This window comes from Centroberyx affinis, unplaced genomic scaffold, assembly GCF_046629955.1.
Source record: "Centroberyx affinis isolate AG114_WGS23_722 - 3 ecotype Tasmania unplaced genomic scaffold, CSIRO-AGI_Caff_v1 ptg000141l_1, whole genome shotgun sequence".
Classification (NCBI taxonomy): domain Eukaryota; kingdom Metazoa; phylum Chordata; class Actinopteri; order Beryciformes; family Berycidae; genus Centroberyx; species Centroberyx affinis.
In genome coordinates, this window is record NW_027278839.1 from 215,978 (window position 1) to 287,183 (window position 71,206).

Genomic DNA, 71,206 nt, shown 5'->3' on the forward strand with positions numbered 1-71,206 from the left:
GTTTCTTTTCCTTTCTGTCTATGTAGACCTACTTTAGATAGCATTTCCCCAGTTTATTTATTTGTGACTCCTCTACCCTCTACCCTCCATTGAGCCTATTATTATACCCATAATGTATAGCCTAGCTAGCTATATAAAATGAATAACTTCTTCTGCTTATATGCCTATGAAGCCTATTGTCTGTCTGATCACGATAATATAAGCTAGTTTGGACGACACTTCGATTATGGCTTTAATTAAGGGTATGCCTATATCTGTAAGGACCTTTTTCTGTGTTTAGCACCAGTGATGACAGCCTATGCCCTCATCTCTGTCTGTAGACCAAAACTTACATTGCATATGAAAAGATGTTTTCCCAAGCAGTCAGCAGAAACTCTGTGTTCTCCTGGAGAACACAACAACCTGTCTCCTGTCACTCAGCACTTGGCTGCTGAGACAGACAAGAACCTGGCGGTGACGTGGAGGAACCACGGGGTGGAGGATAGCCTATATAAACACAACTATCGCACATCAACCACCTCGCCAAAGAGAAGCTGTGAAGTAGACTAGAAAACGTCAGACCAGACACACTGCCCACTTTGCTGCTCAGGACCACTGGCCAAAACCATCCTCTCTCAAGACGATGGAAATGGGCAGCATCTCCACCAGCTCACAGACCGCCTCCATCCCTGTCCCGCACCAGCTCGGCTGCTCGACCCTCGATGGTCCCCAACTTCACGGCAGCAGGGACGGACAGTGCGCCGGTTCATCCAAGGTCTTATTTGCGTACAAAAACGCCTCGCAGCACCTGAGCTCCTCTGGAATTAAAGCGGGCGTGGGGATACTAAAAGTGGCCACATCTCAGTGGAAACAGGAAAAGAAGACGCGCTCGGGCACGGCCATCAGACAAGTGTCCACGTCCTCCAGCACTCATCCCTGCAAGAAGTCCCCGCTAGATCAGCTGGCAGCTCTGGTTCTCCATGGTCAAACCCGGCTCCGCCAGCTTGGCCAAGAGCACCGCCACGAAACCCTGTGCTCCACCAAGCCGCAGAATTGTAAGCGCATAGTGGTTCTTGGTGCGCCACGGGTCGGTAAGACCTCTATCCTTCGAAGGTACCTTCGGGACGGATTTTTGGAGGAGTACAAGCCCACCTCCGAGGATTTCCTTAGGAAAATGTTCCGTATCCGCGGAGAGACCTATCAAATTGACATCCTGGACGCGTCCGGGGAAAGAGGCTTCCCAGCCAAGCGGCGGCTATCTATCCTTACCGGTGCGTATTGGTTCAGTTATAGTTTCTGGCATACAAACTGAATTCACAATAGCTGATCAAGTTGTTTTATAGGGCCTATTGTTTTTTGTTTGTTTGTTTGTTTGTTTTTAATATAGCCTATCTATATAGGCTATCTAGACGGCTGTAGGAACTAGGCTATTAGTGCGTAACTGAAAAGGGCTTTAGCCTATTAATTCATGGGGATAACAACTAATTGAAACTGGGATATTGGAGGAAATTCATCTTTAACTGAAAATATTTCCATTTTGATTTTTCCACAGGCGACATTTTTTTGTTAGTATTCAGTCTGGACGACCGGCGCTCCTTCGAGGAGGTGTGCGCCCTGCGAACGGAGATCCTGGCGGCTAAGACCAAGCTCATCAAATCCTCTGTACCAGACCGGTGCGCACAGCCGCGGGTTCCCTTGGTGGTCTGCGCCAACAAGGTGGATCTCCCCCCGTCGGAGAGAGACATGTCGCGGGCAGAGGTGCTCCAAGCTCTCGGTGAGGACTGTGCCTACTTTGAAACCTCCGCGAAGGACAGCACTAACCTGGAGAAAGTTTTCGAGACATTGGCTAAGCGAGGAGGGCTGCCAACTGAAACTGGCCCGTCTCAGCACCGCAAAGTCTCTCTCCGTTCATACCAGGCAATGCGGACAGGCCGTGTGCCGGGCAGGGGGAGCCAGACGCCGGGCTGTGATGATCCCTGCGGCGCCCTGCACCCACTGGCCCGCCGGCCGAGTTTTAGCACGGATCTCCGTCAAGTGATGGGGCCTCATACGGCACGAAAGCCTGGCAAACCACTGGAGAAATGTCAGATTCAGTGAGAGACAAATATAAGACAAACCGAACTGTTGAGCTGATAAAACAACACATAACGCATGACTAACTATTTAACACAAATGCATTATCATTGTTTGAATACATGCACATGAAATGATGGTTTTGAAATAAAACGCTTTTTCATAATATAATGGTTTGTGTGTTAGAGAAACCGGGATTTATTTCTTTGAAAGAGGTCATTAGGCATATCGTTGTGTACTTATTTGTTTCTTTCATTTCTTGCTTCTGTCGTTTGTTTTCTCTTTCTTTCTGCCTACCTGCTGTTTATGTATTTATTTGTATGAGTGTGTGTGTGTGTGTGTGTGTGTGTGTGTGTGTGTTACCACATAAAACTGTGGAGGAGAAAGTGGGAGGATGTTGAGTCAGGAATTTGATTATTCTATCCTTCTTGCATAACCTCTATTCAGAAACCATTAGATAGCAAATCTCTCTCTCTCTCTCTCTCTCTCTCTCTCTCTCTCTCTATCTCTCTCTCTCTCCCACCTTCCTTCTCTCCCTGTATGTGTGTTTGTGTTTGGTGGTTGTCGGTCTGAAAGCTAATAGATCTGAAACTCAACTGGAGTCGTGATTGCTAGAGGTCCATAGCCTCAGCCCAAACAGCCAAAATAAAACCTAGGTTGTCCAGTTGCAAAATGCTACCTTTCCACCTGGGTTAAATCTTACATACTATATCAATCACTGGAATAGGTCCCTCCATCCACCTCGACACTGAATTCCCTGAAAGTTATTCTGATTTATCCGTGATGATTCTCGGACAGTTCAATCAATATTTTGCGAAAATGAACAAGTCTTTCTAAAAGCTAAAAAAGAAACAAGGCCCTGATCAGTGATGCCACTCCTAGGGAAAAATGAATGAGGGAAACAGGACACCATGTTTAATTTCCTGCTAGCTCCAAGACATTTGACCTAGAATATAAGTTTGTTGACTAGACGAGATGGCAACTTGTTTTTGGCATCATCTGACAGCTGAAGCAGGCATCACACTTAATACAAATCAAAATATAGTATGCATTAACACTATTAAAACATTAACATTAACATTAAAACAGCATACATAAGTAGACCATCTTAACCTACTGAAGAGGTACAAGTCTGCCATCACATGTAGTATCATCTAGTGTTTTGGAGGCTGAACTTGAAACAAATGGCTTCTGAATGATATTCTATAGCTGTGTCTATAGCTGGCATCTTGTGTTGCCTTCTGGGAGGCAAAAGCATTATTAATACTAATGTAAAGTGTAGTGGGCTACACTTGGAGTGGAATTAATGTTAATAGATGAAAATAACAGAGAAATAGCATAAAGAAAAGGCAGTTTTGTTCTCATGATTATAATTTTCCAACTTGATGTTAAGGGACTAGGCGCCAGTATCACCTATGGAAGAGAACAGACGCCTTCTCCATTTATCTCTCGTCAGTTGTGAATAAGCAGGATGTTTTTCACTGTGGGTGTTGCAGTCAGTGAAGGTCGTTCCTCACTTTGGAGGCAGGTGCGTTTCCATGGACACCACTATTCAGTTCATACTGAAAATCATTTGGCAGTGGATAACAGACCACTCAGGCTTCACATATGACAGACCTCAAGGTAATTACATGAGCCCCTATCCCCTCAGATAGTTTGGTAACACTTTTCGTTCTGTGTGCCCATGTGTGGCAAGCAAAACAAAATGATGCTGTTTCTCATGTACAGTGATAAATGGATACAAAAAAGAAATACCCCTCCTACACTGCCACCCTTCACCTAAAAATAGTGCTGAAAATGTGAAGTCACAGATCTTTCCTTTCCGTAGTATCAAACCTGATAATCACATCCCTTGTCACTCCCGCCAACCCCAGTGTGTATTTTTTCTCACAAATCGAAAACGTATGAGAGTGAGTACGTTTTCTTTCCCACTGAGCTGTAATTAGGTGCCATTGTAAAGATGTGAATGCTGTGAATACTTCATCCTCAGGTAGACTCGATGATTAAACTTGTGTCTATTAGCAGCAGTGAGTCATGATGCCTGACAGCCTCAGAGCCACAGTCAGAGCCTGGGTCAGACAATATCTGACAAGATTTGATACCACCAAAATAATACCAAATGCAAGACGCAGTGAGACAGAGAAAGAGGGAAAGTTGTACATTATTTTTATTCTTTTGCAAGTGAAATGTATTTTGTGAAAGTGAAATGAACTGAATTGTTCTATTGGTACCATTTTATTTGACTTGTAAATGTTTATTAGCGGTGTGTTCACTGTCTCTGTCTCTCTCTCACTCACACACTCTCTGGGGCTACTGAGGCAGTATGAACTGTGCCTGCACCCTCTCTCCATTTGGTCGCGTGCTGGGAAGTTCACATTGCAGGAAACCACTTCCATTTTCACTCAAGTGTATTGCCCCAGCTACATTATCACACGTGCAGGGACACTGGGCTTTGTTATACCATTCACCTAACACACACACACACACACACACACACACACACACACACACACACACACACACACACACACACACACACACAAACACTTATTCAGAGATGCTATCGCCTCTGTGCGTTTGCACGTGAGGAGGATTCACAGATGCTCAACCTTGTGCCTATTGTTCTGTCACACACACACACACACACACACAGACACACACACACACTCTCAGTTCTACAAACCTAATTGGCACATTATTTTGTACGCTCATACATTACTGTTCACACACATTATGCATGCTTGTTTGCACACAGAATTAAACTCATTGTAGAGGCAATTATGTTATTAGCCTGTAGACATGTGTGTTAATTTGTATAATAACAGAGTTTGAAGGGTCTAACAGATTTAGCGGCTCAGGAGGAAGATAAACTGATTGTTCTTTATCTCCCTGACCTCCTCATGTTGTCATGATAGCTCTCATTCTGCCTGGCTGAATAGTTTGTAAAGGTCATCTCTGATCTGGGACAAGGCCTGAGTCTTAGTGTGTAAACACCTGCCACTTTTAGCCAGCCCTCATTTCTGTCCTTACCCATCACCTTTCCATTCAAATTCAATCCGCTTCTATACTCAGTCTGATTTCAGATTCAGCATCAGAACATTGAATTGAATTGAAATTTTTTATTGACAATATAAAAATATATGACATCTATACATAAATAATATATGCACAGCCTCACCAGGAGGCATCATATCTTTGTGCATTATTTGTCAAAAGGATAAAACACAATAAAGCCCAAGAGCTTATTTCCATTGTGGTCCTTCTACTGGCATTGCGTGTGATCGAGACTTATCACATTACTTCCTGAGCACCACTATAAGCGGTAAGGAGATGAGCGATATAAGGTGCAAATGTTCACATGTCGACACCAAGTGTACAGAGAGAGGAATGGTTGTGTTAGTCAACAGTCCAATCAGTCCCAGTTCACAGCAGCTGGGGAGAGATCCTGGGAGAGAGATAAGGATAGAGGGGGGCAGGCAGAGTGGCACGCAATTAGATGATAGACACAGGAATGAAATGGTAGAGAGGAAGCAAGTGCGTGCAAACACACACACACACACACAGAGGCGTTGCAAGGAATTATGGGTCCTATGCACAAGAGGTGACTCTATGCCCCACTCCACTTTCCTCTCCTCCACCAACATTTTTCCAACATGTGTCTATGTATGACACACTTCCATACATTAATTTACTTATCAATTATTGGACACATACCTAATTGAAATTATGGGTTTAAGGCACTACTCTGCTAGCGCTTATCAACACAGCAGTTGTGTCATACGATACCATAACAAGATACAGCTGTATGATACTTTTAAGAAAGTTTTATTTGTTTGTAGTCTTGTAGAAACTCGAGGATGAGAGGAAAAAGAGGGAGGAGGAGGAAAGGAGAAAGAAGAAGGAAGAGGAGGAAAGGATCAGAGAGGAGGAGAGAAAGAGAGCTTGGTGTAAAATGGCAGATAATGTACATAACCTTTGTTTTCAAACATGATTAAAACCTAATAAAACGACTGAACAACTTGAAATGGTTGAACACATCATACAAATGCAAACTTTTGTTCTCTACAAAGAATAATCCAAATGTATTCTATTTAGTTTCCTGCCATGCACTACCGTCTCTTGGAGAGAATTCAAATGCTCTTATAGAGTAAACACTTGTGGCTTTTTCATTTTCCATGGGTATTTCACCTGTCCTGTGAGTGCTCATATCATTGCAGGTTTGGTGGTTATATGGTGGTTATTTGGTGGTTTTGGTGATAATATGGCAGAAATAGCACACAAATGGAATAGTTCGTGCATTTAAAGTGTTACACCTACACTTCACTAAAACCATATCAGTACCATTGATGTTTCAAAGCAACAAGTGTTTAAGTTAGTGTTTTACATCACAACCAAAGGAACAAAAATTCCTCATATTTTTTCATTTCACAGACGATTTGCAAAGAAATTAGATTTGGCTTCACACTCAGGGGCGTAGCCAGGAATTATGGGCCCTATGCACAGGAGGTGACTCTATGCCCCACTCCACTTTCCTCTCCTCCACCAACATTATTCCAACATCTATGTCTACCCATCCACAACTCAAACACACCTCCACACATTAATTTACTTATCAATTATTTGACACATTCCTAATTGAAATTATGGGTTTATTAATGCACTACTCTGCTAGTGCTTATCAGCTGTCATAGCCATACTTTCACCAGAAATACCTTGTTTGGTTAGGACAGTTTTGAGTCTGCACAGAAAACTGAGCCAAATTTTATTCCTACTTGTTCCAGTTTGTCTCTGATAACACAACAGTTGGGACATATGATAATATAACATGGTACAGCTGTATCATATTTTAAAGAAAGTTGTATTCGTTTGTAGTATTGTAGATTTCTGCTAAACCATATTTCAAAACCAGAGCTGTGTGAAATAAAAGTATGTATTTCCTTTTTTTTCCTCTGAATTTATAAATATAGTCCAGACATTTGGATAGTCAGTGCTGTCCCTCCTGGCACCAGTAGATGGCTCTCTGCTCTTGTTAATCCGGCAGAAGGTGTTCTGGGCTGGCCAGCTGTCTGATGCTGCACCAATCACAGTCCTTTCCTTGTCTAGTTTCAAGGAAAATGAAACTGACTCTGACACAAAAAACAAACGGTACGTTTCATTAGTCGTTTCGCCCTCGTTGACTTCCCCTCGGGGGAATCCCCTCCTCCATCTTAAGTGCCGTTCCATTACTCTGATAACTCAAGTGAACTTTCTGAGATCGCCGATGTTGACTTCACAAGCGCATATTTTCCAGGATGCATTGTGATCGTCCGTCAATTCCGGTGCACGAACAGGTGATAAATATAAATGCAAGTAAACAAACAATATTTAGAGGATTTAGACATATTTATGAAATGAACTCATCTGCAATATTTCATGACTCATTGTTCTTTGTAATTTTTTATTATTTATTCTTATCATTAATTATTAGGCCTGCTTAAGGGCAAGTGCATTCCATTTCAAATATTCTGCTCCCCCTCGGACCCCGCACCCCTGCTCTGCAAGTGATCACTCGCATTACGTATGGTGCTACGTATTACCGTGCCGAGGGGAAGTGAAGGAGGGCTGGTTAAATGACTAATGAAACGGAGCTAAAGTGAAAGCTGAAACACTTGTTTAAAGTCAACCACTGTTATTGGACAGTAGGATTTGGAGGCGGTCAGACTATTGGGATTTTTCTCTTCTGCCTACAAGCAATACACAGGTCTGTAAAAAAAGACTTTATATTTATATATATATAAACTTTTGTGTGTTTTTGTTGTAAGGATAAATTCATAGGTGGAGTTTGAGTTGTAGACTATTCTGGAGGGGCACCAAAAGAAAAAAACTATTATATCCCTGTCAATTCCAAACTATGCTGCACATTATAACCACATTGCACAATACCTCCAGAGGGTTACAGGCAGGGCCGAGGTAGCCCAGAAAGGCTATACAGTCCAACTGAAAACACACACAGAAATTCAAATAAACAGCCGTCTTACCTAATGCAGTAAACGTCTCTTTTGAATCACTTTTTAATCTCTTCTCTTTTTAGCGTCTAATGATTTAATGATCATATTGTGACATGGAGATTTAACACATTGATTTAGTTTACTTTGTGCAGAAGTGCAAATAAGCTTTATTCAAGGGTTGTTGTAGTGATATATTTCAGCCACTACTGGCCACCTCACAATCTCCGCCTACGGATAAATTATATATAACATTGTCACCTGTTTCGATCTATTATTATCCATATTATGAATTTGGTTTTGGGATTTTCAGACTTGACCTCATTGTTTTTTGTTTGGTTTTTGTGTGTGTGTGTTTTTTAATAGAGATTACAGAGATGTCCAAAGGAAAAGGTTGGATCCCAGGTTGCAGCCTGCTGGTTCTGGTCACATTGTGTGGTCAAATCCTAACTGCTCAATGCCACAGTCACCACAAAGGTATAGAGATGAACATACACATACACATTATATAGCTACAAATGAAGAGTTTGTTTGCAAAATGTTATATGTCCATAAAAAACTAAATCGGTATCTTAACTTATATATTTCTAAAATTTAGATGATGTAGTCAGCTTTGATTTTGTTGTCCAAAGACTGACATTACCTACTATGTTCAAAGAGTATAATTTCTTTGAATTTGTGTTAGTAATAACAATAATTTTGTCGAGGTCAGTGTTCAAATTGTGGAGATCTTATTTTGGAATGAAACTTATATATGAAACATACTGTATATACATGTGCACGTTCACACACACACACACACACACACACACACACACACACACACACACACACAAGCCTCTTAACACCAGCATTTGTTTAATGGTCCACAGAGTCAAAGCATGTGAAAGATCTGAGGCTCATTCTGGTTGGGAAAACTGGATCAGGAAAGAGTGCAACTGGAAACACCATCCTGGGGCGTAAAAACACCTTTAAAGAGGAGATGTCACCCGAGTCTGTGACAGCAGGTTGTCAGAAAGGGGAGGTAGCACATGATGGCCGTAACATCGTTGTTATTGACACCCCAGGGCTCTTTGACACAAACAAGACAAAGGAGGAAGTGAAAGTAAAAATAGAGGAGTGCATTGAACAGTCAGTTCCAGGACCCCATGCCTTTCTGCTGGTGATCAGTCTGAAGTCAAGATTCACAGAAGAGGAGAGGAAGGCTGTGGAGTGGATCCAGGATAACTTCGGCTCAGATGCTTCCATGTACACCATGGTCCTGTTTACACATGCAGACCTGTTAGAACATAAATCCGTGGAGGAGTTTATGAAAGAAAGCCTGGAGCTGCGGAGACTGATCACCAAGTGTGGAGGAAAATACCATTCACTCATCAATGACAAGAGAACCAGTCGTAGCCAGGTCCAAGAACTTCTGGAGAAGATAGAGATGATGGTGGAGGACAACGGAGGAAAACACTACACCAATGAGATGTACCAGAAAGCCCAGAAGAAACTCAAGGATGAGATGAAAAGGAGGGAGGAGGAGGAAAGGAGAGAGAAGAAGGAAGAGGAGGATAGGATCAGAGAGGAGGAGAAAAAGAGAGCTTGGTGTAAAATGGCAGCTCTTGCTAGCGCAGGAGCACTTGGCGCAGGAGCGTTTTTTTCCTCAAACCTTCTCATAGCTCTGGGTTCATATCTTGGAATCACTGAAGGTTATGAATGTGCTGCAGAAATGTTTAACATGTAGTAGACGTGACAAAATGGGAAAATTGAATAGATAGAATGGGATATATGTGATATATAGTAGGGGAGAGCAGGGCATGTTGTCATACTTTTTACTCATGGGTATATTTCTCAGTAGTGCCTTACTACTGAGATACAATATACATTTTTCTAGCTAGATTAAGGTCTTGTCTAAAAAATGGCATTTTTACATTTTGAATAATTTACTGGAAGAAAAAGTTATTACTGATTAAATACCACTTGACAACTTATGACATGTTGTCACATAGACAAGTGTAGTGTGTTTGTGCACACAATTAAATTTCCTCTGAAGTATATATACTATAATAATATCATGATAAACATACTCTTGTATTGAAAACAACATACTTCATCTCAGAAATCGACACCCACCTAACACCAGGTAAAATAATCCATTCCTCACCTGTCCTGGGATGCCCAGACAAACATACATTCTGATACAATTAGTAACAGTATGATATATTAATATACATGGAATATATATACACATTTTAAATTGATGTTTTATTATGTAAAATGTAAAAAATATAATGTAAAAAAAAGGTAATAGTAATAGTAATATCTCACCCTGAAATGACAAGCCCTAAAATAGCTCACAATAAACTCTAGAGAGCTGTAAGCCACTACATTAATTTGCAAAAAACTGTCCACCATAAGGCTTGTGTGCACACTATTTTGGTTATGGGAATTTAAAATGTGCTTTATAATATATTGCATGTTCAATTTATTCTTTATGCGTCAGTTTGTGTATAAACTGGATGGTTTGGGGGTGAAATACATTCTTGAATAAAGTGTGAAGTTCAGTTCAGTTTGTTTGTCTTGGTATTCTTTGTCAGTTTGTAACAAACAGCTTGGGTTTTAAAAGCAAAAATGTGTTGATTTTACATAACCTTTGTTTTCAAACATGATTAAAACCTAATAAAACGACTGAACAACTTGAAATGGTTGAACACATCATACAAATGCAAACTTTTGTTCTCTACAAAGAATAATCCAAATGTATTCCGTTTAGTTTCCTGCCATGCACTACCGTCTCTTGGAGAGAATTCAAATGCTCTTATAGAGTAAACACTTGTGGCTTTTTCATTTTCCGTGGGTACTTCACCTGTCCTGTGAGTGCTCATATCATTGCAGCTTTGGTGGTTATATGGTGGTTATTTGGCGGTTTTGGTGATAATATGGCAGAAATAGCACACAAATGGAATAGTTAGTGCATTTAAAGTGTTACACCTACACTTCACTAAAACCATATCAGTACCATTGATGTTTCAAAGCAACAAGTGTTTAAGTTAGTGTTTTACATCACAACCAAAGGAACAAAAGTTCATATTTTTTCATTTCACAGACGATTTGCAAAGAAATTAGATTCGGCTTCACAGTCAGGGGCGTAGCCAGGAATTATGGACCCTATGCACAGGAGGTGACTCTATGCCCCACTCCACTTTCCTCTCCTCCACCAACATTATTCCAACATCTATGTCTACCCATCCACAACTCAAACACACCTCCAGATATTCATTTACTTATCAATTATTTGACACATTCCTAATTGAAATTATGGGTTTATTAATGCACTACTTTGCTAGTGCTTATCAGCTGTCATAGCCATACATTCACCAGAAATACCTTGTTTGGTTAGGACAGTTTTGAGTCTGCACAGAAAACTGAGCCAAATTTTATTCCTACTTGTTCCAGTTTGTCTCTGATAACACAACAGTTGGGACATACGATAATAGAAGATGATACAGCTGTATCATATTTTAAAGAAAGTTTTATTCGTTTGTAGTCTTGTAGATTTCTGAATAAACCATATTTCAAAACCAGGGCTGTGTGAAATAAAAGTATGTATTTCCTTTTTTTTTCTCTGAATTTATAAATATCAATCTCGGAAACCCATCGTATATACGTCTGACGACAGATTAGACTCTGGGTGTTCACCATTCATTCACACTTAAGAATAACCTGTACCTTCATGCTTTGGCAACATTGTTTGTAAACTTTCATGCCAATAAAGAAAATTGAATTGAATTGAATATATCATTTCAAAAGCAAAAATGTGTATATTTTACATAACTTTCGTTTAAAACTAAACACAAACACAACAAAACGATTGAACAGTTTGAAATGGCCCAAAATATCATACAAATGCAAACTTTTATTCTCTAAGAATAATCCAAATATATTCCATTTCATTCCCTGCCATGCACTACCATCTCTTGGTGAGAATTCAATTGCACTCATAGAGTAAACACTATTTCACTTGTACTGTGTATGTTCATATTATTGCAGGTTTGGTTATATGGCAAAAATATAGCACACAAATGGAATGGTTAGTGTGTTTAAAGTGTTACACCTACAGTTCACCTCAAAACCATAACAATACCATTGATTTTCCAAAGCAAGAAGTGTTTAAGTTAGTGTTTTTTAAATTTTTACATCACAACCAAAGTAACACAAGTTCCTCATATTTTTTTATCTCACAGACGATTTGCAAAGAAATGAGATTCGGCTTCAAGATTTTTAATTCCACGTCAATCAAGCAACACACACACACTCACACACACACACACACAAACACACACACAGGGGCGTAGCCAGGAATTATGGGCCCTATGCACAGGAGGTGACTCCATGCCCCACTCCACTTTCCTCTCCTCCACCAACATTATTCCAACATCTATGTCTACCCATCCACAACTCAAACACACCTCCACACATTCATTTACTTATCAATTATTTGACACATACCTAATTGAAATTATGGGTTTAATGCTCTACTCTGCTAGCACTTATCAGCTGTCATAGCCATACTTTCATGGCTTTCGAGTCTGCACAGACAATTGAGCCAAATTGTATTCCTGCTTGTTCCAGTTTGTCTCTGATTACATCACAGATAACAACACAACAGTTGTGTCATACGATAAAATAAAAGTGAAAAAAAGTATATTTCCTTTTTTAATATGAATTTATAAATGTAGTCCAGACATTTGGGGCCCTAGTCAATATACCCAGTATGATGCCCCAGAACACACACACACACACACACGCCTGAGCGTGTGCACACAATTTTCCTTCAACTTGAACATTATGCTGTCCCTCCTGGCACCAGTAGATGGCTCTCTGTTCTTGTTAATCCGGCTGAAGGTGTTCTGGGCTGGCCACCTGTCTGATGCTGCACCAATCACAATCCTTTCCTTGTCTAGGAAAATTAAACTGAGCTCTGACACAAAAGACAAAGTGTAAGCTGAAACACTTGTTTAAAGCCCACCACTGTTATTGGACAGTAGGATTTGAAAGCGGTCAGACTATTGGGATTCTTCTCTTCTGCCTACAAGCAATACACAGGTCTGTAAAAAATACTTTATATTGTTAGATGAATTTAGAATGCACTTTTCCTAGATTACCTACATTATATAACAAAACAGCAATTTAAAGCAAAAAACGTTTGTGTGTTTTCATTATAAGGATAAATTCATAGGCGGAGTTTGAGTTGTAGACTATTCTGGAGGGGCACCAAAAGAACAAGACTAGGTCAAAACCTAGTATATGTGTAACAGGCCCAGCTGTACTGGGCATGCAGACAGATGATAAACCTGTAAAACAGGAGAATTTGTGAAGAAATAACGACGCAGAGGAAACTTGCTGCCGTTCGTCTGGTCGTCTGGTCGGTCTTGCCAGAATTTATTAAATAAACACATTATCAAATGCTTTATGTTTTTTCCTACTCATCCACTTAATCCCAAGTCTCTCTTTGGTTTCCATTCAAACACATTCACAAAAAATTAACACATTCCATAAACAAATAGGGGAATAAACCCACATGCTATATCATCAATGTGATGACCCATTAGGAAGGAATATAAACTTTTCTTCATATATATTAGTTCTGTACTCACTTACAGTCCTGTCAACTGTACTCACTTTAAACCCACTGCTTTGTATGTCCCTAGGCAAGATAACGGCATATTAGTATTCACAGGGTATTTATATGAATGACCTCAGACCAACATGGCACATATTTTATAAACAAAATAAGCATAAAACACTTGAAATGTAAAACTAACCAAGTGCAAGGGAGCTGTAAACATCAAAACTAGAACTCTACATTGATCAGGGAGCAGGAGTCTATGCTAAAGAAAATAGCTAACGTTAGTGTCCGCCATTAACACCGAGGCCGTCTCCAATATAGCGGAGCCGGAGGGAACACGACAAACTACACAATGCATTATAAACAGCTTAAAAACATCAGCGATAACGCTTCTCTATGCTTATTTATACCTTTTGTGCCTTTATACACATCACTAACCTGTAAAACAGGAGAATTTGTGAAGAAATAACGACGCAGAGGAAACTTGCTGCCGTTCGTCTGGTCGGTCTTGCCAGAATGGCAAGCTAACGACAGCTACGTAGTCAAGACAGTCCCTTTACGGCAAGCGCTCTGCTGTCCTCTGCTGTCTGTAGTTGTGTACATATGTTTTTAACACAAAAGCCTTGGAGGACTTAGTAATTACTCATACAAAAATAAAATATTACATTAAATTAAACCGAAAATGTGACCACATATTCTGCGTGGGTAACATATGGCTGGACCGTGTATGAGTGTGCCACGTGCCACGGCCGACCAATGGCGTAACTAACTCCGGTGTAGAATAGTCCATACATCCATACTGATCTCCGTTCCAGCGCGTCCCGTCTCCTCTCTCCGCCGCTGTCGTCTCCACCGCGCCCACGGTGCGTCCAGGCGCTCTAGTACCCATCGGTGCCGAAAACGCTGTTCGCCGGACACCCGGTGACGAAAACTTAAATTTCTGGCTCTCTGATCCTATGATGTGCCACGGGCCACGGCCGACCAATGGTGTAACTTGATCACTCAGTCAGTCAGTCACTCAGTCAGTGACAGACATTCGCGTTTGTAGGGCTGGCCCCGCTGTTGCGGTCCAGCCAAAAAACTATTATATCCCTGTCAATTCCAAACTGTGCTGCACGTTATAACCACATTGTGCAATATCTCCAGAGGGTTACCGAGGTAGCCCACACAGGCTACAGTCCAACTGAAAACACACACACAAATTCAAAAAAACAGCCGTCTTACCTAATGCAGTAAACTACGGAAGCCGAGAACGGCCGTGCTTACAATTATTTTTTTAATGCCGTTATCTCGAGATCACGAGTTAATTATCTCGTTATCTCGAGAAAACGAGTTTTGTTATCTCGAGATAACGAGATAATCAACCCGTTATCACGAGAAAACAAAATGTTGTTTCCTCCTATTACTTATAATGTTTATCAGAGATCAGGAGTGCCATGCCAGCATGCATATGGCATCTTAACAACTGTAGCAACTGACTTTTAAGCTGGAAATGTACCTGCAGCAAACAAACCTACACATTTATGCTTCCTGTTCAGTTATGAATCCTCCCCGACAGTCATGACAGTGATCTTGAAGGCTCAAATCAGGTGTGATCAAATGAACCAGACACTCTTTCGAGTTCTCCATATTATCCCGTGATCTCGAGAAAACAAAAGTCGTTTTCTCATGATAAATTATCTCGTTATCTCGAGAAAACGACTTTTGTTTTCTCGAGATAACGAGATAATTAACTCGTTATCTCGAGAAAACGAGCTTTGTTATCTCGAGATAAAGAGATAATTAACTCGTGATCTCGACATAACGGCATTAAAAAAAATAATTGCAAGCACGGCCGTTCTCGGCTTCCGTAGTAAACGTCTCTTTTTACGTAATCACTTTTTAATCTCTTCTCTTTTTAGCGTCTAATGATTTAATGATCATATTGTAACATGGAGATTTAACACATTGATTTAGTTTACTTTGTGCAGAAGTGCAAATAAGCTTTATTCAAGGGTTGTTGTAGTGATATATTTCAGCCACTACTGGCCACCTCACAATCTCTGCCTATGGATAAATTATATATAGCCTAATATTGTCAGCTGTTTTGATCTATTATTATCCATATTATGAATTTGGTTTTGGGATTTTCAGACTTGACCTCATTGTTTTTTTGGGGTTTTTTTTTTGTGTGTGTTTTTAATAGAGATTACAGAGATGTCCAAAGGAAAAGGTTGGATCCCAGGTTGCAGCCTGCTGGTTCTGGTCACATTGTGTGGTCAAATCCTAACTGCTCAATGCCACAGTCACCACAAAGGTACAGAGATGAACATACACATACACATTATATAGCTACAAATGAAGAGTTTGTTTGCAAAATGTTATATGTCCAAAAAAAACAAAATCAGTATCTTAACTTATATATATATATATATATACACAGAGATCATATATATATATATATATATTATATATATATATATATATATATTTCTAAAATCTCAAAAAGTCAGCTTTGATTTTGTTGTCCAAAGACTGACATTACCTACTATGTTCAAAGAGTATAATTTCTTTGAATTTGTGTTAATAATAATAATAATTTTGTCGAGGTCAGTGTTCAAAGTGTGGAGATCTTATTTTGGAATGAAACTTACATATGAAACATACTGTATATACATGTGCACATTCACACACACACACACACACACACACACACACACACACACACACACACACACACACACACACACACAAGCCTCTTAACACCAGCATTTGTTTAATGGTCCACAGAGTCATGATGGCCGTAACATCGTTGTTATTGACACCCCAGGGCTCTTTGACACAAACACGACAAAGGAGGAAGTGAAAGTAAAAATAGAGGAGTGCATTGAACAGTCAGTTCCAGGACCCCATGCCTTTCTGCTGGTGATCAGTCTGAAGTCAAGATTCACAGAAGAGGAGAGGAAGGCTGTGGAGTGGATCCAGGATAACTTCGGCTCAGATGCTTCCATGTACACCATGGTCCTGTTTACGCATGCAGACCTGTTAGAACATAAATCCGTGGAGGACTTTGTGAGAGAAAGCCTGGAGCTGCGGAGACTGATCACCAAGTGTGGAGGAAAATACCATTCACTCATCAATGACAAGAGAACCAGTCGTAGCCAGGTCCAAGAACTTCTGGAGAAGATAGAGATGATGGTGGAGGACAACGGAGGAAAACACTACACCAATGAGATGTACCAGAAAGCCCAGAAGAAACTCAAGGATGAGATGAAAAGGAGGGAGGAGGAGGAAAGGAGAGAGAAGAAGGAAGAGGAGGATAGGATCAGAGAGGAGGAGAAAAAGAGAGCTTGGTGTAAAATGGCAGCTCTTGCTAGCGCAGGAGCACTTGGCGCAGGAGCGTTTTTTTCCTCAAACCTTCTCATAGCTCTGGGTTCATATCTTGGAATCACTGAAGGTTATGAATGTGCTGCAGAAATGTTTAACATGTAGTAGACATGTGACAAAATGGGAAAATGGAATAGATAGAATGGGATATATGTGATATATAGTAGGGGAGAGCAGGGCATGTTGTCATACTTTTTACTCATGGGTATATTTCTCAGTAGTGCCTTACTACTGAGATACAATATACATTTTTCTAGCTAGATTAAGGTCTTGTCTAAAAAATGGCATTTTTACATTTTGAATAATTTACTGGAAGAAAAAGTTATTACTGATTAAATACCACTTGACAACTTATGACATGTTGTCACATAGACAAGTGTAGTGTGTTTGTGCACACAATTAAATTTCCTCTGAAGTATGTATACTGTAATAATATCATGAAAAACATACTCTTGTATTGAAAACAACATACTTCATCTCAGAAATCGACACCCACCTAACACCAGGTAAAATAATCCATTCCTCACCTGTCCTGGGATGCCCAGACAAACATAGATTCTGATACAATTGCTAACAGCATGATATATTAATGTACATGGAATATATATACGCATTTTAATTGATGTTTTATTATGTAAAATGGCTTCTTAGTCACTTAAAGAAAACAGTAATAATAGTAATCTGCCTCTGTGACTGTATGTGAGTCTGGTCCAGCAGAGAGGCCACTTGCTACACAAGCCAAAGGTTTGTGGGTGCAAGTACCAAAATCTTATTTATTCAGAAAAGAATGAATGCAAAGCTATTTAAAAAAAAAAAAAAATTTGGATAGTTATGACAACATGCCCTGAAATCAATGTGACAACATGCCCCACCGAGGCTTTCCTGACAAAGGTCCCCTCCCTGAGCACACAGCTTCACTAAACCATTCAAATTTATTATCAGGTTATAGCTGACCCTTGCTTTTATGTGTCACGATGTACAATTATTTTGATTCCTTTATAAGAAAAAAATGAGAAGAAAATCACTAAGATTTTCATTATTTACTTTTGGGTATACAAATTGCTTTTACGTTAAGAGTGTTTTGACTAGACTGCTGTAATTAACATAGGTATCCTCCTATTGAGAAAGTAAACATTTTTGTAATTGGACTTTTGGCTCCAAAATATTTAGTTTCCGAATTAAAGCCACTGAGACAACCTACCCACGTGACAACTTACCCCACTCTCCCTTATATATACAGTACTGTGCAAAAGTCTTAGGCACCCTAGATTTTTTATATAAATTTCTTAGAAGTCTTAGATGTTTATTTGTTTTCTGCATTAGTGTGCCAGTAGACTGCTGTTTATTATAAATTTTTGATATTCAGAAACTTTTCATTTAATTAGTTTTGAAAGCATCTTCGCTTTATCGATATCTTTGACATATGCCTAAGACTTTTGCACAGTAATATATATATAGTAATATAATAGTAATAATAATATCTCACCCTGAAATGACAAACCCTAAAATAGCTCACAATAAACTCTGGAGAGCTGTAAGCCGCTATATTAATTTGCAAAAAAACTTTGTGTGCACACTATTTTGGTTATGGGAATTTAAAATGTGCTTTATAATATATTGTATCTTCAGTTTATTCTTCATGCATCAGTTTGTGTATAAACAGGATGGTTTGGAGGTGAAATACATTCTTGAATAAAGTGTTAAGTTCAGTTTGTTTGTCTTGGTATTCTTTGTTGGTTTGTAACAAAGCAGCTTGGTTTTTAAAAGGAAAAATGTTGCTTTTACATAACCTTTGTTTTCAAACATGATTAAAACCTAATAAAACGAATGAACAACTTGAAATGGCTGAACACATCATACAAATGCAAACTTTTGTTCTCTACTAATAATAATCCAAATGTATTCAATTTCGTTTCCTGCCATGCACTACCGTCTCTTGGAGAGAATTAAATTGCACTTATAGAGTAAACACACACCTGCTGCATAATGGATGGCCTTTTCATTTTCATGGGTATTTCACCTGTCCTGTGAGTGTTCATATCATTGCAGGTTTGGTTATATGGCAGAAATACAACACACAAATGGAATGATTAGTGCGTTTAAAGTGTTACACTTCACTTCAAAACCATATCAATATCACTGATTTTCCAAAGCAACAAGTGTTTAAGTTAGTGTTTTAACTTTTACATCACAACCAAAGTAACAAAAGTTCCTCATATTTTTTCATTTCACAGACGATTTGCAAAGAAATTAGATTCGGCTTCAAGATCTTTAGTTCCATGTCAGCCAAGCAATCAGTGAACATAAAAAGGTGAAATAACTTAATTTCACTTTCCTCAAAGTGCTGGTGACTGTGCAGCTGACAGTTCACCATGGACAGTGGACAGTGAGGTTTTAAAGGACTCTATAGTTCTGTCATAATGAATGGTATGTGGTGGCTGTGACATAGTGGCAGGATAGTGAGCGGTTTCTCTGTTTAGAATGCTGCCTCATTCAAATGTGATCTCCTAGCAGGCGTTTGCCATTGTCTCTCGTTTCCTTGAAGGAAGTGAGCTTGTAATGCTAATAATAATACTGAGAGGGAAACAGCACATCATAGTCAAACTTAAAGTACAAGAAACAATGGAAACACATATTAATCTGTATGGATATTTTACTTAATCATTTTATTGTATAATTTATCGAAGGCTGAACTGTGCAGAAATGTTTTATTTACAAAATGTATAAGATTTATAGCACAAAAGATCAATGAGGTCTAACATCGTTTATTGGAAATCATCAGTATTTCTCATAAATCACAAAATAGCTGTTCAAGTATAACTCAAAATGTGTGTTCCTTGTTAAAAGCAGTGTATAACAACGCTTTGATAAATCAAAACAATAAATGAATAAACAAAAAAAACTTTTACATTTCACATTTTCTGTCTGTCTACAGTCTGTAGCTCTGCTTTTTAGTGTATATACTGAATTTAAATACTTCTATTACTGTGATGTTGTGTTGTGGTAATATTGTCAAAAATTCAGATTTTTTAGGAAGGAGAATACAGAAACAAAACAACATCATTCTTTCATCAATTTGAACATGACAATAATGTGTGTCTTACTAATTCTGTATTTGGAAAACTTCTGTAATCAACGTCACATGTAATCATCAACGTGCATCAACATGTCCCTGTTGCAAGTCTGCGCTCAGCTATACTGGAACATCTGCTCTAGATTTGCATCTTAGTCCTTTCCATAAGAAAATGGCAGCTAAGCCACAAAACACTCCTAGTATGAGGGCTGGAGCTCCTAGAGCCAGCGCTACTGTCGTGTCTGCTCCCACTGCTATGACCACCCCAGCTAACACCAACACAACAGCAGCAGCTGACGCCACACGCATGTTCTTTTTTCTAACCTTTTTCTCCTTTTCTCTCTCTTTCTCTTGCTTCTCTCTCTCTGCATCCCACATTTTCCTCTCCTCCTCTTTCTTCTTTTCCTCCTCTTGAGTCCTCCGCTCCTCCTCCTCTCTCAGCTTTCTCTGAGCTTTCTCATACATCTCGTTTGTGTAGTGCTTTCCCCCGTTATCCTGTACCATTTCCTTGATCATGGTGATCAGCTCTTTGACCTGAACGCGGTCGTCTGTGTCGTTGTTGTTGAAGGCGTGGTATCTGCGTCCAAATGTGATCGAGAGTCTCCGTAGCTCCTTGCACTCCTTTAGAGCATTGTCGGCTTTCGCCTGATCTTTACACGTGAACAGCATGATGGTGTACATGGAGGCGTCGTCTCCGAAGTTATCCTGGATCCACTTGACAGCATTCCTCTCCTCCTCGGTGAACCTCACTCCAAGCCTGATCACCAACAGGAAGGCGTGGGGGCCGGGGACCGACATCTTGACACACTCCTCTATCTTTGTCTTTACTTCTTCCTCTGTAACGGCTGTATCGAACAGCCCTGGAGTGTCGATGACCTGGACCACGGTCCCGTCCACCTCTCCGCTCTGCGTCTCACAATGTTTGGTCACAGATACTGGGCTTGGGTCCTCTTTGAAGGCCGCTCTCCCCAGGATGGTGTTTCCCGTAGCACTCTTCCCTGATCCAGTCTTGCCCACCAGGACTATCCTCAGCCCGCCAGACAACTCCAGAGCTGTAAATGCATGAGCAAAGTTAATGTAGTGCATAGTGTTAAGAGTGAATTCATTTCCTGCCATATTAGTCTGCAAGGAGCTGAAAAATGCGTTGATTTCTGCATGACTGATTGTAAAGGCTGGAGCAATCGAATGAATGAACATACCGTCATGGCTAGGCAGACCACACCCATCAGACCGAGGAAGAGTTCTCTGTTTTTTCTCTCTGAGGGGTATCGCTGCGATATGAAATTATACCAATGAGACACAGATGAAAATTGATTTTAGTCACTGACATCATTTGCAAGATATAGGCTACTTTCCTCTTTCCCACTCGCGCTCTTTTCGGTGTCACAGTAGCAGAGTGTTGCATCTTCACTACACAAAGCACTAAGAGGATCAATGCTGCGTCATTTTTAACATCAGGTCAGATAATCTTACCTTCAGCCATGATTTTGGATCCCTCTTTTCCAGTGTGAAGATGGCGACAAATGTGCTGTTCCAGCTCTGAACTGTGAAGTGAACTTACACAAGCTTCACTTCTCTGGGAAACTTCTGGAAGCCTGGCCTATACAGAAGGGGCTTCCTATTTCCTTGTATTGTTTAAAATGTACCTCTGGAAATGTGCATCCCCACGGCGGCTGTCAACAACACTGTGAACATGTTGAATAAGTTTCTAGATTTTTAAGTCGTTGTGTGTTCTACGCAGTCTAACAACAAGTTCTTTAACTGACAGACTTTCGATTCTGTAACTATAACCATATAATGAGATTTGGTTGTTTAAAAGGGAGGAAACAACCAAACTTCTGGACTGCATCACATCCTCCCATTGTTGAATACCCCTCCCACAAAACCAGTTCATACTGACTTCTATTCCAAGATTAGCCGGGTCAAATTGGTCAGTTTTGTTTCGGCTACATCCATTTAATATCTTAAATATATTAGTTGTTATTGTTGGACATTTGGTGTCCTCTGTGATTTTTGGATGGCAAAGATCCTCTTCTTTAGAAAAAGTGACTGTTTATGTTTAAGTAATTTAATTTTCTTGTGTTGTCATTTATATATTTCAAGTTAAGTCAAACATTATTTGTATACAAGTAAACTCAATGTGCTTTGTATACAACCATAAAAGGAAAACACACACAAAATTAGGGCAAACCTGTGATAGAAACACCTAGGCGGTCACATAGAGAGGATATATGTATACATATATCACATAGACAACCCTCCCAGCCAGCATGCGCAAGCACACACACACACGTACGCTTATGCATACCCAATCACCGATGTACACACACACACAGACACACACAACATACACACAACATACACACATTCACAGGGATAAAACCTAGCCAAAGACTTTAGAGAAAAGAAAAGTTGCTGCTTTTTAAAGCAGTAAGAGTTGGGGCACTGCTCAGGTCATCAGGCGGACTGTTCCGGCAACTGGGAGTGAATTAGCTCAAAATGGGCTGAGCGGCTTTTGATTTCATCGCTGGATCAAGTCAGAGGCTTGTGCCACAAGACTTGGGGGAGTTTGTTGGTTCGTATCTAATAAACAGGACAGAAATGTATTGTGGAGCCGGGCCATATAGAGCTTTGTAGACGAGCAGTAATCTAAGAATCCAGTGCAGCTGCTGTACTGTGTTCAGACTGTTGCTGCAGCTTTCTGAATATGCTGCACTTGTAATAACGGCTGAATCTGACGGTGACAGAAACATTTGTAAACTAATAGAAAGCTTTTTTAGTGATGTTGTTAATATTAACTATGAAGTTCAGATCCATCACATCAAGATTTCTGACCTGCTCACTGCTCTTCAGAGACAGTCAAAGAAAGCACAAATGTCCTGTTCTTGTAAACTTTAAACTAAACTTTAACAAGTACCTCAGTCTAATCTTTGTAAAGCTGAAGAAAGGTTTGGGACACAGGTTTATCATCTATCTAGCAAGTTAACAGGACTCAAATATGCGATAACAAATTGTGTATATATCCCACCACAGATGTAAATATATATATAGAAATATATAGGCTATATATACAGTATATACTGTATAGTATCACATTTGTCAATGTATTTTAATTTGTGATGCCTTGAGATTTCAGTTTCATGACGCAATCACACAATAATACCTGTAGTAATTAGCTGTAGTTATAAAATATTTGGGTTCACATAGAGAATCAAACAAAACAATTGCATGCATTAAGATAAGCACACAAGATTCACTAGGGTTTGAATGTAGTCCTGGTTGACAGTGTTAAAACAGCACAATATCCCATAACAGAACAAATGAGAAGGCACTCAATAGAGCGCAAACCTCCACCAATGCTGAACAATTCTCCAACTTACAAAACAGGACCTTCCGAAACGGTGTCATGTGAATGCTTGTAATTTAAATCTGTCCACAATTTATAAATACATTTGATGTTGTAATCTCTTGTGCCATAATCCAGGGTGAGCATACAGAAACTCAATTCAGATGTCTAAAGAATGATGTACTAACCCGCAATTGGTGAGAGGACATCAGCCTCTGCTGTCATAAATCTACAGGACCATCACACAGGCAGCTCCATTCACCAGCCATCTAATCCAAATGTTACAGGGTTGAGTGTGTGAGTGCAGTTTGTCACTGCGGTCATCAAGTGGGCACTTCCCACCCAGATATGTCACTGAATTAGGCCCATGACACCTCCACAAGGCTCAACAGGAAGGCATCCGAGAACCTTGTTATATAACTAGCATTGCTAAATGAAACAAAGCAAAACAAAACTGAACTAATGGAAGGATGCTAGGATGTTGTTTTTTTTAATCTGTTCTGTGAACCCAGATGCCCTCATGAGCCAGTGTCTTATTTTTCCTTTGATAGTGATGACTGGGATTTCATCTAGATCAATAGAAAGTTTGATTAGGCAGACAGGTTATTTACTTGAATGTTAAGAGTTGTTTAAAGTCAAATAGGGCAGATGATGGCTAAAGAAAAAAAAATTGCTGAAACGTTTGTTGGAATTTATTTTAATAGATTCTTTGAAGTAGATTTTCTTGTTTTGTTTTTTTGTCAACATCTGAAAAAAGATCTGTCAAGAAACCTTACCGCAGCAAGTAATTGTCATTTCTCAAATCAGCTCTTCATTATATTTGCCCATTATGCTCCTTTACATCAAGGAACTGGATAGGTTTCCAACATGCTGCTTTTGCCCCTCTCTTGTCATGTGTATTACTGTAATGATGGCTGATACAAGGAGTGGAGGCCTTGGCCAGCTGAGTAGAAAATCATGTTGCACTGCATTCTCTGTACAGCTTGAGAGATAAATATTCCTGCCTGTACACAGTGAGTCATCGTATGGGTGTGGACATTTATGATGATACCACTGACTACAAAAGTTTTTTAGAGGCACTCATTGAGGATTATAGAGGATTAGAAGCACGCATTGAATGAACTCTGTACTGAGTGACAGTGGGCTTTGTTTCTAATTTCATTGGTCAGAGCTCTCAATCAGTGATATCAGCTGATCCATTTCAGAAAATAAAAACAAGGAAATAGATATGCTTGATTTTATCCTGCAATATACTGCAATAATACAGTTTTTGCCAATTGCTTACACACTGAAAGTGAATGCTTAGACAAAAGCATCAAAACCTTAACTTTTGTAACCGTGTGTAGTGTAGGCTCATGAATAAAACACCAGACTCTTAACAAGTGCCGTTTACTTCAACAGGCTAACAGCAAAGCAAAACATATTCTCAGTAGCGGCATAGCATCGTGCATTCAGTAGTAGCCATCTTGAATCTGTCTATATACAGCGTCTCAACTAGTAACTACTTTACGACAGTGCCGCCTAGTGGTAGAAAGTAGCACTAATATAAATGATGGAACACAACACCATGCCTTAAACAAAGGCACCAAAAGTACAAACACATTTTCTGCTTTGCACTTTGTTTGCAATTCTGCAACACACTTCTTGCAAAACACTACACACTGTTTCTTACATTAGACATTTCATTCAAAAATGAAATCTCTTGCAATCATTGGAAAAACACTTCTATTCAAAATGCAAAACATACCTGAAATTGGCAACACCCACACACACACAGATGAAAACACTTATACACTAATTGAACACCAATCAGTCTGAGTCTTAGCACTACAAATAGGCCTCAGGTAAGCTCACCTCTTTTGTGAGAACTTTGCAAACATGGAGGCAGTGAGAGCGGGAGGAGGAGGAGGAGGAGGAGGAGGAGGAGGAGGAGGAGGAGGAGGAGGAGGAGGAGGAGGAGGAGGAGGAGGAGGAGGAGGAGGAGGAGGAGGAGGAGGAGATGGAGATATTTCCGATGACATTAGGGCCACTTTGGTGGACCATGTCATAAATCATGGCCTGACGATGAGGGAGGCTGGGCAGAGAGTCCAGCCTCCCTGAGTCGCTACACGGTAGCATCCATACAGTAATACGGACATTTAGACTGGAAAACAGGTATGTGTTCAACTTTCTACACTAGACTGTACCTATGTAATTGTTGCACATCATTCTGCATCACAGTACAATACAATGTAGTCCAACAGTATTCGGTCTATGCCCCTCAGTGAACAAAAAAAAATAGGTATAGTGCTGTGAGCAATACAGTTTTGATGTTACTGTGTACAGTATGACAGTAGAGTATGTAAAAAAGAACCTAACCAATGACATCATGTTCTTGCATTTTCTACAGAACTGCCAGACGACCTCCTGAAGGTGGAAGGCAACGTCTGTTCACCCATGAACATGAACTGGCCATTGTCAACACCATCTGCCTACATCAACTACGAGCACAGATCATCGCAGACCACGCAACATATATATCATTTCTTTTTTTTTCTTTTTTTTTTTGTTTTCTGAAGCCTTTCTATTTTTGTGTTCATTGAAATTTGAGTAGATGTACTGTACTGGAACAATCTTTCACAGAAGCCTGTATGACAAAATTAAAAAGGTATACAAAGTACTAAAGGCAGCAGTGTTTTATATAAAGTACATCAGTGTGTTGCTTTGAAAGAGTAATTCAATTGGTGCATGTGTGTATCATTTTGTTGCAAAAATGCCATTTTGAAAAAGGATTGTTAGGTTTTGATTGCAGTTTCATTTTGACATAGAAGTGAGATGTTTATCTCCAAGTGTTGTGTCTTATTTGGCTTGTGTGTAGAGTTTTGACACAATGAGCCAAATTCCGCAACAGGTGTGTAAGCGATCACAAAAAACTGTAATATCCTGACTGTTTCCTCACTAGCAGCAAAAGACACAACAGCTAAGAAGGAGCTTTGGTATGTAGCCTATTAAATTACAAATAGATTTTTTTAATATGTACGTAGATATATTTCTGTACAAGCTGCCGCACTGTCCTGTTTAAATATAGGTAGAATACTTTTTCTAGGGATTTCAAACAGTATTTGGACTCATTTAAAGCTAAACCAAAACAAGTATCTTTATTATATGACAGATCAGTAAGCAAGTGTACAGAGTTAATTTTGTTTTATTATGTCATTTCAATATCATAGGGACGTTTCACTTGACCCCGACTGCTGATAAACTCTGCTGTCATGGTAACCCAAGGTAGTATTTCACCTTACATTTTAGATTTTTTTTCCTTAGACACCAATTCCAATGCTCATGTCAGTGGTTGCTTGCTACTATGAATTAATCCTGACAGACTTTATGTTTCTCAGAAGAGGAAGCGTGTGGCGCTCTGGTAGCTCTTGTTGCAGTCCTTGCTTTCATCGTTGGAGTTTTCGTTGGAGTAAAACTGAAGACGGCCACAGACGAGTTTCAACGAAAGCATAGATGGAAGATTGTGTGCATATTTCTTATTCTTGTTGTTGCCCTGATTGTTGTATTCGTAGAAACAATAAAGGGAAAATATAATAGTGGTCTTCAAACAAATTGATTACATACAGCATCAACATCTTACAATTTTGTCATAATAGGCTTACATATCATTCAAAGCAGACACATTGTGACTAATTTGTATGCATGTGATGTAATAATGAAATGGGATAAATAAAATCTTGAGAGGAAAAAAGAAAATATGATTCGTATCCAAGTCATGCAATAAAGGAATTCACTTAAAGGTCCCATATTATACTACTACACTACACTTTCCAGTGTTTTATTTTAGGTCTTGAGCTCCATTCAAAGCTGTTTGTGTGGTGTCATATACCAAAAACATGTTTTTCCAGCATCTCTCTGAGCCTTACCAAGAACAGGCCGTTTCTGTTGCTGTGTATTTAAGGCTCAATAATATTAACAACCCCTCTGTTCTGATTGGCTAACCGTTTCATGAGTGAAACGTGAAACACCACAGACCCGGCAGCGAAAGGTAGGGAAAACTCTCAGGTATGACAACCGCTCAACCGCTTTGAAAACAATGCGTTATTAGTGTATTATTTCTTACAAAATGATAATGGTTCGTTTACAGGCTCGGTTTCCTAATATGGATTGTGTGGATTTAGTTGGCTACCTTGCGTTTTAATAGTTTCACAATGTTTAGATAGCACATCCAACTCCTTTATAATCACAGAGGCAAAGGTTTTCGCACATTTTTCTTAGCAGAGATTGGGCATAGGCTAGGCTACTTATTTGCATCACATTTTTGCAGTCAGGAAACACATAGCCTATACTGTATGTTGTCAACAACATAAGTAACTTCCATATTAAACACCCATGGAACAGAAATAGGAAAGAGCTTGAGGACTGGGGTGGAAATGTATGTCACACCCAATGGCAGTTAAATGGCAATTAAAATTGTATTAGACATTAAGTATGTTGTAGATTAACCATGGTGTAATGATGGCACCTACTGGATGCCATGAAGTATAACGATAGAGCAGCTTAGAATTGCTTTGAACCATGTAGCTACTATGATCACTGAAACAACCAGTGGTTAAACAGCTTGCTATATCAAGGGTAGGCTAGATCAGACATCCATTAAATCTTAGTTAATTTCATTAGTTTAGTGCTCATCGTACGAGTGCCATTGATGCAAACAAAGACTCACGGAACAAGTGTAGCCTACGTATATCCGCTTAAAAGACGTCTAATGGTTCTTCTAAGATAAAATTAGGCTACATAGGGTTTAAAACATAAAAGTAGTAGACGTAGACAGCATCTTCTGCGGTATATGACAAAAATAAAGCATTTTGTACATAGCCTATGGACTTCTCTGTTGCATATTTAGGCCTACAGCTGCATCGCTCAAACATGTAATAACGCATTTACTGCTTGGCTATATATAACCAAAAAGATCAAAACCAAAGTAATAAAATGTAGAAGCTTGAAATGATCGACTAGCGGGGATCACTTCTTTCGATGCCGGTGTTCCTGTCTTGGATGTTAAACGAAGATTGCGCCTGATTTTTCGCATTTCACATTTGATTAAAAAACAAATGGTAAAGTTGTCCACACGGATAAATGATATTTGAAGAGGTGAATAGCTTAGAATCAATAAGACAGTAATGCTGCCGCTATACAATTTCTAGATGCAATGCAGTCAGACTTTACTTCCTCATATTCAGAGCCATCTCAAATCAGTCTGGTGGGTTGACCAAGTTAGTCCATTAACTGAAGAGAAAAATGACGGATTGAAAGAAATTCCTCATTCAGAATGCACTAAAGCAAAAACCCCTCTCCGTCCCTTCCCGGTGATTCCAGGAAACCGAAACTCACAGACTCCCTTCTTGACAAGAGGGGCAGAGTCAGTTTTCCCAAGTAAAAAAAACAACAAAAAAAAAGAAATGATTACCCCTCCCCAAAAGCAAAAGAGTGAATTTAATTAAAACCTGTGCCTCAAAAGAAAGGCCGGGTCAGTTCTGGTCAGTACAAGAACAAAGTTGACAGTTTATTCAACATTAATGTTAAAAGCTCAAAAAGCAGTTCAGGTTTTACAAGAAAATGTGTTGCACAGTTCCACACGTGATAGTCAATACCAAAACACACACACACACACACACACACACACACACACACACACACACACACACAACATAGGCCTACACACATTCACAGGGATAAAACCTAGCCAAAGAATTTAGAGAAAAGAAAAGTTGCTGCTTTTTAAAGCGGTAAGAGTTGGGGCACTGCTCAGGTCATCAGGCGGACTGTTCCGGCAACTGAGAGTGAATTAGCTCAAAATGGGCTGAGCGGCTTTTGATTTCATCGCTGGATCAAGTCAGAGGCTTGTGCCACAAGACTTGGGGGAGTTTGTTGGCTCATATCTAATAAACAGGACAGAAATGTATTGTGGAGCCGGGCCATATAGAGCTTTGTAGACGAGCAGTAATCTAAGAATCCAGTGGAGCTGCTGTACTGTGTTCAGACTGTTGCTGCAGCTTTCTGAATATGCTGCACTTTTAAAATAATAAAAATCTCTTTTAGTGATGTTGTTAATATGAACTATGAAGTTCAGATCAGCATCCATCACACCAAAATGTCTGACCTGCTCACTGCTCTTCAGAGACATGTCTAAGATAGCGTAGATTTCCTTGTAACCTTGCACCTTAAACGAGTACCTCAGTCTAATTTTTGTAAAGCTGAAGAAAAGTTTGGGACAGAAAAGGTTTATCATCTATCAGCAAGTTAACAAGACTCAAATATGAGATAACAAATATTGTATGTGTTTATTATTATATTATTATATTATTGTATAATTTGGCAATATTTTTAATTCATGATGCCTTAAGATTTAGATCAGTTTCATTGCCCAATCGTAAAATCATGACTGTACATCAGCTGTAGCTGTAACATTAATTTCTTTCACAGCATAGATAATCAAATGAATTAGTTAATGCATTAAGATAAGCACATGTGATTTACTAAAGTTTGACTGTCGCCCTGTTCATCAATGTTAAACAGCACAATATCCCACAATAGAACAAACTAGAATGCAATGCTTGTCATTCATCTGTCTATCTTGGAAGCTATCTGTCGACAATTTACAAATACACAGCATTTGATGATGTAATACCTTGTTCCATAATCCAGGGTGAGCATTCACTGTCAATTCAGATGCCAAAAGAATTATGTACAAACCCACAAATGGTGACTATAGAGGCTGTACAGAGTGTGTGAGTGCAGTTTGTCACTGTGGTTATCAGATGCCCTCATGGGCTTTTCCTGTCCTTATTAATTACAGGCCCATTTGAAAATTATCAGTTTTGTCCAAGGTTCTAGAAAAAGTTATATCCTCACAGCTGACTACTTTCATTAACAATAATGGTATCTTTGAAAATTTTCAATCAGGTTTTAGAGCCCTCCACAGTACAGAGACCGCCCTTATAAAGGTCACAAATGATTTACTCCTTGCAACTGATGCCGGTGACTGTGCAATACTGGTTCTTTTAGATTTAAGCGTTGCATTTGACACTGTTGACCATTCCATCCTGTTGAATCGCTTGGAGAAATGGGTTGGCTTACATGGAACTGCCCTGGAACTGTTGTGTTCCTACCTTGTAAATAGAACCTTCTCTGTTGTTGGTGGAGATGCCTCCTCCTCTTCGGCTCCTCTCACGTGTGGTGTTCCTCAAGGGTCTATTCTGGGACCCTTACTGTTTTCAATTTATATGCTCCCTCTGGGCCATGTCATCCGTAATCATAATGTCCATTTTCACTGTTATGCAGATGATTCACAACTGTATGTCCCGATCAAACCCCCAATTTCTGGCAGTCTGGATTGCTTGAAGTCCTGCCTTGCTGATATACATTCCTGGATGTCACAAAATGTTCTCCAGTTAAATACTGACAAAACGGAGATTGTCCTCTTTGGCCCACCGAAGTCCACTAGCTTACTCAAAGATGATCAGTTTGTCCGCAAATGTGAAACTAGTTGCCAAAAATGTAGGTGTTTTCTTTGACTCAGATCTTAGTTTTAATGAACAAGTTATAAGAGTTGTTCAGTCTTGTTTCTGCCAACTGAGAAACATTTCAAAAATTAGGTCATTTCTATCCGTTGCTGATCTCGAGAAGGTCATCCATGCATTTATCTCATCTCGTCTGGACTACTGCAATGCTCTCTACACACGTTTAAACCAGAAGTCCATTTCCCGCTTGCAACTAGTCCAAAATGCTGCTGCTAGGCTTCTGACCAACTCCAAGAGACATGCCCATATTACCCCTGTCCTGGCCTCTCTTCACTGGTCGCCTATTGTTTTTAGAATTGATTTTAAGATTCTATTATTAACTTTTAAGGCTCAAAAGGGTCTTGCACCTCAATATATTACTGAGCTTCTGTCTCCTTATGAGCCTGTGCGCAGCCTGAGGTCCTCAGGTGGGGCCCTGCTGGATGTCCCAAGGTCACGACTAGTGAGTAAAGGCGATCAGGCTTTCGCCGTCTGAGCTCCAAGACTCTGGAATGCCCCACCTGAGGCTATCCGACCAGCTGATTCTGTATCATCTTTTAAATCGCTTTTAACACTTGTTTAAAAAAGCCTTTCCTTAATCCTGTAGCTGTTTCTTTAATCACCTTATCTGTGTTGCGTTATCTTTTAAATCTCTCTTGATTACATACTTGTTTATAACATTGCTTTATAACATTGCTTTAGATTTTTAGCCTTTCTTTTGTAAATTCTCTGTGTGCTGTGCTCTTTTAAATTGTGTTGATTCTTTTATTTTTATTTTAATGGTTTTACTTTGTTAACTCTCTGGTACTGTGCTCTTCTAAATTGTGTGGTTTCTCTTTTACTCTCATTTCATTTTTATTGCAATTCGTTTTAATCTTGTAAAGCACTTTGTAACTTGTGTTAAAAAAAAGTGCTCTATAAATAAAGTTTATTATTATTATTATTATTATTATTGTTATTATTATCAAGTAGGCACTTCCCACCACAGATAATTCATTGAATTAGGCCCATGACACTTCCAGAAGGCTCAACGGGAAGTTCCGGCATCCTAGAACCCCCTGACCCTGCCCCCCTATCACTTTATATCTTTATTGAATTTTTGTGGGGGCACATTTTCACAACTTGACATGACATTCAACTACATAAAACAGCAACTCAAAAGTGAATTGCTATTTTACCAGTATCTGATCTGATCAATACTGTGCTAAAAAAGGTATAGCAGTGCCTCTTACATGTGACATCATCAATAACCCAACAGCTTGTACAGAGAGGTATTAGGCTACTTATTATTAATTATTATCTGTTATTATCTTAGTTTGACTTTGAATATCGTTTTTGACTGTGAGATTCAGTGTTTCCCATACAGAGGCATAAACTCAAAAGTTCCTCAGTCTATAGAAATGGATCTAAATCGATCTCTAATGCGCACATCAGGCGCATCAAGTCATGTCTGTAATTTGGAGATGCACAGGCAGCAGACTAGCAGCGTTGAACTCAATTCACAGTCTCCCGGTGTGGAAACAAAACTGAAACTTAACGTTTCACAGTCAAGAGCGGTTATTTGCAGACAGTAACTCGTCTTCGCTACCCTACAAACTTTAACGGTAGGTGACGTCATCTTGTGGTATTTAAGTAACTTTAGTGGAATTAAGTAATTTAGCAGTGCTTCAGTGCATAGAATTGAACACACGCGCCGTGGGTCTGAACAGGATCTGTGCTTGTTTATCTGTTCCGTGAACCCAGATGCCCTCATGGGCTTTTCCTTTGATAACGATGACCGGGATTTCATCTAGATCAATAGAAATTGTTCTGATACATTTCTAGATGTTGCTTGAAAACGTGATGCTAATGTTTGTATTGGTGTATATTGTATTTTCTTCTTGGCTGCAAAGCAAATTGCTCTTTGGGTACGAGCAAAATGAATTCATGCAAATATAAGAGAGAGCTCTAGGACAAGTATACAGATAAACATAGTCTGCATTAAGGGGAGTTTGTTTTGAAAGGCAGGTTATTTATTTGAATGTTAAGAGTTGTTTAAAGTCAAATAGGGCAGAGGATGGTTAAAGAGTGCGGGACAGTCCCGTATTTTGACCTATTACTGACATTAGTTACCGCATACTGCACAGAGTCGGCGCAGCAGCGTCTCCCCTCCTCCTCGGGCGGGTGTTGTCAGGACAGGAGTGGGGAGAGCGTTGCTATGGTCAGGCTTACCGGGACACTCTGTCTCTCTGCCGCTCTGAAACTGTCAACAAACTGAAAGTGAATAAGGTTAATAAATGTTATTTTTTAAGTTTTATTGCTAATTGTATTTATGATTGTAACCTATATTAATATTTTAGGCCTACTATTGAATCTAATTCAGCAAAGTTGTACAATTCTTCCAGTCAGACTTCGATCAAAAACAAATATAACGTGAACATGTTTCCTACATTTTATTGAGTATTATTCAACTGTCACGAAATGTTCTGCAAAATCAAGATGTCTGTCCTGCAATTTGGTCAATTGGATTTGGTCACCCTATTTGTGCACTGACTACAAAAGTTAATAGAGGCGCTCATTGAATGAACTCTGTACTGAGTGACAGTGGGCGTTGTTTTTAATTTCATTGGTCAGAGCTCTGAATCAATGATATCAGCTTATCCATTTGACTATTTCCTCAGCAACAAAAGACACAACGTCTAAGCAAGAGCTTTGTTATGTATTAAATTACAAATATATTTTTGAAATAAGCCATTTCTGTAGCTGCCACACTGTCCTGCTTAAATATAGGTAGAATCATTTTTCTAGGGATTTCAAACAGTATTTGGACTCATTTAAAGCTAAACCAAAACAAGTATCTTTATTATATGACAGATCAGTAAGCAAATATACAGAGTTAATTTTGTTGTATTATGTCATTTCAATAGGGACCTTTCACTTGACGCCAACTGCTGATAAACTCTGCTGTCATGGTAACCCAAGGTATGTATTTCACCTTACATTTTTAATTTTTTTTTCTTTAGACACCAATTCCAATGCTCATGTCAGTGGTTGCTTGCTACTATGAATTAATCCTGACAGACTTTATGTTTCTCAGAAGAGGGATCGTGTGGAGCTCTAGTAGCTCTTGTTGCAGTCCTTGCTTTCATCGTTGGAGTTTTCCAGGGAGTAAAACTGAAGACGGCCACAGACGAGTTTCAACGAAAGTTCAACCAGCATAAATGGACGATTCTGTGTATATTTCTTATTCTTGTTTTTACCCTGATTGTTGTATTCATGTGATGTAATAATGAAATGGGATAAATAAAATCTTGAGAGGAAAAAAGAAAATATGATTCGTACCCAAGTCATGCAATAAAGGAATTCACTTAAAGGTCCCATATTCTACACTTTCCAGTGTTTTATTTTAGGTAGGTTTTAGGCACTGTCGTTGAAACTATAGGCTATTTTTGCAAAACTCTACACACTAACCACAAAACCTTACACCAAACCAGCAAAACATTATACATCTCTTGCAAAAGCAAACAATTCTTGCAAAACTCTTCAAACTCTTTTAAAAAATTGTGTTTTTGCGTCAATATAGTACACACAAACCATCATTTGAATAAGCACACGAAGCACCAACTACGCACTGATAGTATAAATGAAAAACACTTGTGGCTTTTGCTTTTTCTGTGTGCAGGGCATAGCAGTTTGCAATAAAGTTTTGTCATACATGTAGTAAACACACAGGTATCCAAATGTGTAAAGTATGGATGTGTATTCCAAACATAACACACTATCAATACAAATAAGGGGAAAAAGTAAAAAAAAAATTCTCAAAATGTTCTACAGTAACACTCCTCAAACAACAAAAGCGCAGTAGAAGAAAACAAAAACATTTGTGCTAGAAAAAATAGAACAGAAAAAAATTTGGCTAAATCTCACCTTCTTTTTGGGTCTTGCCATAAGTTTACAGTGTTGCTAGAAGTGTGTTACGTATTACAGTAAATTGCAAACTGAATGTAAAGCAGTGAGTTGTGTTTACAGTTTTGCAAAAAGTGTGTTATAAAATTACAAACTGAGTGTAAAGCAGAGAATGTGCATTCAGTTTGGCACACTTGGTAAATGCATTGGCTACAAGTGTTAATGTTTTCAGAGATAGTGCTTCAAGAATCACTGTTAGTGTTTAAGCATTCAGAAAAAACTGTAAACAGAAATATGTTTACATGTTGCTCAAAAGATGATGGCTTGACTGTCAGTTCATTTAGGTTTCATCCACTTCCCAAGGAGTTTAGAAATCCCTCCGCTTGCAGCCATGAGTGCTGTTCCCACTCTGGCTCCCAATGCTATTTCCTCTGCCACCAGGGCAACACCTGCAACAGGAGCTGCAGCTGTCACTGCTGCTGCCGCCATCAGACCATTACCTACAGTGTTCATAGTATCTCCCCACTTCCTCCATCCCTCTTCCTCCTTCATCTTTCTCTGGGCCTCTTGGTATATGTCACTGGTATAGTGATTTCCATTTGATTCCACTATCTCGTCTATCGTTTCAAACAGATCAGCAACCTGAGTGCGATTATCGCAGCGTGTGTTGTCAAACAAGATGTACCCCGGTTTACAGTCACTGACGACCTCCTTGAGTTTTGGGCATTGGTCCAAACAGGTATCAACTGTCTTTCCCTTGAGCTTGTCTCCCCCAGTGAAAAGCACCAGCGTGTACTTGGATGCTTCCTCACCAAAGTTGTCCTTGATCCACTTGACGGCATTCCTCTCCTCGTTTGTGAACCTTGCCCCCAGGTTGATCACTAGCAGGAACACATGGGGTCCCGGGACAGACAGCTTGATGCAATTCTCTATTTCACTCTTCAGCTGGACCTCCATCATCGACGTGTCAAAGACCCCAGGGGTGTCGATGATACTGACAGTTCTTTCATCAAAGTGTCCGGTCTCTTTGGCACAGCGAATTGTCACAGATGTTGGAGAGACCTCCTCTGTGTGAAAAGCTTTTCGTTCCAGGATGGTGTTCCCTGTTGCACTCTTCCCTGATCCCGTCTTCCCCACCAGAACGATCCTCAGGTCGGTAACTGCAGAGTAGGAGTCTGTCAATGGACGGAAAGTAAATCAGTTAAATTAACTCAGATTCCTTACATTAATATTAAGTTACAGAAGGATGTAATATGAGACCTAAGGGGGGAAATGTCAATGAAATGCCTTCACACCCATTGTCTGCACAATATGTAGGCACTTTCCCTCAATAAAACTTACATCCATCTTGTATAAAAATAAGTTGCAGTAAAACACTGGTCAGAGGATATTTTGAATCACAGAATCAGTAAAACTGATTTTCTTCACTTTCTATTCCATTCTATTTCTCTCTCTCTCTCTCTCCCTCTTACACAAAAACACATTTGCATGGGAGTGGACATAGATTTGAACACATTGTTGAAATACCAAGGCTGAGACTTGTCACATGTTATAACAGGTGACAGAGTAATCTCAGTTTCACACATTTGCTTAGCAGAGATTGGGCATAGGCTAGGCTACTTATTTGCATCACATTTTTGCAGTCAGGAAACACATAACCTACTGTATGTTGTCAACAACATAAGTACCTTCCATATTAAACACCCATGGAACAGAAATAGGAAAGAGCTTGAGGACTGGGGTGGAAATGTATGTCACACCCAATGGCAGCAAATGGCACAGTTTAATTAAAATTGTATTAGACATTAAGTATGTTGTAGATTAACCATGGTGTAATGATGGCACCAACTGGATGCCATGAAGTATAACGATAGAGCAGCTTAGAATTGCTTTGAACCATGTAGCTACTATGATCACTGAAACAACCGGTGGTTAAACAGCTTGCTATATCAAGGGTAGATCAGACACCCATTAAATCTTAGTTAATTTGATTAGTTTAGTGCTCATCGTACGAGTGCCATTGATGCAAACAAAGACTCACGGAACAAGTGTAGCCTACGTATATCCGCTTAAAAGACGTCTAATGGTTCTCCTAAAATAAAATTAGGCTACATATGGTTTAAAACATAAAAGTGGTAGTTGGGTTTAGTAGACGTGCAAGTCTTAGACAGCATCTTCTGCGGTATGACAAAAATAAAGCATTTTGTACATATGGACTTCTCTGGTGCATATTTAGGCCTGCAGCTGCATTGCTCAAACATGTAATAATGCATTTACTGCTTGGCTATATAGAACCAAAAAGATCAAAACCAAAATGATAAAATGTAGAAGCCTAATGATCGATTAGTGGGGACTAGGCTTTCGATGCCGGTGTTCCTGTCTTGGATGTTAAACGAAGATTGCGCCTGAATCTTCGCATTTCACATTTGATTAAAAAACAAATGGTAAAGTTGTCCACATGGATAAATATTATTTGAAGAGGTGAATAGCTTAGAATCAATAACACAGTAATGCTGCCGCTATACAATTTCTAGATGCAATGCAGTCAGACTTTATTTCCTCATATTCAGAGCCATCTCAAATCAGTCTGGTGGGTTGACCAAGTTAGTCCGTTATCTGAAGAGAAAAATGACGGATTGAAAGAAATTCCTCATTCAGAATGCACTAAAGCAAAAACCCCTCTCCGTCCCTTCCCGGTGATTCCAGGAAACCGAAACTCACAGACTCCCTTCTTGACAAGAGGGGCAGAGTCAGTTTTCCCAAGTAAAAAAAAAACCTGTGTCTCAAAAGAAAGGCCGGGTCAGTTCGGGTCAGTACAAGAACAAAGTTGACAGTTTATTCAACACTAATGATAAAAGCTCAAAAAGCAGTTCAGGTTTTACAAGAAAATGAGTTGCACAGTTCCACACGTGATAGTCAATGCCAAACACACATACACACACACACACACACACACACACACACACACAACATAGGCCTACACACATTCACAGGGATAAAACCTAGCCAAAGACTTTAGAGAAAAGAAAAGTTGCTGCTTTTTAAAGCGGTAAGAGTTGGGGCACTGCTCAGGTCGTCAGGCGGACTGTTCCGGCAACTGGGAGTGAATTAGCTCAAAATGGGCTGAGCGGCTTTTGATTTCATCGCTGGATCAAGTCAGAGGCTTGTGCCACAAGACTTGGGGGAGTTTGTTGGCTCATATCTAATAAACAGGACAGAAATGTATTGTGGAGCCGGGCCATATAGAGCTTTGTAGACGAGCAGTAATCTAAGAATCCAGTGGAGCTGCTGTACTGTGTTCAGACTGTTGCTGCAGCTTTCTGAATATGCTGCACTTTTAAAATAATAAAAATCTCTTTTAGTGATGTTGTTAATATGAACTATGAAGTTCAGATCAGCATCCATCACACCAAAATTTCTGACCTGCTCACTGCTCTTCAGAGACATGTCTAAGATAGCGTAGATTTCCTTGTAACCTTGCACCTTAAACGAGTACCTCAGTCTAATTTTTGTAAAGCTGAAGAAAAGTTTGGGACAGAAAAGGTTTATCATCTATCAGCAAGTTAACAAGACTCAAATATGAGATAACAAATATTGTATGTGTTTATTATTATATTATTATATTATTGTATAATTTGGCAATATTTTTAAATCATGATGCCTTAAGATTTAGATCAGTTTCATTGCCCAATCGTAAAATCATGACTGTACATCAGCTGTAACTGTAACATTAATTTCTTTCACAGCATAGATAATCAAATGAATTAGTTAATGCATTAAGATAAGCACATGTGATTTACTAAAGTTTGACTGTCGCCCTGTTCATCAATGTTAAACAGCACAATATCCCACAATAGAACAAACTAGAATGCAATGCTTGTCATTCATCTGTCTATCTTGGAAGCTATCTGTCGACAATTTACAAATACACAGCATTTGATGTTGTAATACCTTGTTCCATAATCCAGGGTGAGCATTCACTGTCAATTCAGATGCCAAAAGAATTATGTACAAACCCACAAATGGTGACTATAGAGGCTCTGCCCTCATAAATCTAGCATCAGACGGGTGTCACCATTCACCAGCCATCTAATCTAAATGTTACAGGGTTGAGTGTGTGAGTGCAGTTTGTCACTGTGGTTATCAGATGCCCTCATGGGCTTTTCCTGTCCTTATTAATTACAGGCCCATTTGAAAATTATCAGTTTTGTCCAAGGTTCTAGAAAAAGTTATATCCTCACAGCTGACTACTTTCATGAACAATAATGGTATCTTTGAAAATTTTCAATCAGGTTTTAGAGCCCTCCACAGTACAGAGACCGCCCTTATAAAGGTCACAAATGATTTACTCCTTGCAACTGATGCCGGTGACTGTGCAATACTGGTTCTTTTAGATTTAAGTGCTGCATTTGACACTGTTGACCATTCCATCCTGTTGAATCGCTTGGAGAAATGGGTTGGCTTACATGGAACTGCCCTGGAACTGTTGTGTTCCTACCTTGCAAATAGAACCTTCTCTGTTGTTGGTGGAGATGCCTCCTCCTCTTCGGCTCCTCTTACGTGTGGTGTTCCTCAAGGGTCTATTCTGGGACCCTTACTGTTTTCAATTTATATGCTCCCTCTGGGCCATGTCATCCGTAATCATAATGTCCATTTTCACTGTTATGCAGATGATTCACAACTGTATGTCCCGATCAAACCCCCAATTTCTGGCAGTCTGGATTGCTTGAAGTCCTGCCTTGCTGATATACATTCCTGGATGTCACAAAATGTTCTCCAGTTAAATACTGACAAAACGGAGATTGTCCTCTTTGGCCCACCGAAGTCCACTAGCTTACTCAAAGATGATCAGTTTGTCCGCAAATGTGAAACTAGTTGCCAAAAATGTAGGTGTTTTCTTTGACTCAGATCTTAGTTTTAATGAACAAGTTATAAGAGTTGTTCAGTCTTGTTTCTGCCAACTGAGAAACATTTCAAAAATTAGGTCATTTCTATCCGTTGCTGATCTCGAGAAGGTCATCCATGCATTTATCTCATCTCGTCTGGACTACTGCAATGCTCTCTACACACGTTTAAACCAGAAGTCCATTTCCCGCTTGCAACTAGTCCAAAATGCTGCTGCTAGGCTTCTGACCAACTCCAAGAGACATGCCCATATTACCCCTGTCCTGGCCTCTCTTCACTGGTCGCCTATTGTTTTTAGAATTGATTTTAAGATTCTATTATTAACTTTTAAGGCTCAAAAGGGTCTTGCACCTCAATAGATTACTGAGCTTCTGTCTCCTTATGAGCCTGTGCGCAGCCTGAGGTCCTCAGGTGGGGCCCTGCTGGATGTCCCAAGGTCACGACTAGTGAGTAAAGGCGATCAGGCTTTCGCCGTCTGAGCTCCAAGACTCTGGAATGCCCCACCTGAGGCTATCCGACCAGCTGATTCTGTATCATCTTTTAAATCGCTTTTAACACTTGTTTAAAAAAGCCTTTCCTTAATCCTGTAGCTGTTTCTTTAATCACCTTATCTGTGTTGCGTTATCTTTTAAATCTCTCTTGATTACATACTTGTTTATAACATTGCTTTAGATTTTTAGCCTTTCTTTTGTAAATTCTCTGTGTGCTGTGCTCTTTTAAATTGTGTTGATTCTTTTATTTTTATTTTAATGGTTTTACTTTGTTAACTCTCTGGTACTGTGCTCTTCTAAATTGTGTGGTTTCTCTTTTACTCTCATTTCATTTTTATTGCAATTCGTTTTAATCTTGTAAAGCACTTTGTAACTTGTGTTAAAAAAAAGTGCTCTATAAATAAAGTTTATTATTATTATTATTATTATTATTGTTATTATTATCAAGTAGGCACTTCCCACCACAGATAATTCATTGAATTAGGCCCATGACACTTCCAGAAGGCTCAACGGGAAGTTCCGGCATCCTAGAACCCCCTGACCCTGCCCCCCTATCACTTTATATCTTTATTGAATTTTTGTGGGGGCACATTTTCACAACTTGACATGACATTCAACTACATAAAACAGCAACTCAAAAGTGAATTGCTATTTTACCAGTATCTGATATCTGATCAATACTGTGCTAAAAAAGGTATAGCAGTGCCTCTTACATGTGACATCATCAATAACCCAACAGCTTGTACAGAGAGGTATTAGGCTACTTATTATTAATTATTATCTGTTATTATCTTAGTTTGACTTTGAATATCGTTTTTGACTGTGAGATTCAGTGTTTCCCATACAGAGGCATAAACTCAAAAGTTCCTCAGTCTATAGAAATGGATCTAAATCGATCTCTAATGCGCACTTGATGCGCCTGATGTGCGCATCAAGTCATGTCTGTAATTTGGAGATGCACAGGCAGCAGACTAGCAGCGTTGAACTCAATTCACAGTCTCCCGGTGTGGAAACAAAACTGAAACTTAACGTTTCACAGTCAAGAGCGGTTATTTGCAGACAGTAACTCGTCTTCGCTACCCTACAAACTTTAACGGTAGGTGACGTCATCTTGTGGTATTTAAGTAACTTTAGTGGAATTAAGTAATTTAGCAGTGCTTCAGTGCATAGAATTGAACACACGCGCCGTGGGTCTGAACAGGATCTGTGCTTGTTTATCTGTTCCGTGAACCCAGATGCCCTCATGGGCTTTTCCTTTGATAACGATGACCGGGATTTCATCTAGATCAATAGAAATTGTTCTGATACATTTCTAGATGTTGCTTGAAAACGTGATGCTAATGTTTGTATTGGTGTATATTGTATTTTCTTCTTGGCTGCAAAGCAAATTGCTCTTTGGGTACGAGCAAAATGAATTCATGCAAATATAAGAGAGAGCTCTAGGACAAGTATACAGATAAACATAGCCTGCATTAAGGGGAGTTTGTTTTGAAAGGCAGGTTATTTATTTGAATGTTAAGAGTTGTTTAAAGTCAAATAGGGCAGAGGATGGTTAAAGAGTGCGGGACAGTCCCGTATTTTGACCTATTACTGACATTAGTTACCGCATACTGCACAGAGTCGGCGCAGCAGCGTCTCCCCTCCTCCTCGGGCGGGTGTTGTCAGGACAGGAGTGGGGAGAGCGTTGCTATGGTCAGGCTTACCGGGACACTCTGTCTCTCTGCCGCTCTGAAACTGTCAACAAACTGAAAGTGAATAAGGTTAATAAATGTTATTTTTTAAGTTTTATTGCTAATTGTATTTATGATTGTAACCTATATTAATATTTTAGGCCTACTATTGAATCTAATTCAGCAAAGTTGTACAATTCTTCCAGTCAGACTTCGATCAAAAACAAATATAACGTGAACATGTTTCCTACATTTTATTGAGTATTATTCAACTGTCACGAAATGTTCTGCAAAATCAAGATGTCTGTCCTGCAATTTGGTCAATTGGATTTGGTCACCCTATTTGTGCACTGACTACAAAAGTTAATAGAGGCGCTCATTGAATGAACTCTGTACTGAGTGACAGTGGGCGTTGTTTTTAATTTCATTGGTCAGAGCTCTGAATCAATGATATCAGCTTATCCATTTGACTATTTCCTCAGCAACAAAAGACACAACGTCTAAGCAAGAGCTTTGTTATGTATTAAATTACAAATATATTTTTGAAATAAGCCATTTCTGTAGCTGCCACACTGTCCTGCTTAAATATAGGTAGAATCATTTTTCTAGGGATTTCAAACAGTATTTGGACTCATTTAAAGCTAAACCAAAACAAGTATCTTTATTATATGACAGATCAGTAAGCAAATATACAGAGTTAATTTTGTTGTATTATGTCATTTCAATAGGGACCTTTCACTTGACGCCAACTGCTGATAAACTCTGCTGTCATGGTAACCCAAGGTATGTATTTCACCTTACATTTTTTATTTTTTTTTCTTTAGACACCAATTCCAATGCTCATGTCAGTGGTTGCTTGCTACTATGAATTAATCCTGACAGACTTTATGTTTCTCAGAAGAGGGATCGTGTGGAGCTCTAGTAGCTCTTGTTGCAGTCCTTGCTTTCATCGTTGGAGTTTTCCAGGGAGTAAAACTGAAGACGGCCACAGACGAGTTTCAACGAAAGTTCAACCAGCATAAATGGACGATTCTGTGCATATTTCTTATTCTTGTTTTTACCCTGATTGTTGTATTCATGTGATGTAATAATGAAATGGGATAAATAAAATCTTGAGAGGAAAAAAGAAAATATGATTCGTACCCAAGTCATGCAATAAAGGAATTCACTTAAAGGTCCCATATTCTACACTTTCCAGTGTTTTATTTTAGGTAGGTTTTAGGCACTGTCGTTGAAACTATAGGCTATTTTTGCAAAACTCTACACACTAACCACAAAACCTTACACCAAACCAGCAAAACATTATACATCTCTTGCAAAAGCAAACAATTCTTGCAAAACTCTTCAAACTCTTTTAAAAAATTGTGTTTTTGCGTCAATATAGTACACACAAACCATCATTTGAATAAGCACACGAAGCACCAACTACGCACTGATAGTATAAATGAAAAACACTTGTGGCTTTTGCTTTTTCTGTGTGCAGGGCATAGCAGTTTGCAATAAAGTTTTGTCATACATGTAGTAAACACACAGGTATCCAAATGTGTAAAGTATGGATGTGTATTCCAAACATAACACACTATCAATACAAATAAGGGGAAAAAGTAAAAAAAAAATTCTCAAAATGTTCTACAGTAACACTCCTCAAACAACAAAAGCGCAGTAGAAGAAAACAAAAACATTTGTGCTAGAAAAAATAGAACAGAAAAAAATTTGGCTAAATCTCACCTTCTTTTTGGGTCTTGCCATAAGTTTACAGTGTTGCTAGAAGTGTGTTACGTATTACAGTAAATTGCAAACTGAATGTAAAGCAGTGAGTTGTGTTTACAGTTTTGCAAAAAGTGTGTTATAAAATTACAAACTGAGTGTAAAGCAGAGAATGTGCATTCAGTTTGGCACACTTGGTAAATGCATTGGCTACAAGTGTTAATGTTTTCAGAGATAGTGCTTCAAGAATCACTGTTAGTGTTTAAGCATTCAGAAAAAACTGTAAACAGAAATATGTTTACATGTTGCTCAAAAGATGATGGCTTGACTGTCAGTTCATTTAGGTTTCATCCACTTCCCAAGGAGTTTAGAAATCCCTCCGCTTGCAGCCATGAGTGCTGTTCCCACTCTGGCTCCCAATGCTATTTCCTCTGCCACCAGGGCAACACCTGCAACAGGAGCTGCAGCTGTCACTGCTGCTGCTGCTGCTGCCACCATCAGACCATTACCTACAGTGTTCATAGTATCTCCCCACTTCCTCCATCCCTCTTCCTCCTTCATCTTTCTCTGGGCCTCTTGGTATATGTCACTGGTATAGTGATTTCCATTTGATTCCACTATCTCGTCTATCGTTTCAAACAGATCAGCAACCTGAGTGCGATTATCGCAGCGTGTGTTGTCAAACAAGATGTACCCCGGTTTACAGTCACTGACGACCTCCTTGAGTTTGGGGCATTGGTCCAAACAGGTATCAACTGTCTTTCCCTTGAGCTTGTCTCCCCCAGTGAAAAGCACCAGCGTGTACTTGGATGCTTCCTCACCAAAGTTGTCCTTGATCCACTTGACGGCATTCCTCTCCTCGTTTGTGAACCTTGCCCCCAGGTTGATCACTAGCAGGAACACATGGGGTCCCGGGACAGACAGCTTGATGCAATTCTCTATTTCACTCTTCAGCTGGACCTCCATCATCGACGTGTCAAAGACCCCAGGGGTGTCGATGATACTGACAGTTCTTTCATCAAAGTGTCCGGTCTCTTTGGCACAGCGAATTGTCACAGATGTCGGAGAGACCTCCTCTGTGTGAAAAGCTTTTCGTTCCAGGATGGTGTTCCCTGTTGCACTCTTCCCTGATCCCGTCTTCCCCACCAGAACGATCCTCAGGTCAGTAACTGCAGAGTAGGAGTCTGTCAATGGACGGAAAGTAAATCAGTTAAATTAACTCAGATTCCTTACATTAATATTAAGTTACAGAAGGATGTAATATGAGACCTAAGGGGGGAAATGTCAATGAAATGCCTTCACACCCATTGTCTGCACAATATGTAGGCACTTTCCCTCAATAAAACTTACATCCATCTTGTATAAAAATAAGTTGCAGTAAAACACTGGTCAGAGGATATTTTGAATCACAGAATCAGTAAAACTGATTTTCTTCACTTTCTATTCCATTCTATTTCTCTCTCTCTCTCTCTCCCTCTTACACAAAAACACATTTGCATGGGAGTGGACATAGATGTGAACACATTGTTGAAATACCAAGGCTGAGACTTGTCACATGTTATAACAGGTGACAGAGTAATCTCAGTTTCACACATTTGCTTAGCAGAGATTGGGCATAGGCTAGGCTACTTATTTGCATCACATTTTTGCAGTCAGGAAACACATAACCTACTGTATGTTGTCAACAACATAAGTACCTTCCATATTAAACACCCATGGAACAGAAATAGGAAAGAGCTTGAGGACTGGGGTGGAAATGTATGTCACACCCAATGGCAGCAAATGGCACAGTTTAATTAAAATTGTATTAGACATTAAGTATGTTGTAGATTAACCATGGTGTAATGATGGCACCTACTGGATGCCATGAAGTATAACGATAGAGCAGCTTAGAATTGCTTTGAACCATGTAGCTACTATGATCACTGAAACAACCGGTGGTTAAACAGCTTGCTATATCAAGGGTAGATCAGACATCCATTAAATCTTAGTTAATTTCATTAGTTTAGTGCTCATCGTACGAGTGCCATTGATGCAAACAAAGACTCACGGAACAAGTGTAGCCTACGTATATCCGCTTAAAAGACGTCTAATGGTTCTCCTAAAATAAAATTAGGCTACATATGGTTTAAAACATAAAAGTGGTAGTTGGGTTTAGTAGACGTGCAAGTCTTAGACAGCATCTTCTGCGGTATGACAAAAATAAAGCATTTTGTACATATGGACTTCTCTGGTGCATATTTAGGCCTGCAGCTGCATTGCTCAAACATGTAATAATGCATTTACTGCTTGGCTATATAGAACCAAAAAGATCAAAACCAAAATGATAAAATGTAGAAGCCTAATGATCGATTAGTGGGGACTAGGCTTTCGATGCCGGTGTTCCTGTCTTGGATGTTAAACGAAGATTGCGCCTGAATCTTCGCATTTCACATTTGATTAAAAAACAAATGGTAAAGTTGTCCACATGGATAAATATTATTTGAAGAGGTGAATAGCTTAGAATCAATAACACAGTAATGCTGCCGCTATACAATTTCTAGATGCAATGCAGTCAGACTTTATTTCCTCATATTCAGAGCCATCTCAAATCAGTCTGGTGGGTTGACCAAGTTAGTCCGTTATCTGAAGAGAAAAATGACGGATTGAAAGAAATTCCTCATTCAGAATGCACTAAAGCGAAAACCCCTCTCCGTCCCTTCCCGGTGATTCCAGGAAACCGAAACTCACAGACTTCCTTCTTGACAAGAGGGGCAGAGTCAGTTTTCCCAAGTAAAAAAAAAACCTGTGTCTCAAAAGAAAGGCCGGGTCAGTTCGGGTCAGTACAAGAACAAAGTTGACAGTTTATTCAACACTAATGATAAAAGCTCAAAAAGCAGTTCAGGTTTTACAAGAAAATGAGTTGCACAGTTCCACACGTGATAGTCAATGCCAAACACACATACACACACACACACACACACACACACACACACACAACATAGGCCTACACACATTCACAGGGATAAAACCTAGCCAAAGACTTTAGAGAAAAGAAAAGTTGCTGCTTTTTAAAGCGGTAAGAGTTGGGGCACTGCTCAGGTCGTCAGGCGGACTGTTCCGGCAACTGGGAGTGAATTAGCTCAAAATGGGCTGAGCGGCTTTTGATTTCATCGCTGGATCAAGTCAGAGGCTTGTGCCACAAGACTTGGGGGAGTTTGTTGGCTCATATCTAATAAACAGGACAGAAATGTATTGTGGAGCCGGGCCATATAGAGCTTTGTAGACGAGCAGTAATCTAAGAATCCAGTGGAGCTGCTGTACTGTGTTCAGACTGTTGCTGCAGCTTTCTGAATATGCTGCACTTTTAAAATAATAAAAATCTCTTTTAGTGATGTTGTTAATATGAACTATGAAGTTCAGATCAGCATCCATCACACCAAAATTTCTGACCTGCTCACTGCTCTTCAGAGACATGTCTAAGATAGCGTAGATTTCCTTGTAACCTTGCACCTTAAACGAGTACCTCAGTCTAATTTTTGTAAAAATGAAGAAAAGTTTGGGACAGAAAAGGTTTATCATCTATCAGCAAGTTAACAAGACTCAAATATGAGATAACAAATATTGTATATGTTTATTATTATATTATTGTATAATTTGGCAATATTTTTAAATCATGATGCCTTAAGATTTAGATCAGTTTCATTGCCCAATCGTAAAATCATGACTGTACATCAGCTGTAACTGTAACATTAATTTCTTTCACAGCATAGATAATCAAATGAATTAGTTAATGCATTAAGATAAGCACATGTGATTTACTAAAGTTTGACTGTCGCCCTGTTCATCAATGTTAAACAGCACAATATCCCACAATAGAACAAACTAGAATGCAATGCTTGTCATTCATCTGTCTATCTTGGAAGCTATCTGTCGACAATTTACAAATACACAGCATTTGATGTTGTAATACCTTGTTCCATAATCCAGGGTGAGCATTCACTGTCAATTCAGATGCCAAAAGAATTATGTACAAACCCACAAATGGTGACTATAGAGGCTCTGCCCTCATAAATCTAGCATCAGACGGGTGTCACCATTCACCAGCCATCTAATCTAAATGTTACAGGGTTGAGTGTGTGAGTGCAGTTTGTCACTGTGGTTATCAGATGCCCTCATGGGCTTTTCCTGTCCTTATTAATTACAGGCCCATTTGAAAATTATCAGTTTTGTCCAAGGTTCTAGAAAAAGTTATATCCTCACAGCTGACTACTTTCATGAACAATAATGGTATCTTTGAAAATTTTCAATCAGGTTTTAGAGCCCTCCACAGTACAGAGACCGCCCTTATAAAGGTCACAAATGATTTACTCCTTGCAACTGATGCCGGTGACTGTGCAATACTGGTTCTTTTAGATTTAAGTGCTGCATTTGACACTGTTGACCATTCCATCCTGTTGAATCGCTTGGAGAAATGGGTTGGCTTACATGGAACTGCCCTGGAACTGTTGTGTTCCTACCTTGTAAATAGAACCTTCTCTGTTGTTGGTGGAGATGCCTCCTCCTCTTCGGCTCCTCTTACGTGTGGTGTTCCTCAAGGGTCTATTCTGGGACCCTTACTGTTTTCAATTTATATGCTCCCTCTGGGCCATGTCATCCTTAATCATAATGTCCATTTTCACTGTTATGCAGATGATTCACAACTGTATGTCCCGATCAAATCCCCAATTTCTGGCAGTCTGGATTGCTTGAAGTCCTGCCTTGCTGATATACATTCCTGGATGTCACAAAATGTTCTCCAGTTAAATACTGACAAAACAGAGATTGTCCTCTTTGGCCCACCGAAGTCCACTAGCTTACTCAAAGATGATCAGTTTGTCCGCCAATGTGAAACTAGTTGCCAAAAATGTAGGTGTTTTCTTTGACTCAGATCTTAGTTTTAATGAACAAGTTATAAGAGTTGTTCAGTCTTGTTTCTGCCAACTGAGAAACATTTCAAAAATTAGGTCATTTCTATCCGTTGCTGATCTCGAGAAGGTCATCCATGCATTTATCTCATCTCGTCTGGACTACTGCAATGCTCTCTACACACGTTTAAACCAGAAGTCCATTTCCCGCTTGCAACTAGTCCAAAATGCTGCTGCTAGGCTTCTGACCAACTTCAAGAGACATGCCCATATTACCCCTGTCCTGGCCTCTCTTCACTGGTCGCCTATTGTTTTTAGAATTGATTTTAAGATTCTATTATTAACTTTTAAGGCTCAAAAGGGTCTTGCACCTCAATAGATTACTGAGCTTCTGTCTCCTTATGAGCCTGTGCGCAGCCTGAGGTCCTCAGGTGGGGCCCTGCTGGATGTCCCAAGGTCACGACTAGTGAGTAAAGGCGATCAGGCTTTCGCCGTCTGAGCTCCAAGACTCTGGAATGCCCCACCTGAGGCTATCCGACCAGCTGATTCTGTATCATCTTTTAAATCGCTTTTAACACTTGTTTAAAAAAGCCTGTCCTTAATCCTGTAGCTGTTTCTTTAATCACCTTATCTGTGTTGCGTTATCTTTTAAATCTCTCTTGATTACATACTTGTTTATAATATTGCTTTAGATTTTTAGCCTTTCTTTTGTAAATCCTCTGTGTGCTGTGCTCTTTTAAATTGTGTTGATTCTTTTATTTTTATTTTAATGGTTTTACTTTGTTAACTCTCTGGTACTGTGCTCTTCTAAATTGTGTGGTTTCTCTTTTACTCTCATTTCATTTTTATTGCAATTCGTTTTAATCTTGTAAAGCACTTTGTAACTTGTGTTAAAAAAAGTGCTCTATAAATAAAGTTTATTATTATTATTATTATTATTATTATTATTATTGTTATTATCAAGTAGGCACTTCCCACCACAGATAATTCATTGAATTAGGCCCATGACACTTCCAGAAGGCTCAACGGGAAGTTCCGGCATCCTAGAACCCCCTGACCCTGCCCCCCTATCACTTTATATCTTTATTGAATTTTTGTGGGGGCACATTTTCACAACTTGACATGACATTCAACTACATAAAACAGCAACTCAAAAGTGAATTGCTATTTTACCAGTATCTGATATCTGATCAATACTGTGCTAAAAAAGGTATAGCAGTGCCTCTTACATGTGACATCATCAATAACCCAACAGCTTGTACAGAGAGGTATTAGGCTACTTATTATTAATTATTATCTGTTATTATCTTAGTTTGACTTTGAATATCGTTTTTGACTGTGAGATTCAGTGTTTCCCATACAGAGGCATAAACTCAAAAGTTCCTCAGTCTATAGAAATGGATCTAAATCGATCTCTAATGCGCACATCAGGCGCATCAAGTCATGTCTGTAATTTGGAGATGCACAGGCAGCAGACTAGCAGCGTTGAACTCAATTCACAGTCTCCCGGTGTGGAAACAAAACTGAAACTTAACGTTTCACAGTCAAGAGCGGTTATTTGCAGACAGTAACTCGTCTTCGCTACCCTACAAACTTTAACGGTAGGTGACGTCATCTTGTGGTATTTAAGTAACTTTAGTGGAATTAAGTAATTTAGCAGTGCTTCAGTGCATAGAATTGAACACACGCGCCGTGGGTCTGAACAGGATCTGTGCTTGTTTATCTGTTCCGTGAACCCAGATGCCCTCATGGGCTTTTCCTTTGATAACGATGACCGGGATTTCATCTAGATCAATAGAAATTGTTCTGATAAAGTTGTAGATGTTGCTTGAAAACGTGATGCTAATGTTTGTATTGGTGTATATTGTATTTTCTTCTTGGTTGCAAAGCAAATTGCTCTTTGGGTACGAGCAAAATGAATTCATGCAAATATAAGAGAGAGCTCTAGGACAAGTATACAGATAAACATAGCCTGCATTAAGGGGAGTTTGTTTTGAAAGGCAGGTTATTTATTTGAATGTTAAGAGTTGTTTAAAGTCAAATAGGGCAGAGGATGGTTAAAGAGTGCGGGACAGTTCCGTATTTTGACCTATTACTGACATTAGTTACCGCATACCGCACAGAGTCGGCGCAGCAGCGTCTCCCCTCCTCCTCGGGCGGGTGTTGTCAGGACAGGAGTGGGGAGAGCGTTGCTATGGTCAGGCTTACCGGGACACTCTGTCTCTCTGCCGCTCTGAAACTGTCAACAAACTGAAATTGAATAAGGTTAATAAATGTTATTTTTTAAGTTTTATTGCTAATTGTATTTATGATTGTAACCTATATTAATATTTTAGGCCTACTATTGAATCTAATTCAGCAAAGTTGTACAATTCTTCCAGTCAGACTTCGATCAAAAACAAATATAACGTGAACATGTTTCCTACATTTTATTGAGTATTATTCAACTGTCACGAAATGTTCTGCAAAATCAAGATGTCTGTCCTGCAATTTGGTCAATTGGATTTGGTCACCCTATTTGTGCACTGACTACAAAAGTTAATAGAGGCGCCCATTGAATGAACTCTGTACTGAGTGACAGTGGGCGTTGTTTTTAATTTCATTGGTCAGAGCTCTGAATCAATGATATCAGCTGATCCATTTGACTGTTTCCTCAGCAACAAAAGACACAACGACTAAGCAGGAGCTTTGTTATGTATTACAGTTTTTTCTGATTGCTTAGGCACTATCTTTGAAACTATAGGCTATTTTTGCAAAACTCTACACACTAACCACAAAACCTTACACCAAACCAGCAAAACATTATACATCTCTACAACAATTCTTGCAAAACTCTTCAAACTCTTTTAAAAAATTGTGTTTTTGCGTCAATATAGTACACACAAACCATCATTTGAATAAGCACACGAAGCACCAACTACGCACTGATAGTATAAATGAAAAACACTTGTGGCTTTTGCTTTTTCTGTGTGCAGGGCATAGCAGTTTGCAATAAAGTTTTGTCATACATGTAGTAAACACACATACACACAGGTATCCAAATGTGTAAAGTATGGATGTGTATTCCGAACATAACACACTATCAATACAAATAAGGGGAAAAAGTTAATTTTTTTTTCTCAAAATGTTCTACAGTAACACTCCTCAAACAACAAAAGCGCAGTAGAAGAAAACAAAAACATTTGTGCTAGAAACAGAACAGAAAAAAATAGCCATCAGTTTACAGTGTTGCTAGAAGTGTGTAAATTGCAAACTGAGTGTAAAGCAGTGAGTTGTGTTTACAGTTTTGCAAAAAGTGTGTTATAAAATTACAAACTGAGTATAAAGCAGAGAATGTGCATTCAGTTTGGCACACTTGGTAAATGCATTGGCTACAAGTGTTAATGTTTTCAGAGATAGTGCTTCAAGAATCACTGTTAGTGTTTAAGCATTCAGACTGTAAATTACAAATATATTTTTGAAATAAGCCATTTCTGTACAAGCTGCCACACTGTCCTGCTTAAATATAGGTAGAATCATTTTTCTAGGGATTTCAAACAGTATTTGGACTCATTTAAAGCTAAACCAAAACAAGTATTTTTATTATATGACAGATCAGTAAGCAAATGTACAGAGTTAATTTTGTTTTATTATGTCATTTCAATATCATAGGGACGTTTCACTTGACCCCGACTGCTGATAAACTCTGCTGTCATGGTAACCCAAGGTATGTATTTCACCTTACATTTTTAAATTTTTTTCTTTAGACATCAATTCCAATGCTCATGTCAGTGGTTGCTTGCTACTATGAATTAACCCTGACAGACTTTATGTTTCTCAGAAGAGGGAGCGTGTGGCGCTCTGGTAGCTCTTGTTGCAGTCCTTGCTTTCATCGTTGGAGTTTTCCAGGGAGTAAAACTGAAGACGGCCACAGACGAGTTTCAACGAAAGCATAGATGGAAGATTGTGTGCATATTTCTTATTCTTGTTGTTACCCTGATTGTTGTATTCGTAGAAACAAAAAAGGGAAAATATAATAGTGGTCTTCAAACAAACTGATTACATACAGCATCAACATCTTACAATTTTGTCATAATAGGCTTATATATCATTCAAAGCAGACACATTGTGACTAATTTGTATGCATGTGATGTAATAATGAAATGGGATAAATAACATCTTGAGAGGAAAAAAGAAAATATGATTTGTACCCATGCAATAAAGGAGTTCACTTAAAGGTCCCATATTCTACACTTTCCAGTGTTTTATTTTAAGTCTTGAGGTCCATTCAAAGCTGTTTGTGTGGTGTCATGTACCAAAAACACGTTTTTACACGTTCATTTTCCAGCATCTCTCTGAGCCTTACCAAGAACAGGCCGTTTCTGTTGCTGTGTCTGTAAAGCTCATTAATATTAACAACCCCTCTGTTCTGATTGGCTAACCGTTTCATGAGTGAAATGTGAAACACCACAGACCCAGAAGCGACAGGTAGGGAAAACTCTCAGGTATGACAACCGCTCAACCGCTTTGAAAACAATGCGTTATTAGTGTATTATTTCTTACAAAAATGATAATGGTTCGTTTACAGGCTCGGTTTCCTAATATGGATTGTGTGGATTTAGTTGGCTACCTTGCGTTTTAATAGTTTCACAATGTTTAGATAGCACATCCAACTCCTTTATAATCACAGAGGCAAAGGAAATCGTTTTCCACAATATGGGACCTTTAAACAGAAATATGTTTACATCTTGCTCAAAAGATGATGGCTTGACTGTCAGTTCATTTAGGTTTCATCCACTTCCCAAGGAGTTTAGAAATCCCTCCGCTTGCAGCCATGAGTGCTGTTCCCACTCTGGCTCCCAATGCTATTTCCTCTGCCACCAGGGCAACACCTGCAACAGGAGCTGAAGCTGTCACTGCTGCTGCCACCATCAGACCATTACCTACAGTGTTCATAGTATCTCCCCACTTCCTCCATCCCTCTTCCTCCTTCATCTTTCTCTGGGCCTCTTGGTATATGTCACTGGTATAGTGATTTCCATTTGATTCCACTATCTCGTCTATCTTTTCAAACAGATCAGCAACCTGAGTGCGATTATCGCAGCGTGTGTTGTCAAACAAGATGTACCCCGGTTTACAGTCACTGACGACCTCCTTGAGTTTGGGGCATTGGTCCAAACAGGTATCAACTGTCTTTCCCTTGAGCTTGTCTCCCCCAGTGAAAAGCACCAGCGTGTACTTGGATGCTTCCTCACCAAAGTTGTCCTTGATCCACTTGACGGCATTCCTCTCCTCGTTTGTGAACCTTGCCCCCAGGTTGATCACTAGCAGGAACACATGGGGTCCCGGGACAGACAGCTTGATGCAATTCTCTATTTCACTCTTCAGCTGGACCTCCATCATCGACGTGTCAAAGACCCCAGGGGTGTCGATGATACTGACAGTTCTTTCATCAAAGTGTCCGGTCTCTTTGGCACAGCGAATTGTCACAGATGTCGGAGAGACCTCCTCTGTGTGAAAAGCTTTTCGTTCCAGGATGGTGTTCCCTGTTGCACTCTTCCCTGATCCCGTCTTCCCCACCAGAACGATCCTCAGGTCAGTAACTGCAGAGTAGGAGTCTGTCAATGGACGGAAAGTAAATCAGTTAAATTAACTCAGATTCCTTACATTAATATTAAGTTACAGAAGGATGTAATATGAGACCTAAGGGGGGAAATGTCAATGAAATGCCTTCACACCCATTGTCTGCACAATATGTAGGCACTTTCCCTCAATAAAACTTACATCCATCTTGTATAAAAATAAGTTGCAGTAAAACACTGGTCAGAGGATATTTTGAATCACAGAATCAGTAAAACTGATTTTCTTCACTTTCTATTCCATTCTATTTCTCTCTCTCTCTCTCTCCCTCTTACACAAAAACACATTTGCATGGGAGTGGACATAGATGTGAACACATTGTTGAAATACCAAGGCTGAGACTTGTCACATGTTATAACAGGTGACAGAGTAATCTCAGTTTCACACATTTGCTTAGCAGAGATTGGGCATAGGCTAGGCTACTTATTTGCATCACATTTTTGCAGTCAGGAAACACATAACCTACTGTATGTTGTCAACAACATAAGTAACTTCCATATTAAACACCCATGGAACAGAAATAGGAAAGAGCTTGAGGACTGGGGTGGAAATGTATGTCACACCCAATGGCAGTTAAATGGCAATTAAAATTGTATTAGACATTAAGTATGTTGTAGATTAACCATGGTGTAATGATGGCACCTACTGGATGCCATGAAGTATAACGATAGAGCAGCTTAGAATTGCTTTGAACCATGTAGCTACTATGATCACTGAAACAACCGGTGGTTAAACAGCTTGCTATATCAAGTGTAGATCAGACATCCATTAAATCTTTGTTAATTTGATTAGTTTAGTGCTCATCGTACGAGTGCCATTGATGCAAACAAAGACTCACGGAACAAGTGTAGCCTACGTATATCCGCTTAAAAGACGTCTAATGGTTCTTCTAAGATAAAATTAGGCTACATAGGGTGTAAAACATAAAAGTAGTAGACGTAGACAGCATCTTCTGCGGTATATGACAAAAATAAAGCATTTTGTACATAGCCTATGGACTTCTCTGTTGCATATTTAGGCCTACAGCTGCATCGCTCAAACACGTAATAATGCATTTACTGCTTGGCTATATATAACCAAAAAGATCAAAACCAAAGTAATAAAATGTAGAAGCTTGAAATGATCGACTAGCGGGGATCACTTCTTTCGATGCCGGTGTTCCTGTCTTGGATGTTAAACGAAGATTGCGCCTGATTTTTCGCATTTCACATTTGATTAAAAAACAAATGGTAAAGTTGTCCACACGGATAAATGATATTTGAAGAGGTGAATAGCTTAGAATCAGTAACACAGTAATGTTGCCGCTATACAATTTCTAGATGCAATGCAGTCAGACTTTACTTACTCATATTCAGAGCCATCTCAAATCAGTCTGGTGGGTTGACCACGTTAGTCCGTTATCTGAAGAGAAAAATGACGGATTGAAAGAAATTCCTCATTCAGAAAGCACTAAAGCGAAAACCCCTCTCCGTCCCTTCCCGGTGATTCCAGGAAACCGAAACTCACAGACTCCCTTCTTGACAAGAGGAGCAGAGTCAAAAGAAAGGCCGGGTCAGTTCTGGTCAGTAGACAAGAACAAAGTTGACAGTTTATTCAACACTAATATTAAAAGCTCAAAAAGCAGTTCAGGTTTTTACAAGAAAATGTGTTGCACAGTTCCACACGTGATGGTCGCGCGCACACACACACACACACACACACACACACACACACACACACAGCAGTTAGTCCCTTATCTGAGGAGAAAAACGGAAATGATGCTCAAATAATATTGTAGACTGAGAGAAAGCAGTAACCCGTAACCCGAACATTCACATGGTATATGTTCAAGCTCTCTGTTCTCTCTTTGCCTTTGCCATTCTTTCTCTCTCACCGTCACGGATCTGAGAGGACTCACACGCAGACACAGACAGAGCTCGGGAATAAAGTCCAAAGATGTTTTATCGGCGGGCAGTCTCGTAACACAAACAGGCAGGAGGTCAAAACCGGGATAGCACAAAAAGAGGCAGACAGAAAAAGAGCTGGAACTGACTAGGAAAAACCACTAGACGATCTGGCAGAGAACAACGGAAATGGATTGGTATATATACACACTACAGAACTAATGTGAGAAGGGTGGAGACAGGTGATGCAGGAGGCAGGAAGGTGAGTAAGCTGACATGAACAGCTGGAGCATGGACTAGAACTGGACTGGGACCTGAAAGACACACAAAATGAAACACGGAACAGAGACAAGAGGGAATGGGGAGTGGAAAACTAGTCCACTCTACATGACCTCTAATTTCAACACAAGGAATCCTCATATTCACCTGTACTTTCCTTTCAAAGACATGGATAGCTTTGTAACATATATAATGTTCTCGTTTTTTTCCTCATTCCTTTACCTTTTCCAATTCTCTGTCACTACCCACTAAATGCAGGTTTAGCACTGTATAAACTGAAATCAAAGGTGTATTATGCTCAGTAATAAGATGATGGAATCAAAGTTTTAAGCCTTTGCGCAACAAAAAAATTAACTCCTCAACAACACACACACACACACACACACACACACACACACACACACACACACACACACAAACACACAATGAAACCTTTCATTTAGATTAGCTAGTGTTATGTACCATGATAGATCTGCAGTAATGCGCGTGCGCGCACACACACACGCACAAAAACACAAACATAAAACTGCAGTTGTTAATGCCTTGTCTATCAGCAATGTCTGTAACAAAGTGTCCTTGTGCTGTCAGTTTTTTGCATAACTGCTTGTGCGTGTGTGTGTGTTTAGCATGCAGTATTGCACATTGCTGCCCTCCCACTCCCTGTGTATGAGTTCCAGAGAGACAGGCTGGCCAGTCATAGTGGAAGAAAGAGGGTAACTTCTCACCATCACACTGCTTTACCACCAAGAAACACACTGAGGACCATCAAAACACGGCTTGTGGACATCTCATCATCTGCTTACTGGTTAGAAAGTAAGTACGTTTTATATAATTGGATTTTTGTTGGACCTGTTCAAGTCCAGAGCATCCATAAAGAATCATAATGGGTCCAGCTGGACCACGTTTCTGTGATCTCGCCTTTTCTTTGTTTCTTATTATATTGCACTGTTTTGTATTGTACTACTTTGTACAAATTATCTTTCTGATTATTTCAAATGTAATACCAAAAGCTAATTAGTTTAAGTCTAAATGAGTGAGTGCATAATGTTCATGTCAATTTAAAATGTGCTATTATGCTACTATAATGTGCTATGTCATCTTTACAGTACATTCTGATGTGTTAACCAAGAAAGGATACTGAGAAGAGGAAGGGGATTCATCCAAGAATTACTCTCTAATAACACTCTACTGGACATTCTACTAGGGAGTGAATGACTGAGGATATACTGTGTGGAGGAGTAGTGTCTTAATTGTATAGTCTTCAAGAATTTCACATTTCAAAACTCAACTCTCTGTGACTTCCTGGTGAAAAAGACAAGTAAAAAATCGGGCATAGATTTTCTAAGGAACTTCCCCAGACTTTGAGATCCAAAACTTTCAGAGCTTGTTCTGTGACCATGGCATCGACAGGTCTTCAGCTGCTGGGCCTGGTGTTGGCTGTGCTGGGCTGGGTGGGCGGAGCGCTGGTGTGCGCGGCTCCTCTGTGGCGCGTGTCCGCCTTCGTAGGTGGAGAGCTGGTAATCGCTCAGGTGCTGTGGGAGGGACTGTGGATGAACTGTCTGTCCCAGACCACAGGCCACATCCAGTGTAAGACCTACGACTCCACCCTGGCCCTGCCCTCCTCTGCCCAGGCCGCCCGGGGCCTCACTGTTCTCTCCCTGCTCCTCTGCCTTCTGGCGCTCATACTTGGGGTCGCCGGGGCCAAGTGCACTCACTGCATGGGGGACGGCAACCAGGTCTCCAAGGCTCGGCTGGCTAAGATAGCCGGGGTGCTCTTCCTCGTGGCTGGCCTGGCCTACTTGTTACCCATCTGCTGGACTGCCTACGCAATAATCAAAGACTTCTACGATCCAAATGTTGCAGCGCCATTAAAGAGAGAGCTGGGACCAGCACTGTACCTGGGCTGGGGGGCCAGCGTGCTGCTGCTGGTGGGAGGGGCTCTGCTGCACCTTGGCTCTGCCCCACCGGGAGGAAGCGCGATGCCTATTTTTGGAGGAGCAGTGAAGGACAACCCACACGCAGTGGCAGCGGGAGGGGCGAAACAGCAGGAGAAAGCTTTTGTATGAGATGAGAAGGCCTTTGTGTGAGATGTGAGCCGCACATAGTCGAGTACATGAGCATACATCATGGACTTAATTGGACTTGTGAGGTGCACACAAACATTGGGAACCTAGTTAGAGAAGCTTGTTTAAATCACAAGGTCAAAATCTCTTCTGGGATGTAAGCCTCTGTTGTGTCATATTGGTTATCCTGTTACTTTATGGTTATTTAAATTATAAAGTGGGTTTCAGTAAGCTTTTTTTTAGATGAATGATTACAATAACAGCAATCATTATGTTACCCTTAATCGCTTAACACAAAAAAAGTGTAAGTTCTACTTTTTTTATGGTAAAGTCAAAGTTTGAAGAGTGTTTTCTAATAGAATGTCCAATAAACTTGTGATGGAGTGGGTGTTGAAATGAATTGTGGGATGAGCTCATAGCCATGTTTACTAATGTGTGTAACTGACATTTCACAGATTCCACTCTGCCTCTGCTTGCATACGTTTATGTGTGTGTGTGTGTGTGTGTGTGTGTGTGTGTGTGTGTGTGTGTGTGTGTGTGTGTGTGTGTGTGTGTGTGTGTGTGTGCAATTAGCCCTAGTGTGGGCAGTCTGTGTACAGAAGGCCAATGTACATATGTATATCTGTGTATTTTGGTGTATTCACAGACAATTTGTGTGGGCAGGGGGAGGAATGTTTGTATTTACTTTGTATGAAATTTGTGTATTTATTTGGAGTTTTCTGTGGTTCCCCGGCTTCTTTCATTTTATACACTGTCCACACTTCTTTTAGTTATTTTTTCTATTTTTTTCCATATGCATTCTGTCTTTGGGGTTTCTTTTACTTTACTGGCATTTTCCAATATATAGAGAGATTTTTATACCCACTTGATTCTTTTGGCACTGCCCCCCTTCCTGTGACATCATTGTGGAGCCAAGAGCCTCAGGTGAGCAAACCAGCTTCAAAAAACTATCCCACCAATGGAAAAACCATAAACACATTCAAAAGTCTTATTATGCCATGGTTTGCTCACATGGTGCTCTTGGTACAGATCTGCATGTGTTTTGGGACTGCACTTTGGACACAGACCTATATAATGTATGTTTTCAAAATAGTATCAATATCTAGGCTGTAATATAGAGTTATTATTTTTTTTTTTTATTACTTGTAGTAGTAGTATTGCTAGTTTATTTTGACTAATATTTAATCTATCGCTAATCTGAGCAACCCCATTTTAATCTTTGCCCTTGTATTTTGATAGTCCAATGCTGATACTCAGTGACTATAATAGGCTAAAAGTCTACTGATTCTCACGATCGTGTGAAAAATAAATATTCAATATCTGGGTTAGGGTTAAAAAATGGGGTCATGGTTAGGGTTAGACAGTGTGGAGAGATGCAACAAATAAGCAAGTGCCACTTTGTTGATGTACTTTTTGTCACCTGATACTATTATATAAACATTGGACTATCCAAATAAAGTGTTGCCTTTTCTTTTTTGCAAATAACTTTTGCCTTTGTTTAATGTATCTTGCTTTATGCACAATAAAACTATGTGTTTGTTTGCTTTCTTCTGCAACTGTTTGTCTTCTAAACACTACATATGATCTCCTGTCATGGGGTGGATTGCAAGTTTATATGTAGAATCCTCTGTCTGTGTTCTGTAGAAACATGTTTAAAAAAAAAAACTGGTTAATTTCCCCATTTTGATGGCCATGAATTTTGGACATTTTACAACATTTGTAATTGCTTGCCTTAATCACAGTGTCATGAAACATTGTCTGAATATGGGGGACAAAAACAGCTGAGTTTTTTCATCAGGAAATTGCACTCAATACAGAGAGCAAGAAAATGACAGACCAAAGAGGATTGTTGTACCACGTGCCACTGTGAGAGTCTATCCCACTGAGCTGCTCATGAGAAGACATGATTTATTATGGTGACTCTGATGACAATAGCCTGCAATAGTGCAATTTGGCAAGACAAATTCTCTTCTTCCTCATCACGCAGCCTCAATTTAGCTTATTTTGATCAAGGTCATCATAGATATCCCATAGATATCTCACCCAATCTTATCCCATCCAATCTCCTCCTGACAAATTCAGCCATAAAGATTAATTCTCATACCTCTGTGTAATGGATATTATGCTTTTTCATGCATTCCTCTCAGACATTGCTAGCTTTATTCAATAGTTATGTCAACACTCATCTGACCTCAGGGGAAAAAATAATAGGAGTAAAGTGAAAGACATTCCAAGCAGCATATAAAACTTCCACTGCACTGTCTGTCTTTCTTTGGCACAATCAAATCACCACAGACTGCACATCAGGCCTCTCTTTAAAAATATGATTTAACCTGTATGAGTGGTGACAGTGTCAGTACTGACATAATCCACTTGGGGTCAGTAGACACCAAGTAAACGATGTGCTCTTTCACACAGGACACCCTACACACACACACACACACACACACACAAACACACAAACACTAACACTACCACCCTGAAACACACAAAGACACATACACTTTCACCTGAGTCCTATCCTACGCTATTATTTACATAAATTTCAGAGTCGGACATGCTAGTGCATGTTTATCTTATCTTTCCCAGAGGCTGAACTGCTATTGCTTTGCACTCAAAGCAATCCAGACTTTTCAGATCTGCATCAGTGTGGGAGATTAGAACAGGATCCAAGAGAAAAAAAACCTGGGGGAGAGGGGCATTGCCACAGAAACTGACACAGCATAGCTTTATCTCAACAGTCAGCCAAAGAAAAGAGTCTGATTTCCAACAGTTTCTCATGCAGCCTTCCCTGCATGCTGCTAACTCAGCACAACACTGAAGTATAGCTGCAGGTTTTGTGTTCTTTTTAAGGGCAAAGCACCAGGAGGAGGCAGGGGCAGAAGACAGAGGCTTTTCTCATGTGTGTGGAAATGGAGCATAGGTGTAGTGTAGACGATCAGTTATGGCTTCAGATTTGTTTTGGTGTGGTAGTAGGTTTGCACCAAACAATGACGCTGAGGGTGTAGCCCTACAGTAATGGCACCCATTTACTGCACCCATCTGCTGTTCTTTGGACTGTGCCCAAGTTCCTGCTTTTAGAAGCTCATGTTGCATCCACTAGCAGTTTTAAAGGGTACAGACTGTTTTGTTGTTTCCTTGTCTCTCTCTCTCTCTCTCTCTCTCTCTCTCTGTGTGTGTGTGTGTGTGTGTGTCTACATGATTGAAAAACAAACCTCCAAATCCAATTGCAGTTGTCCTTTGCTTCAGTTGTTGAGACACCACAATGTATTGTAACAGTAGGCTACTATGGCTTAAGTTGGGCATTGTTTAGATGTTCAGTTAGACCTAGTTAGGCTCATTCTCTGTAGCTGTTTGAGACATTCTTGTGATAAAGGGCTATATAAAGGAACAAACTAGAATACATTATACAGATCTAACCAAATCTAACACAGCAAGAACCCAATCAAGCATATTAATGAGCATTTGCTCATAAATATGCTTATTTGGGTCCAGGGGTGTTGGAGGGTAAACACCTGACTGACTGTTTGAAATTTCAGCTCACAGTAGCATACAGCACACCCTCAGCAACAATACATTACATTGGGTCGGCCTATTTGAAATGGCCTATAACCTTTTGAGAGTTACCACAATGATCATAATGAACTTGTCTTCAATGTATTGCATGTGAGAGGCAAGGAGAGAAAATGCAACAGGAAAAGGTGATTAAAATCAACTATTTTTACCCTAACATACAATAATTTCAAAGATTTTACTGAGTTAGTTCATATAATATCAAATCAATTTATCTAGCACTAACCTGTGGATGGCATGTCTGGGGATACAGATATGCAGAAAAGAGGAATAACTTTTTTTCATAGTTGATATGATAGGCTGACAAGCAATACATGTGTTTTGCTTGAAAATAGCATTTCAGCATCTGTACTAGCGTCTAAAACCTTTACCTCGGTGCCTGTTTTGTTTCAGGCAGCCTTGTGACTTGCTTTGAACACAGAAAAAGTAAGAAAACAAGAAACAAGCTTAGCCTGCGTGCATATCAAAATGAAGCCGAGAAGGAACTTGTTTATTTAAAAATAGTACTTGACAAAGTATCCTACTATGCAGGGCGGCGGCGGCGGCAGCACTGCGCGGAACACCGGCCCACGGTTCTGATTTGGTGGTTAACTTTGCTTTGCTCAGCGCTGGCTTTTCTTGGCACAAGTCCAACACTGCATACCAAAGAGCTGGGAAACAATGCAGCAAGCAAGTTTGTTTGTCATATGATAAAGTTTTACCCAGGGAAATGCTCTATTGTTTGAATGCGAACATACTTCAATACATATAGTCACATATACATTTTTCTACCAAACCTATATCGTGCCTGTTTGTTTTGTGGCTCACAAGCAAAGGGTTAATTCTTTAAACACGGGCCTCACTTGCCCGACTGAGTGCAAATGCTCTGACATGCTGCTGTGCTGCAGCGATACAGACCCGAGTGTGCCTGTCATGAAAAGCGTTACACATGATGGAGACACACGTTTCAGATTATTGTATACAAACCACGTTGTCACAGTTGGGCTACAAGGTAACTAATTGACTCAGAAGTTTTCTGCATGCTTGAGAATGTTGACTTCGTTTCCCTTAAAGAGACAGGATGAGCTTCACGGATTTCTGTACAGCTGCACGAGGGGTGCGTGTCACTTTAAAGCCCCAGGAGAGTTTGACAATGATGAAAGTGTGGATTGCGAGTTTGCCCTGCGAATGTGACTAGTAGCTGAGGAAAGACGTGGCGGAATAGAGCTTTACCGGCATTCACACACACAAACACACACTGTCGACCTTTGGATCTACCGGGCCAGAGCGCGGGTAGGCAGTTCCGCAGTCCGCGGTGGCAATTGGCTGCACTACTCCCCACTGCCAACTGCTTGCTATCGCGCGTTGTTGATCAAGAGACAACAGTGCATAGCCTTTACACACCGCAGGCCTACACGCGTGCACGTACATGATGCGGTACGCGTGTGCGCGTTACTGCTGGAACCCAAAGTCCCCCGGTCCGTGGCGCAGCCAGTCGTCGGAATGTTTGAAGATTAACGAGGCTATCCGTATCCTTTAAACCGCAAGAGACTACACAGACTGAGCTAGTTTCCAGGCCAGGAAGGGCACCGAGCAGAGGCTGCGTGCTGAGGCGGATCGGGAGGAAGTCACATCGGGTCGAGAGCACGGTTCAGGAGATAAGACACCATGACGGAGAAACGGATGTCGCGGTGGTATTTCGGGGGGCTGGCGTCGTGCGGGGCCGCCTGCTGCACGCATCCTCTGGATCTCATCAAGGTGAGGGAGTGGTGGTGGTGGCACAGATGCAGGGAATTATATTAGCCTACTGTAACCCCCGACGTCTAGAGGCTGCAGGCCTGAGGATGAGGCTGCCAGCTGTTTCCCGAACAGAGGAGCCACATAAGCCAGTGCTGCAGTTAACTCAGGATATAGGCTAGTATTCCTATACTAAGGACTTCTGGTGTGGTTTGGTATTCAGTGAGCTTATAGCCTAGTGACCTTGATATCCTTCATCGCCTTTGGCATCACTGTTATATGTTTACAGCGACTTTCACTTCTTTCCCCGTCCAAAGATGACAAAATATAGGGCGTACGCAATCTCAGCTAGCTTCCACATACCACGTTGTGCAGGGGAGAGCTCAATAGGGAAGTTATTCTGGCGTGTGTGGTATTTGTTCTGGTTCAGTGTTTCAATTTTCTATTACTCTCCCTGAAGGAGAAAACTGGTGAACAGAATGCAATATCAGCTGTTTGTCCATAATTTGGAGGAATGGGAGGAAAATGGAAAATAGATGTTGGATTCTTTGTTGTTGCCAAATGAAACCATGCACTGGTCTATTATAGTATATATTTTTTTAAGTTAAAAATATACTTATAAAATGGTAATTGCACCACACTGACCAAAGAGGGTCTTCTCTCCTTTCCGTATTGTCACATGACAGCAGCTCTGTGTGTGTGTGTGTGTGTGTGTGTGTGTGTGTGTGTGTGTGTGTGTGTGTGTGTGTGTGTGTGTCCATTACCCAGTGGGGTTGTGGATGGTTCATTCTTGGTTCAGTGCACTGCACAGAGTAAACAGGAGTAAATCATTATATAACCCATACTAGACTAAACATCACTTTGTTCATTTACATTTTTCAGGACAGTCACAGTCGGTCTACCTAATGCCAAAATGAGAAAGCGTGAATGGGAAGAAAATCCTCATTCGATTTACTTGCATGCCACTTCTCGGCTGCTAGATAACCTCATTAAATCCATAGGGTCGGGACTGAGGACTGCACCACACACTGCAGGATGACCCTGATACCAGTAAATGGCCCTCAGGAAGTCATGTGGTGTGTAATGATATAGACACAGTCTGTAATTACTACGCTGCATGTAAGTGCTTAATCCTGGTCTTCAGCTTTGTTATCCTGTGGCTTGGAACAACATGTTTCAACCAGAAAGATTAACCTGGCAGAAAAGTGAACATCTCCAAAAACTGAGTACTTTAATTCTGCTGTAACTTGTTCCATGTTTGGTAGCTGCCACATAAAGTAGAGTTAGTATGAAGCATTAGACTGTGACCCCGTCTCAACTCACTCACTAGGACAGACAAATGTTGCAGTTGCTGACCAAAGTCGTGTCTGTTGGTCTGTTATGGACTTTGGTTATAAATGTCTTGGCCTGTGCGGGACAGATAAGTCGAGTGCCTTAACCTTGAGTCTGCGTTGTAGTAGCTGTTTTCAGTGTGGCTGCATTACTCCCCTCGGGCTGTGGTTCAGTCATCATGCTGTATTGTACACAACGGCAACCAGTAACAAGGACACACACACACACAGCTATACACACAGGCATGTGCACATCAGCAGCAGCTTCAGACAAAATATGTCAAGTGTGCTAGCGCTTTCTAGGTGCTTGGGTGGAGGCATGGGGTGGGTGGGGGTGTGTATGACTGGAGTGAGTGAAACTAGGTTGGCTTTAAGAACTCCACCTGTTAACACCAAAGCGCTGTGGTAGCACAGTGTTGTTGTAACTAAGAATCGCTGAACAAAATATTTAATTCATGCATCGACTTAGCCACTATACAGGTAGAAAATCACATCTTGGTATGTGAATGACCAGAGCACCAACCTTGAGCTGTTTGTTTGACCTCTACCGTACTGCATGGTGTATGAGCGCACACTGTATTTCTGTTATGCAGGGCTCTTAAGGGCCGTTCTTATTTCAGCAAAAGACCATGGCTCTTGTGCTATGCTTGCCATGTTGAAAAGCGAAATATTGTAGCCTCTCCAGCACACTAAATGGCACTAAATGAAAACCAGTGAAGAATTTGTATCCACCTGCACACTCCATGTAACAACCTGCACAATACATCTTAAGAGACAGCAAGTGAAACACAAGAGACACTTTGTCAGATTGATTTTTGTAATACCGTATAATGTAATGTGATGTAATTTATCATGTGAGATACTGTTTTTTTTCTGATGGTAGGGATTATTAAATTGAGGGGAAGGACTGATTGACATTTACTCCATTTTGGAAATCATCATAAGATTACAAAGATGGCAGGTGTACTGCAACTGCCTGCTGTAAAGCCATTGGCAGGTCAGCGACCGGGGGGGTTCAAAGTTAAATTTATTTGAACTTTGATGCGGCGTGATGCCACATGGGACCATGCATGACTCTGGCCCACAAAAAAAAAAACATTTTAGAAGTCAATGGCCAAGGAGTGTGCAAAATGTGAACATAACTCCAGGGCTCTGCACGGCCTAAAGAGTGCAAACCCCAATTCCCTAAGCATTGTGCATTGCAAAAAGCAATTCACAAATGAACAAACCAATGAATGAACTAACCAGTGAACTAACGAGTGAGCTCAGCTTTGTGCTCCCGGGCAACTAATTATGATCCCGATATTAAGGCTTTGGAGTCAGTAGATCTTTCTTTGGCCTTTCCAAATTAACTACTTATTTTCTAGAGAGTGGATAGTCTTGTGCTCTGTTGCAAGACAAATGGTGATTTCGCAGCAACAGCTTTAAACCTGAGCAAGTTATGTCTTGACAATGTTCTACACTTACCTCATTCCCATAAAATCTAACTGCAGGGCATCTAAATTTAGAGTAACTGCAGTGCAATTTGGTCCAAAGCAGGGAAGTGGGTTTTGACGTAACACACACACACACACACACACCACGAGAAATGCATATTCATGTTTGTTTAATAGATTTCCTGTTAACTCAGATTTCTGTTGCCCCAATTAGATTGGTCACCCTATTGTTGTCCTTATCTGATCTGGGTGTGTTTCCAAACAAGATCTACCTGACCTAACATAACAAGAACAGCTTTCACCCAGGTCCTTGTCACTAGGGGGTGTGTGTGTGTGTGTGTGTGTGTGTGTGTGTGTGTGTGTGTGTGTGTGTGTGTGTGTGCGTGCGTGCTTGCATGCTGATGGCTCAATGTGGTCGTGTCTCAACTCCTTTAAGCAAGACTATGTTATGTTGTTCCTGTTTTCAGGCCTTAAAGGAGAATACTGGTGTCATGTTATAGCCCATTTACTTCTGTCTACACATTGTTAACATTTCCTCAAATCCTTTTGCAATACTTGCCACATGTAATTAAATTTTTTAAGATTTACTTTTTTTTTTTTTTTTAATAGAAACTTTACAGTGTCAAACCTAGCTTGAAATGAACAGCTGTCCCAGCTAGTAAAGAAGCCCTAAATGACAGACGTGAATGAAAGACATGAATATGACAATTAGGTTTGCGAGACAACATGTTTTTGAGGGATTATTTTCAGGCTTCCATTTCTGCCTGTGTGTGTCAGGTGATTGACAGTAAGCAGAGCATAATGTCATGCATGCATTGATATGAAAACACTCAAGTCGGGTACAATGAAATGAGGATAAAAACCAATGTACATGTCAATGATATCCCCGGACTCAATTTTAAATCAATTTAAAATGTATTAATTTAAATTTATTACACTGGATAATACCCCTCATACACTTTGGACATTGAGACACTTTTTAATCGTATTATATTTATATTGTTATGTATATTGCCTAGACCCTTTCTGCACTATTCTTATTCTATTTTTTTTGTATTACCTTCTCTCTGTTCTGCTACTGTACTGTACATTGCTGCTGTGACACCCGAATTTTGAATTGAATCAAACAGCCATTATTTTAGGTTAGTGATGAGAGGATGAGAGAGGGAGAAAAAATACTGTGGTTTGAAGGGATCATTGGCCTTCCAGCTCAAACACTGGTTGGCTAGAACAGAGGGCAAAGGCCATGCCACTCCTGATTGGTTGAATGGAGGCCAGACTTGGAACAGAGCCCAGTTCTAGAGATACTGAGCTCCTCTGACAACACACACATACATAGAAAGCAGCTAGTTGGCCATGCTTTAGGCTGCTTGTGCACTTGTGTGTGTATGTTTAGGCGTGTGTGTGTGTGTGTGTGCGTGCGTGTTCAGGGTACACTACACTACACACTACAGTCCACCCACTGTAGAGAGTTAGTGTGTGACAACCGCTTGTGTCACACAGTCATTACTCCATTCCTTCAGGCTCACCGTTCACCCATTGTAGTTGCGAGCTGCTGCAACTTGTGTGTAATCATGCAGTTGCTGCCAGGAATATCACTAAACACTATTAGTAGTGTTTTAACCTTTAAGAATTTCAAGTGGCAGCTAGGCCAAGCGGTAGAGAGGATGCCTTTTACCCAAAAGGTTGCTGGGTCAGTTCTCAGCCCTGACAGGACGGTGTATTCCCAATGTGTGTAGACTTGCAAGGCTTATGAATCAATTGTTAAATGTGTCCAATGTTATTATAATGTCCAGCATGTTAATAAATATGGTAACAATGCTAATGCATGACTGTGTCTTTTCAGGTACACCTGCAGACCCAGCAGGAGGTGAAGATGAGGATGATGGGGATGGCCGTTCATGTGGTGAAGAATGACGGACTGCTGGCTCTTTACAGTGGCCTTTCTGCCTCCCTCTGCAGACAGGTATGTATGTATGTGTGTGTGTGTTTGCATGTGTACATGTGCCTGTGTGTGTGTGTGTGTGTGTGATTGTGTGTGTCTGTTTGTGTGAGTTTCTGTCAGTATTACATAAAATGGCTTATCCTTTCAGTCTGGTGGTTGCACCATTAATGTTAATCGTTATCCCATCTCTCCTATAAACATTAGTCCACTGATGGCTCTCTGCGGTCTCTTTAGTCAGCTGCAGTATCTCTGTCTATAATTATGAAAAATAAATGCCTTTTTATTCTCATTATTATCTCATACACACATCTATCATTATAAGATTATATCTTTTGTACTGATTGATTTTATAATGATACTGACTTTCACACTTTGCTTTCTTCCCTCTACACATGGTCCACCAAAAACGAGTGCTTGGCTCTCAGCCTGTTCCCTTGCTTAAATTAAGTTTGAGCTGAATATTATTCGCCCTTGCCACAACCAAGTTTATCACTTTGTGTGGTTAGAGGAAAAGACATGGCAGTTGACATCAGAATAAGCTTTTGGTAACTCTAATTAGATTAGAAGAACATTCAAAACTGGTTGGCTCAGGTTGGTTGGCTGTTGAAACATGTTATTATGACTGATCCTTTCAAAGATCTGGAGGCAATAGTGACTTTGTGATTGATTTTCTTGCTATCACCTGACTACAATTGTGTTTTTGTGGCAGCAGGATAGCGTAAGCCCAAAGTCTGAGGTTATATATGGTATCCCCATGCCTTTTTAAGAAATGATAAAAATAGAGAGGAGAGCAAGGTAAAGTTTGTCAGATGCAATATAGCTGACATAGCTGACCGGGACGTTGTATACTCAAAACTATGTCTGAATTCCTGGGTTGTGTAGCCATAGACTCCTCCTGGTGGTTGAATGAAGCAACAGTGTGACATTATGGTGAGGAGAACACAGGATTCAGCCCTCAAATGGACTCCTTCATCTTTTTTACCTTCCTCTTCCTTTCCTCTTTTCATTGTACACCCCAATTTAATCCCAATTACGCTATCATTTCTATGTCCATTATTTGTTTTGTTTTATGTTGTACACCTGTCTGCCCCTCAAATTGTCATTTGTACCTCTTAATGTATCCTCCTCTCCTCTCCTCTCCTCTCCTCTCCTCTCCTCTCCTCTCCTCTCCTCTCCTCTCCTCTCCTCTCCTCTCCACAGATGTCCTATTCCCTGACCAGATTTGCCATCTATGAGACAGTGAGGGACATGATGGGCAGCACAAGCCAGGGCCCCATGCCCTTTTACCAGAAGGTCCTGCTGGGAGCCTTCGGAGGTAGGAACACACACACACACACACACACACAACAACACACACACACACACATACTGTATATACATATACAGTACATATCACCCACGCAGGTTCTCACACGTGCACACACTAATGTTTTTTTTGTCTCTGCCAACAGGTTTCACTGGTGGTTTTGTTGGCACGCCAGCAGACATGGTGAATGTCAGGTAAAAATTAAACATCTAATTAAACATACACACAATTAAAATTATGTTTTAATGAAACATCATGAAAATGATGATGATTTATCATGAAAACTAGTTTTGGGTCCTGGCCCGGGAGAGCAAATAAGTAAGAGGCCCTCTCAAGAGATAAACTGGTTACCAATTGAGATAACAATTGCCCAACTTTGCCTTGGTAATGTAATTATTTGACTTGACTCCCAACTACTCTATCGGAGGGTCACATGATGAGATAAACCTAAGCAGCAGTTCAGGATCAAGGCCAGTCAAGACTCCTTTTTTTTTTTTTGAGGCCACAGGATTGGAATGAAGTACCACCGAATATCAAACAGGCCTCAGGAAATGGCTGTTAAAAAGGGAACCATTAGAATAACTGATTGCCATTATTTTAGGGTAATGTATGAAATTATTATGCTCACTATACTTGTTATACTTATTTTATGTATTATGCTTCTGACAGGTGTAGCTTTCAAAAACTTGGTTGCGCCATTTATTTTATTTCTCAACTCTCGACTGCTGCCAGTGTCTTAACATTGTGTTACACTCAAGGACTGCATTGGAAAGAAGTCTCTAACTTGAATGTGTCCTCCTTGATCATTTTAAAATCCAGGTTCATTGGTATATTGCATTTTAAATATTGTCAACTGAACTGTGATTCCTTGCAGAATGCAGAATGATGTCAAACTGCCACCAGAGCTGAGGAGAAAGTGAGTAGCTGTAACTCTGGAAACTGGAAATTTGCCAAGGCATTCTAAAACTCTTTCACATGTTAACTGCTAATGTGTGTTTGTGTGTTTCTTCTAGCTACAAACACGCCATTGATGGGCTCTTCAGAGTCTTCAGAGAAGGTAACGCACAAGCAGAATGTGTAACTGCATGCAGAGGACACAGTACACAGTCTCCATGTCTGACCCCTAACCTTTGTCCTGTCCTGTAGAGGGTGTGAGGAAACTGTTCTCAGGAGCCACCATGGCCTCCAGCAGGGGAGCGCTGGTCACTGTGGGACAGGCAAGTCACACTGCTCATAGTCTGAACTCTGCAGATCATTTAGATCACTGAAATTTACCATCATGCAACCTTACTGGTATTGCAGGTACACGCTTTGCAACTTAAATGTCCTTTAAAATTTCCTGCAGATTTTTGTAAAGCTTGAGGCTTTCTTAGGACAGTAAAGAGCAGTGTTTTTCTCTTTACCTTTTCACTTTTCTATGTATTATATCACACAAACACAAGATAAATTCATGTGGTAACACCTTACATTATGGTTCACTAGTTGATGCTTATCATTGATTAATGAATTCACTGAATGATATATCAGTTAGCTAC

General features: G+C 40.0%; 6 protein-coding genes and 3 long non-coding RNA genes across 10 annotated transcripts in view; 7 read left to right on the forward strand and 2 right to left on the reverse strand.

Moving 5' to 3' along the window:
* Positions 1–551: 551 nt before the first annotated feature.
* On the forward strand, positions 552–2,202 carry rasd2b (RASD family member 2b). The gene is made up of 2 exons (XM_071531371.1): positions 552–1,250; positions 1,532–2,202. The coding sequence occupies exons 1-2, from the start codon at positions 623–625 to the stop codon at positions 2,074–2,076; spliced, it is 1,173 nt and encodes a 390-aa protein (XP_071387472.1). The 5' UTR covers positions 552–622; the 3' UTR covers positions 2,077–2,202.
* A 5,448-nt stretch (positions 2,203–7,650) lies between these two features.
* On the forward strand, positions 7,651–18,686 carry LOC139654059 (GTPase IMAP family member 8-like). The gene is made up of 4 exons (XM_071531082.1): positions 7,651–7,792; positions 8,403–8,513; positions 8,909–9,761; positions 16,422–18,686. Exons 2-4 carry the CDS (start codon positions 8,414–8,416, stop codon positions 17,119–17,121), a joined length of 1,653 nt encoding a protein of 550 aa, XP_071387183.1. The 5' UTR covers positions 7,651–7,792; positions 8,403–8,413; the 3' UTR covers positions 17,122–18,686.
* A 1,088-nt stretch (positions 18,687–19,774) lies between these two features.
* On the reverse strand, positions 19,775–21,617 carry LOC139654206 (GTPase IMAP family member 7-like). The gene is made up of 3 exons (XM_071531279.1): positions 21,563–21,617; positions 21,289–21,360; positions 19,775–21,141 (listed from the first exon to the last, which is right to left on the reverse strand). The coding sequence occupies exons 1-3, from the start codon at positions 21,570–21,572 to the stop codon at positions 20,210–20,212; spliced, it is 1,014 nt and encodes a 337-aa protein (XP_071387380.1). The 5' UTR covers positions 21,573–21,617; the 3' UTR covers positions 19,775–20,209.
* Positions 21,618–32,469: 10,852 nt separating this feature from the next.
* Positions 32,470–34,310, forward strand: LOC139654223 (uncharacterized). Its single transcript, XR_011696018.1, has 3 exons — positions 32,470–32,580; positions 33,883–33,937; positions 34,053–34,310. It is a non-coding gene; the product is annotated as an uncharacterized lncRNA (long non-coding RNA).
* Positions 34,311–35,197: 887 nt separating this feature from the next.
* On the reverse strand, positions 35,198–56,223 carry LOC139654068 (GTPase IMAP family member 8-like). The gene is made up of 6 exons (XM_071531094.1): positions 56,013–56,223; positions 55,485–55,540; positions 53,298–54,117; positions 47,075–47,145; positions 43,979–44,818; positions 35,198–36,036 (listed from the first exon to the last, which is right to left on the reverse strand). Exons 2-6 carry the CDS (start codon positions 55,498–55,500, stop codon positions 35,198–35,200), a joined length of 2,586 nt encoding a protein of 861 aa, XP_071387195.1. The 5' UTR covers positions 55,501–55,540; positions 56,013–56,223.
* LOC139654213 (uncharacterized) lies at positions 41,243–43,096 on the forward strand. Its single transcript, XR_011696016.1, has 3 exons — positions 41,243–41,353; positions 42,656–42,710; positions 42,826–43,096. It is a non-coding gene; the product is annotated as an uncharacterized lncRNA (long non-coding RNA).
* On the forward strand, positions 50,003–53,278 carry LOC139654217 (uncharacterized). The gene is made up of 3 exons (XR_011696017.1): positions 50,003–50,121; positions 52,172–52,226; positions 52,341–53,278. It is a non-coding gene; the product is annotated as an uncharacterized lncRNA (long non-coding RNA).
* A 1,475-nt stretch (positions 56,224–57,698) lies between the features above and the next one.
* LOC139654091 (claudin-9-like) lies at positions 57,699–58,367 on the forward strand. The gene has a single exon (XM_071531126.1). It carries the CDS (start codon positions 57,699–57,701, stop codon positions 58,365–58,367), a length of 669 nt encoding a protein of 222 aa, XP_071387227.1.
* Positions 58,368–63,111: 4,744 nt separating this feature from the next.
* Positions 63,112–71,206, forward strand: part of LOC139654079 (mitochondrial dicarboxylate carrier-like) — a 13,483-nt gene continuing 5,388 nt past the window's right edge. For both annotated transcript variants that reach the window (XM_071531104.1, XM_071531112.1), the window contains exons 1-7: positions 63,112–63,674; positions 68,267–68,386; positions 69,566–69,680; positions 69,817–69,865; positions 70,546–70,587; positions 70,685–70,728; positions 70,818–70,888. In XM_071531104.1, coding sequence (XP_071387205.1) covers positions 63,585–63,674; positions 68,267–68,386; positions 69,566–69,680; positions 69,817–69,865; positions 70,546–70,587; positions 70,685–70,728; positions 70,818–70,888 — 531 coding nt within the window. In that variant the 5' untranslated portion in view covers positions 63,112–63,584. The remainder of the gene's footprint in view (positions 63,675–68,266; positions 68,387–69,565; positions 69,681–69,816; positions 69,866–70,545; positions 70,588–70,684; positions 70,729–70,817; positions 70,889–71,206) is intronic.

What these genes read in the sequence shown, in the direction of transcription:
- LOC139654091 (XM_071531126.1), top strand. Translation starts at nt 57,699, where the DNA reads ATGGCATCGACAGGTCTTCAGCTGCTGGGCCTGGTGTTGGCTGTGCTG.
- LOC139654206 (XM_071531279.1), bottom strand. An exon ending in TGGTCTGCCTAGCCATGACG is followed by an intron (nt 21,142 to 21,288) that starts GTATGTTCATTC and finishes ATGCATTTACAG; the next exon opens with CTCTGGAGTTGTCTGGCGGG.
- LOC139654059 (XM_071531082.1), top strand. Translation starts at nt 8,414, where the DNA reads ATGTCCAAAGGAAAAGGTTGGATCCCAGGTTGCAGCCTGCTGGTTCTG. An exon ending in ATGCCACAGTCACCACAAAG is followed by an intron (nt 8,514 to 8,908) that starts GTATAGAGATGA and finishes AATGGTCCACAG; the next exon opens with AGTCAAAGCATGTGAAAGAT. An exon ending in GCTGCAGAAATGTTTAACAT is followed by an intron (nt 9,762 to 16,421) that starts GTAGTAGACGTG and finishes TGGTCCACAGAG; the next exon opens with TCATGATGGCCGTAACATCG.
- rasd2b (XM_071531371.1), top strand. Translation starts at nt 623, where the DNA reads ATGGAAATGGGCAGCATCTCCACCAGCTCACAGACCGCCTCCATCCCT. An exon ending in GCGGCTATCTATCCTTACCG is followed by an intron (nt 1,251 to 1,531) that starts GTGCGTATTGGT and finishes ATTTTTCCACAG; the next exon opens with GCGACATTTTTTTGTTAGTA.
- LOC139654068 (XM_071531094.1), bottom strand. An exon ending in AGACATGTCTCTGAAGAGCA is followed by an intron (nt 44,819 to 47,074) that starts GTGAGCAGGTCA and finishes GTCCATTGACAG; the next exon opens with ACTCCTACTCTGCAGTTACT. An exon ending in CCTTGGGAAGTGGATGAAAC is followed by an intron (nt 36,037 to 43,978) that starts CTAAATGAACTG and finishes GTCCATTGACAG; the next exon opens with ACTCCTACTCTGCAGTTACC.